Source organism: Lampetra planeri, chromosome 69 (genome assembly GCF_965212315.1).
Source record: "Lampetra planeri chromosome 69, kcLamPlan1.2.h2, whole genome shotgun sequence".
Lineage (NCBI taxonomy): Eukaryota > Metazoa > Chordata > Hyperoartia > Petromyzontiformes > Petromyzontidae > Lampetra > Lampetra planeri.
This window is the reverse complement of record NC_136174.1, coordinates 914,248-986,336: the sequence shown is the minus strand read 5'-3', so window position 1 is coordinate 986,336 and position 72,089 is coordinate 914,248. Positions and strand designations below refer to the sequence as shown.

Below are 72,089 nucleotides of genomic sequence, written 5' to 3'. Positions count from 1 at the left end.
GATGAGTCTCTGTGTGAGTCTTTGGGTCTCTGTGTGGTGCGTCTATGGGTCTCTATGTGAGTTTATTGGTCTCTATGTTATGAGTCTATGGGTTTATTTGTGAGTCTATAGGTTTATATGTGAGTCTACGGGTCTCAGTGAGTATACGGGTCTCAATGTGAGTCTATGGGTCTCTGTGTCGTGAGTGTATGGGTCTGTCTGTGAGCCTATTCGTATTAGGGTAAGTCTATGGGTCTCTGTCTAAGTCTATGGGTCTTTGTACGAGTCTATGGGTCTCTGTGTGGTGATTCTATGGGTCTCGGTGTGAGTCTATGGGTGACTGTGTGAGTCTATTGGTCTCTATGTTATGAGTCTATGGGTCTGTTCGTGAGTCTATGGGTTTTTAAGTGACTCTATGGTTTTCTCTGTGAGTCTACGGGTCTCAGTGAATCTACGGGTTTCAATGTGAGACTATGGGTCTTTGTGTGAGTCTACAGGTCTCAGTGAATCTACGGGTCTCAATGTGAGTCTATGTGTCTCTGTGTGAGTCTATGGGTATTGTGCGAGTCTATTGGTTTCCGTGTGAGTATGTGGGTCGCTGTGCGAATCTACGGATCTCCGTGTCAGTCCGTGGGTCTCTGCGTCAATTAATTCATAGGCACCTTGCTAGGCGCTGCTACTTGCTACTAACAGCGCTTTGTCCCAGCAGTCTGTCAAATGCCTTACGGTGGCTGATGGGGAATCTTTGCCTTTCCCCGTGTTGTAAATTTGCCTGAGCCGGCCCAAACACAAAACCTCCCGATTATTTGTACCATGCTCGGGTTGTGAGATTCCCCTCGGCATTGAACGTGTGAACCGCACAAAAAAAGGCGTCTTCCGCCGATGGTGAGCAAACAACTTCGTGATGTTTGTTTACAGCAATGTAGTTAGTTAGGGTGGGGTGAGGCCCGTCGAGTCGTCACACCGGCACCCCCACCGACTTGCACAGTGAGCCATAGACTCATCACACAGAGACCCATAGACTCATCACACAGAGACCCATAGACTCATCGCACAGAGACCCATAGACTCATCGCACAGAGACCCATAGACTCATCGCACAGAGACCCATAGACTCATCACACAGAGACCCATAGACTCATCGCACTGAGACCCATAGACTCATCGCACTGAGACCCATAGACTCATCGCACTGAGACCCATAGACTCATCACACAGAGACCCATAGACTCATCGCACAGAGACCCATAGACTCATCGCACAGAGACCCATAGACTCATCACACAGAGACCCATAGACTCATCACACAGAGACCCATAGACTCATCACACAGAGACCCATAGACTCATCACACAGAGACCCATAGACTCATCACACAGAGACCCATAGACTCACATAGAGACCCATAGACTCACACAGATACCGCTGGACTAACACAGAGACGCATAGACTCACACAGAGACCCATAGACTCACACAGAGACCCATGGACTAACACAGAGACGCATAGACTCATACAGAGACCCATAGACTAATAACATAGAGACCAATAGACTCACATAGAGACTCATCTACTCACACAAAGAACTATAGACTCACCCAGAGACCCATAGACTCATCAAGCAAAGACCCATAGACTCACCACACAGAGACCCATAAACTTATCACACAGAGACCCTTAGACGCACACAGAGAGCCATAGACTCACACAAAGTCCCATAGACTCACACATAGAGCCATAGACTCATCATACACTACCCATTGACTCAAACAGAGAGCCATAGACTCACGCAGAGAGCCATAGACTCACACATAGATCCATAGACTTACCCAGACCGAAGATTCATACAGAGAGCCATAGTCTCACACAGTGAGCCATAGACTTACCCAGAGCCATAGACTCATAGAGAGACCCATAGACTCACACAGAGAGTCATAGCATCACACAGAGAGCCATAGACTAATGCGATATCCACAGACTCACACAGAGAGCCATAGACTTACCCAGAGCCATAGACTCACACAGAGAGCTACAAAAAAAATCTAAATGTTTATCACAGAATTGGAAGATTGATGACGTACACACATACGTTTCACACTGAACGTTTAACGGGCCAATGATGGTGCTGATGGTGAGTACACATACACATGTACGTCATCGGAACAGTAAAAGGGTTCTGCTGCTGCTGATTGTGAGTACGCGTACACAAGTACGTCACCGAAACGGGAAAAGGGTTCTGCTGATGTTGCTGATGTTGAGTACAACTAAACACTGACGCCATCAGAACGGAAAAAAAAAATGTTCTACTGATGCTATTGCTGATGGTGAGTACAATGGTAACATCTACGTCATCGGAACGGGAAAAAGGTTCTGCTGACGCTGAGCACACGTACACACCTATATCATCGGAACGGTAAAAGGGTTTTTCTCATGCTACTGCTGATTGTGAGTACGCGTACACACCAACGTCATCAGAATGGTAAAAGGTTTCTATTGATGCTTCTGCTGATTGTGAGCGCACGTATGCACCTACGTTATCGGAACGGTAAAAGGGTTCTACTGATGCTACTGCTGATGTTGAGAACATGCACGCACGTACGTCATCGGAACGGGAAAAGGCTTCTTGCCTGCTGCTGACGATGATGGTGGTAGTGATGCTGCCCTTTGTTTTCCCCTCCTTTTGGCAGGCAAAATACAAATGTGCTTCACGTGCCACGCCGTGGGCAGCAACGCGGAATGCAACCGCTACGGACTGTCGCTGTGCCCGCAGGGTCTCAACACGTGCCAGACCACGGTGGCCAAGTCACCCACGAGTGAGTCTCGCGGCAATTGACGTGGGTTCAAAATCCCAGGACCCCTGGGCGTAACGCCTTTGTACTGTTCGGCTTTTGGCGTTGTCCTCTGATCTGACACTGGTAGCGAGGCACTAGTGGTGAGACACTGGTGGTGAGACACTGCTAGTGAGACACTGGTGGTGAGACACTGGTAGTGAGACACTGGGTAGTGAGACACTGGTGGTGAGACACTGGTAGTGAGACACTGGGTAGTGAGACACTGGTGGTGAGACACTGGTGGTGAGACACTGCTGGTGAGACACTGCTAGTGAGACACTGGTAGTGAGACACTGGTGGTGAGACACTGGTAGTAAGACACTGGTAGTGAGACACTGCTGGTGCGACACTGGTGGTGAGACACTGCTAGTGAGACACTGGTGGTGAGACACTGGTGGTGAGACACTGCTAGTGAGACACTGGTGGTGAGACACTGGGTAGTGAGACACTGGTGGTGAGACACTGGGTAGTGAGACACTGGTGGTGAGACACTGGTGGTGAGACACTGCTGGTGAGACACTGCTAGTGAGACACTGGTAGTGAGACACTGGGTAGTGAGACACTGGTAGTGAGACACTGCTAGTGAGACACTGGTAGTGAGACACTGCTAGTGAGACACTGCTGGTGAGGCACTGGGTAGTGAGACACTGGTGGTGAGACACTGGTAGTGAGACACTGGGTAGTGAGACACTGCTGGTGCGACACTGCTGGTGCGACACTGGTAGTGAGACACTGGTAGTGAGACACTGGGTAGTGAGACACTGCTGGTGAGACACTGGTAGTGAGACACTGGGTAGTGAGACACTGGTGGTGAGACACTGCTAGTGAGACACTGGTGGTGAGACACTGGGTGGTGAGACACTGGGTAGTGAGACACTGGTGGTGAGACACTGCTAGTGAGACACTGGGTAGTGAGACACTGGTGGTGAGACACTGGTAGTGAGACACTGCTAGTGAGACACTGCTGGTGAGACACTGGTGGTGAGACACTGGTGGTGAGACACTGGGTAGTGAGACACTGGGTAGTGAGACACTGGGTGGTGAGACACTGGTGGTGAGACACTGCTAGTGAGACACTGGGTGGTGAGACACTGGTGGTGAGACACTGCTAGTGAGACACTGGGTGGTGAGACACTGGTGGTGAGACACTGGTGGTGAGACACTGTTAGTGAGACACTGGTGGTGAGACACTGGTAGTGAGACACTGGTGGTGAGACACTGCTAGTGAGACACTGCTAGTGAGACACTGGTGGTGAGACACTGGTGGTGAGACACTGGGTAGTGAGACACTGGGTAGTGAGACACTGGTGGTGAGACACTGGTGGTGAGACACTGGTGGTGAGACACTGGTGGTGAGACACTGCTAGTGAGACACTGGTGGTGAGACACTGGTGGTGAGACACTGCTAGTGAGACACTGGTAGTGAGACACTGGTGGTGAGACACTGGGTGGTGAGACACTGGTAGTGAGACACTGGTAGTGAGACACTGGTGGTGAGACACTGGGTGGTGAGACACTGGTGGTGAGACACTGGTGGTGAGACACTGGTGGTGAGACACTGGTGGTGAGACACTGCTAGTGAGACACTGGTGGTGAGACACTGGTGGTGAGACACTGCTAGTGAGACACTGGTAGTGAGACACTGGTGGTGAGACACTGCTGGTGAGACACTGGGTAGTGAGACACTGGTGGTGAGACACTGGTGGTGAGACACTGCTAGTGAGACACTGGTGGTGAGACACTGGTGGTGAGACACTGGGTAGTGAGACACTGGGTAGTGAGACACTGGTGGTGAGACACTGGTGGTGAGACACTGGTAGTGAGACACTGGTGGTGAGACACTGGGTAGTGAGACACTGGGTAGTGAGACACTGGTGGTGAGACACTGGTGGTGAGACACTGGGTAGTGAGACACTGCTAGTGAGACACTGGGTAGTGAGACACTGGTGGTGAGACACTGGTGGTGAGACACTGCTAGTGAGACACTGGTGGTGAGACACTGCTAGTGAGACACTGGTGGTGAGACACTGGTGGTGAGACACTGCTGGTGAGACACTGCTGGTGAGACACTGCTAGTGAGACACTGCTGGTGAGACACTGGTAGTGAGACACTGCTAGTGAGACACTGGTGGTGAGACACTGGGTAGTGAGACACTGCTAGTGAGACACTGGTAGTGAGACACTGCTAGTGAGACACTGGTAGTGAGACACTGGTGGTGAGACACTGGTAGTGAGACACTGGGTAGTGAGACACTGCTAGTGAGACACTGGTAGTGAGACACTGGGTAGTGAGACACTGCTGGTGAGACACTGCTAGTGAGACACTGGTGGTGAGACACTGGTGGTGAGACACTGCTATTGAGACACTGGTGGTGAGACACTGGTAGTGAGACACTGGTAGTGAGACACTGCTAGTGAGACACTGGTGGTGAGACACTGGTGGTGAGACACTGCTAGTGAGACACTGGTGGTGAGACACTGGTGGTGAGACACTGGTGGTGAGACACTGCTGGTGAGACACTGGGTAGTGAGACACTGGTGGTGAGACACTGCTGGTGAGACACTGGTGGTGAGACACTGGTGGTGAGACACTGGGTAGTGAGACACTGGTGGTGAGACACTGCTAGTGAGACACTGGGTAGTGAGACACTGCTAGTGAGACACTGCTGGTGAGACACTGGTGGTGAGACACTGGTGGTGAGACACTGCTAGTGAGACACTGGTGGTGAGACACTGCGTAGTGAGACACTGCTAGTGAGACACTGGTGGTGAGACACTGGTGGTGAGACACTGCTAATGAGACACTGCTGGTGCGACACTGGTGGTGAGACACTGGGTAGTGAGACACTGCTAGTGAGACACTGCTAGTGAGACACTGGGTAGTGAGACACTGGTGGTGAGACACTGGTAGTGAGACACTGGTGGTGAGACACTGGTGGTGAGACACTGGTAGTGAGACACTGGTAGTGAGACACTGGTGGTGAGACACTGGTAGTGAGACACTGGTGGTGAGACACTGCTAGTGAGACACTGCTAGTGAGACACTGGTAGTGAGACACTGGTGGTGAGACACTGGTAGTGAGACACTGGTAGTGAGACACTGCTAGTGAGACACTGGGTAGTGAGACACTGGGTGGTGAGACACTGGTGGTGAGACACTGGTGGTGAGACACTGGGTGGTGAGACACTGGTGGTGAGACACTGGGTGGTGAGACACTGGTGGTGAGACACTGGGTGGTGAGACACTGGTGGTGAGACACTGGTGGTGAGACACTGGTGGTGAGACACTGCTGGTGAGACACTGGTGGTGAGACACTGGTGGTGAGACACTGGGTAGTGAGACACTGGGTAGTGAGACACTGGTGGTGAGACACTGGTGGTGAGACACTGGTGGTGAGACACTGGGTGGTGAGACACTGCTAGTGAGACACTGGGTGGTGAGACACTGGGTGGTGCGACACTGGTGGTGAGACACTGGGTGGTGAGACACTGGTGGTGAGACACTGGTGGTGAGACACTGGTGGTGAGACACTGGTGGTGAGACACTGCTGGTGAGACACTGGTGGTGAGACACTGCTAGTGAGACACTGGGTAGTGAGACACTGGTGGTGAGACACTGGTGGTGAGACACTGGTAGTGAGACACTGGGTAGTGAGACACTGGGTAGTGAGACACTGGGTGGTGAGACACTGGTGGTGAGACACTGGTAGTGAGACACTGGTAGTGAGACACTGGTGGTGAGACACTGGTGGTGAGACACTGGTAGTGAGACACTGGGTAGTGAGACACTGCTGGTGAGACACTGCTAGTGAGACACTGGTGGTGAGACACTGGTAGTGAGACACTGGGTAGTGAGACACTGGGTAGTGAGACACTGCTAGTGAGACACTGCTAGTGAGACACTGGGTAGTGAGACACTGGTGGTGAGACACTGCTGGTGAGACACTGCTAGTGAGACACTGGTGGTGAGACACTGGTAGTCAGACACTGGGTAGTGAGACACTGCTGGTGAGACACTGCTAGTGAGACACTGGTGGTGAGACACTGCTGGTGAGACACTGCTAGTGAGACACTGCTGGTGAGACACTGGGTGGTGAGACACTGCTAGTGAGACACTGGTGGTGAGACACTGGTGGTGAGACACTGGTAGTGAGACACTGCTAGTGAGACACTGCTAGTGAGACACTGCTGGTGAGACACTGGTGGTGAGACACTGGTGGTGAGACACTGCTAGTGAGACACTGGGTGGTGAGACACTGCTAGTGAGACACTGCTAGTGAGACACTGGTGGTGAGACACTGGTGGTGAGACACTGGTAGTGAGACACTGGGTAGTGAGACACTGCTGGTGAGACACTGCTAGTGAGACACTGAGTAGTGAGACACTGGTAGTGAGACACTGCTGGTGAGACACTGCTAGTGAGACACTGGTAGTGAGACACTGGTGGTGAGACACTGCTAGTGAGACACTGGGTAGTGAGACACTGGTGGTGAGACACTGGTAGTGAGACACTGGTGGTGAGACACTGCAATTGAGACACTGGGTAGTGAGACACTGGTGGTGAGACACTGGTAGTGAGACACTGGTGGTGAGACACTGCTAGTGAGACATTGGGTAGTGAGACACTGCTGGTGAGACACTGCTAGTGAGACACTGGGTAGTGAGACACTGGTAGTGAGACACTGCTGGTGAGACACTGCTAGTGAGACACTGGTGGTGAGACACTGGTAGTGAGACACTGCTGGTGAGACACTGCTAGTGAGACACTGGTGGTGAGACACTGGTAGTGAGACACTGGGTAGTGAGACACTGGTGGTGAGACACTGGTGGTGAGACACTGCTAGTGAGACACTGGTAGTGAGACACTGGTGGTGAGACACTGCTAGTGAGACACTGCTAGTGAGACACTGGTGGTGAGACACTGCTGGTGAGACACTGCTAGTGAGACACTGGTGGTGAGACACTGGTGGTGAGACACTGCTGGTGAGACACTGCTAGTGAGACACTGGTGGTGAGACACTGCTGGTGAGACACTGCTAGTGAGACACTGGTGGTGAGACACTGCTGGTGAGACACTGCTAGTGAGACACTGGTGGTGAGACACTGGTGGTGAGACACTGCTGGTGAGACACTGCTAGTGAGACACTGGTGGTGAGACACTGCTGGTGAGACACTGCTAGTGAGACACTGGTGGTGAGACACTGCTAGTGAGACACTGGGTAGTGAGACACTGGTGGTGAGACACTGGTGGTGAGACACTGCTAGTGAGACACTGGTAGTGAGACACTGGTGGTGAGACACTGCTAGTGAGACACTGCTAGTGAGACACTGGTGGTGAGACACTGCTGGTGAGACACTGCTAGTGAGACACTGGTGGTGAGACACTGGTGGTGAGACACTGCTGGTGAGACACTGCTAGTGAGACACTGGTGGTGAGACACTGCTGGTGAGACACTGCTAGTGAGACACTGGTGGTGAGACACTGCTGGTGAGACACTGCTAGTGAGACACTGGTGGTGAGACACTGGTGGTGAGACACTGCTGGTGAGACACTGCTAGTGAGACACTGGTGGTGAGACACTGCTGGTGAGACACTGCTAGTGAGACACTGGTGGTGAGACACTGCTGGTGAGACACTGCTAGTGAGACACTGGTGGTGAGACACTGCTGGTGAGACACTGCTAGTGAGACACTGGTGGTGAGACACTGGTGGTGAGACATTGCTAATGAGACACTGGTAGTGAGACACTGGTGGTGAGACACTGGTGGTGAGACACTGCTAGTGAGACACTGCTGGTGAGATACTGGTAGCGACACTGCAAATTAGACTGCTAATGAGACACTGATGATGCGACACTGGTGATGAGAGATTGCTAGTAAGACACTGATATTGAGACACTGGTAGTGAGACACTGCTGGTGAGACTAGGCCCTAAAGAAGGCTGTCTCTGGTGTAGGCCAATGAGTGTTAAAGTTGATTATCAGGGCCATGTTTGTTTGCATGTTCACCACAAGCACTGCATGTGGTTAATGCAGTAACTTTATTCCTTGAAAAAGGTTTCTATTTGGTGTTTGAACATCATTACACCTCCTGTTGTATTGCCAGAAAGGTTAAAACGTATTCTTCCAAAAAGGTTTAAACCTATTCTTCCATTAAAAAAAAATTAGTCTTATTTTTTCATATTATGATACTGGCAAAAAGGTCCCATTCTGTTTTCATTTTATTTTACATTTCACCTTGCCCGGTCATAGCAACTTGGTTCAAAAAGTGTCGAGTGTTAAACGCGAAAGCTAGCTTTTATTTGACCACTTAGCTGCTATGTAGTAGCTCTTTTTCAGAAGCGGACCTGGCCATCACGCGTAATCAAGTTCAAGTTCATTTATTAGGTATAGCCCTGTGAGCCATTCGGCTCTTGAATCGGGTGCAACCGCAACAAACCAAAAACAAAAACACGAACAAAAAACATCTTAAAGTGAATATGTGACTGAGTGCAAACAGAAAATCCAAGAAAAGGCAGCAAAATATTGCATAAAAAGCACCGTACACCAACACTGTGTGCAAAATCCCAGTGGGATGCAAGTCAAACAACAACAACCACAAGACAACTTAGATTAAGGCCATCAGTCTAACTCTGTACTACAACAAACAAACATGGCCAAAGCTAAAAACTTTTCGAAAATCACCGAAATAAAGCCATAAAAGCAATGAAACAGTGGTCATAGGAACTGTGACCGAATTTTCACAATAAACGACGTAAACAACATGTACTACCAAACTCTGCAGCCATAGCTGGCTGCATGAGTCACTCCACAACAGTAGGAGCATCAGTCTGAGTATCAACATTTTTCAATGCACATTTAAGATCAGCACACTAAATCAAAACACAGATCATACTTTGCAGCGATCATCCGGATAGAAACATTGTATTTTAGGCAGAATCGGCCCTAGACCTTTGGGGGCCCTAAGCTAAATTTGGTTGGAGGCCCCTTTGATGTATAATTTTTTTTCACCCAATAGCTTGCAGTGACTCTAGGGGGCCCTCTGCTGGCCACGGGGCCCTTTGCAATTGCAAGGGTCGCTTAGTGGCTGGGCCGGCTCTGATTTTAGGCCACTAAATTGCAGTGGCAGCTCAACCACAAGTGGCTGATATCATCATCGTCGTCGTCGCATGGAAATTTCCAGCAGCCAGCCACGGGCTCCCTCAACGTGCGGCAACGTTGACGCCAAATTCGATTGGGAAAGACCGGAGGACCCGCAGAGGAGAAAAAAACTTTATTCCATGCAGTGAACATCACAGGAGAGAAAAGAACGAGAGAGACGCAGGTGTCGGGCGATTTTAGATTTAACCCATAGCCTCCTGTATAGCGGGCGAGGAAGTTAACATCTCCCCCAGCCATGGCCACCACCGCCTCAACGCTAACCCACGGGGTTCAACACAAAGGACATAGATTCAGAGGCGCGTTTTTCTTTTGAACCTTTTACGCCACTGCAAGGCGAGGAAGGAATGGTTTTGAAACCAGAACAGAGACGAAGATTCCCTGGCGTAGGCTCTAACAGACTGTCGGGGTAGGTGCTGTTAGTGAGCAGCTATGAATGCAAGAACGGTACACGAGGGGGCTGGGGGGCATGGCCACCCCAGTGGTGATGTTTACAACACACCGCACCAGGTGCTCAGATGAGGCTGAGTCGACGTAGGGGAGGCCCAGGTTACGGGTTCAAATAATCTTCACCGGTGTTGGCCGTGAGCGTAGCGTAGCGCTAACCGCTACACTACCTGCTCCCCAACAAAACGAGAACAAACACAGACAAACACCACCCACACAGAAACAAACTAACAATAATAATACATTTCGATTTAAAGCTTTCGTGACTGCAGGGATTCATCTTGTTGGTTGTTTCGGTAAAGTCACGTAGAAGGGAAAAAATAAAATAAGATATAAAATAAAATAAAACATAATAAAATAAAATAACATTTTATTGTTTTATTTTTATTATTTTATTATTTCCCTTCTACGTGACTTTACCGAAAGAACCAAGAAAATAATAATAAATTTCCGGACCGTCACTGTCTCTCCCCTCAACCCCACCCCACCCTCCCCTACCCTACCCTACCCTTGGGGCAAAGTCAAATCCTACACCAAGGCTTGCGTGACGAAGGCCGAGTGCCTGCGCATGAAGTACGCCATCCGGAAGGTGGGCGACATCACCATCAAGACCACGTGCTGCACTATGACGTCGTGCAACTATTCGGCAGCGCCCCCGGTGGCGCGACCGGCCCACGCGACGAGTCGCCTCCTGCTGCTGTTGCTGCTGCTCGCCGCCGTCGCCACCGCCGACGACGTCCGGTCGCCGTAGAGCTGTTTCTTTGGGGGGCGGGGTTACGGTTTCTTGTAACAGATTCATGTTGCACCATTGGAACCTCATTTGCCAGTAAAAAAATATGATAATTGTTTTTTTACCCTTCTATCTTGCAACAAAACTGACACCTTTTTTTTTTTACAAGGAGTCATGTTTGCATAGACCACAATACCTGCAGTCATAATGCAAACAAAAAACATAACTCTGACCGCAAAAAAAAACATAACTGTGATAATGTATGTGGCCAGAGTTATGTTTTTTGTTTGCATTATGACTGCAGGTATTGTGGTCTATGCAAACATGACTCCTTTGTAAAAAAGGTGTCAGTTTTGTTGCCAGATAGAAGGGTAAAAAACCAACGATCAGATTCATGTTGATGATGATGATAATAATAAAATCTTACGAATATTAAACGTTTTTTTTTTTTTAACTATTGACGCGTGTTTGTGCTGGCTCGGAGACGACACCCCGCGGAAATACGCAGAGCCCTGGACTCGTAGAGACCCGTAGAGACCCGTAGAGACCCAGAATCTTAGAGACCCGTAGAGATGCACATAGACCCAGACTCTTAGAGACCCATAGAGACCCACAGAGATCCAGGCTCTTAGAGACCCGTAGAGACCCATAATCTTAGAGACCCGTAGAGGAGTAGAGGAGAGTAGTGGCGTCGTATGCGCTGTCCGGTGCGATGACGTCACGGGACTTGGGCTCACTAGACAGTGCACATGACGACACAGCTCCTCGAGGTTAAAAGGGGGACCCGTGACGTTAGCGGGGTCGTAGCTGGAGTCAAGGGTCGAGAGAGGGTGAAACGGGGAGCCAGGGTCAAGAGGGTAGGGACAGTGGAGATAGCACAGCGCCAGGGCTAGACGTGGCTGTGTTCTTCGGTCGGTCGTGTTGGATGATCCCACGGCCGGCGCAGAGGAGACGGCACGGGGCAACCGGCTGTGTCGGGACCCATTGGGACCTAGCCCGGGACCCCTAACCCCTGGGAAGTGGTTCACCCCCCCCCCCCCCGTGTCTTGTGTGGCCCTTTAATAAACGGCGGAAGCCCTTAACCTCGCCTCCGTCTCTGAGTGAGTCGTCGTCGCCAGCTCCTCAACACTACTTTACACTACACTACGATATGTAACGACTTGACAGACGTCTCTTGAGATGGCACTTTATTGAAGACACTTTCACTTGACATCAGGCGGAGACCCCCCACTGCAGCAGCCCCGAGTCTCCCGCACAATCTCCCTTTATATACCAACCGAGGTCACGCCCTCCTTCCCGAAACGTCTCGCTGACTCTGGACGCTCGCTCCACCGGGTGACTTGACCGACCTCTTCCGTCACCTGACCACGCTCCCCTTCTCGAACATTCCCGAAGCCACCAATCCCTTCACACTCACAACTGATACCCCTGTCATTGCCTCCCGTGGCCACTAGTCCATTCACACTGCAGGCTGACTCCCCTGTCATTACCTCCCGTGGCCATTCGTGCATTCACACTGCAAGCTGACTCCCCTGTTATTACCTCCCGTGGCCACTAGTGCATTCACACCACAAGCCGACTCCCCTGTCATTACCTCCCGTGGCCACTCGTGCATTCACACTGCAAGCTGACTCCCCTGTCATTACTTCCCGTGGCCACTAGTGCATTCACACCACAAGCCGACTCCCCTGTCATTACCTCCCGTGGCCACTCGTGCATTCACACTGCAAGCTGACTCCCCTGTCATTACTTCCCGTGGCCACTAGTGCATTCACACCACAAGCTGACTCCCCTGTCATTACCTCCCGTGGCCACTAGTGCATTCACACCACAAGCTGACTCCCCTGTCATTACCCCCGTGGCCACTAGTCCATTCACACTGCAGGCTGACTCCCCTGTCATTACCTCCCGTGGCCACTAGTGCATTCACACCACAAGCTGACTCCCCTGTCATTACCCCCGTGGCCACTAGTCCATTCACACTGCAGGCTGACTCCCCTGTCATTACCTCCCGTGGCCACTAGTCCATTCACACTGCAGGCTGACTCCCCTATCATTACCTCCCGTGGCCACTAGTCCATTCACACTGCAGGCTGACTCCCCTGTCATTACCTCCCGTGGCCACTAGTCCATTCACACTGCAGGCTGACTCCCCTATCATTACCTCCCGTGGCCACTAGTCCATTCACACTGCAGGCTGACTCCCCTGTCATAACCTCCCGAGGCCTATAGTGCATTCACACTGCAGGCGGATTCCCGTCATTACCTCCCGTGGCCACTAGTGCATTCACACCACAAGCTGACTCCCCTGTCATTACCTCCCGTGGCCACTAGTCCATTCACACTGCAGGCTGACTCCCCTGTCACTACCTCCCGTGGCCACTAGTGCATTCACACTGTAGGCTGATTCCCCTGTCATTACCTCCCATGGCCACTAGTTCATTCACACCGCATGTATGCTCTATTGTCATTACATTAGTGTAGTATCGAGTAATGTAGTGTATAGTAGTATAGTGTATAGTAGTGAAGTGTGGATAGTAGTGTAGTGTCTATCGGAGTAGAGTGTGTAGTGTATAGTAGTGTCGTATCACTCACCCACGCACTCACACACTCACTCATCTACCTACTCCTTAACTCACTCACCGCAAAAGATCCAGATAATGCCATAGACCCATAGAGACCCACAGAGTGTATAGTGTAGAGTATAGTGTAGTGTGTAGTGTATAGTAGTGTAATATATAGTAGTGTAGTGTATAGTTGTATAAAGTAGTGTAGTGTATATAATTATAGTGTATTGTGTATAGTAGTGTAGTATCACTCACACACTCACTCCTTCACTAACTCACCAACTCACTCACCAACCCATTCACTCATCGACGAATCCTCTTATTAACTCATCCACTCAATCACTCACTCACTGAAGCACTAATGCATCCACCCACTCTTCCACTCACCCACTCTCTCACTCACTCATCCACTAACTCAAACACCCACTCGCTCACTCACCCATTCACTCAACAACTCGCTCACTCCCTAATTCAGCCACTCACTCATCTACCCACTCTTCCACTTACTCACCAACTCACTCAGTCACGAACTCATCCACACTCTCAACCCACTCTCTCATCCACTCTCTCACTCACTCACTCACCAATTCACCCACTCACTCATCCACCCACTCTCTCACTCACTCACCCACCCATCCATCTGTCCACCCACTCTTTCACCAATTCATCTACTCACTCACCCACTCACCAACTCAGCCACTCACTCAACCACTCATCCATGCACTCTTCCACTAATTCACCTACTCACTCTCTCAGTCACTCACCAACTCATTCACTCACCCACTGTTCCACTCATTCACCTACTAACTCACTCATCATCCCACTCTTCCACTCATTCACCTACTCACTCACTCACCCACTCTCTCACTCACTCACCAACTCACTCTCTCACTCACCCACTCACTCTCTCACTCACCCACTCACTCACCCACTCTCTCACTCACCCACTCACTCACCCACTCTCTCACTCACCCACTCACTCACCCACCCTCTCACTAACTCTCTTATTCACTCAACTCGCGAACGTCCGTCCAATGTCAGCGGGCCAACGTTGCCTCAACGTCGGCTCAACGTTGCACGCCGACCTTGTGTTTGCGCGGTGAAGTCGACCGTTGGAAAAAGGGCGTTGCCTGAGCAAGCGGCCATGGCGGAAGGCGACCCGCATCCATTACAGTTGAAGGGGTTTAGCAACATTTTTTATCGGACGAACATTTTAAAGCTAAAATTGTAATAAACGATTGATTTACGTCGAGTTCAACTCGGAGATTGACAATCTGAGGTAAAGTGTATGGGACGCGACTACATAGCAAAATTTACACGGCAGCAAATTAATAATCCTTGTTTAGCCCTCAATTTCCACTCGGACGTCAATAATCAGAGGTAAATTGTACCGAACGCGACTGCATTATTCATATTTCCCAGCAGCAAATTTATAATCGTAAAATGTGAAACAAAAATTGTAATGAACGATTGATTTACGTCAAGTTCAACTCGGAGATCAATAATCTGAGGTAAATTATACTGCATAAAGTTAGACGCAATCACATTTACTTTCGTAACATTTTACACATTTTTTTGTAATTAACGATTGATTTACGTCCAGTTCAACTCGGAGATCAATAATCTGAGGTAAATTATACTGCATAAAGTTAGACGCAATCACATTTATTTTCGTAATAAAAATTGTAATTAACGATTGATTTACGTCAAGTTCAACTCGGAGATCAATAATCTGAGGTAAATTATACTGCATAAAGTTAGACGCAATCACATTTATTTTCGTAACATAAAAAAAAGTTTGTAAATAACGATTGATTTACGTCAATTGCCACTCGAAGATCAATAATCTGAGGTAAATTATACTGCATAAAGTTAGACGCAATCACATTTACTTTGGTAACATTTTACAAATTTTTTTGTAATTAACGATTGATTTACGTCAATTGCCACTCGAAGAACAATAATCTGAGGTAAATTATACTGCATAAAGTTTGACGCAATCACATTTATTTTCGTAACATTAAAAAAATTGTAATTAACGATTGATTTACGTCAATTTCTACTCGGAGATCAATAATCTCAGGTAAATTATACTGCATAAAGTTAGACGCAATCACATTTACTTTCGTAACATTTTACAATGTTTTTGTAATTAACGATTGATTTACGTCAAGTTCAACTCGGAGATCAATAATCTGAGGTAAATTATACTGCATAAAGTTAGACGCAATCACATTTACTTTCGTAACATTTGACAATTTTTTTGTAATTAACGATTGATTTACGTCAATTTCTACTCGGAGATCAATAATCTGAGGTAAATTATACTGCATAAAGTTAGATGCAATCACATTTACTTTCGTAACATTTTAGACATTTTTTTGTAATTAACGATTGATTTACGTCAAGTTCAACTCGGAGATCAATAATCTGAGGTAAATTATACTGCATAAAGTTAGACGCAATCACATTTACTTTCGTAACATTTGACAATTTTTTTGTAATTAACGATTGATTTACGTCAATTTCTACTCGGAGATCAATAATCTGAGGTAAATTATACTGCATAAAGTTAGATGCAATCACATTTACTTTCGTAACATTTTAGACATTTTTTTGTAATTAACGATTGATTTACGTCAAGTTCAACTCGGAGATCAATAATCTGAGGTAAATTATACTGCATAAAGTTAGACGCAATCACATTTACTTTCGTAACATTTTACACAATTTTTTGTAGTTAACGATTGATTTACGTCAAGTTCAACTCGGAGATCAATAATCTGAGGTAAATTATACTGCATAAAGTTATACGCAATCACATTTATGTTCGTAACGTTAAAAAAAATGTAATTAACGATTGATTTACGTCAATTGCCACTCGAAGAACAATAATCTGTGGTAAATTATACTGCATAAAGTTAGACGCAATCACACTTACTTTCGTAACATTTTACAATTTTTTTTTGCAATTAACGATTGATTTACGTCAAGTTCAACTCGGAGATCAATCATCTGAGGTAAATTATACTGCATAAAGTAAGACGCAATCACATTTATTTTCGTAATAAAAAAATTGTAATTAACGATTGATTTACGTCAAGTTCAACTCGGAGATCAATAATCTGAGGTAAATTATACTGCATAAAGGTAGACGCAATCACATTGACTTTCGTAACATTTTACAAACATTTTTGTAATTAACGATTGATTTACGTCAAGTTCAACTCGGAGATCAATAATCTGAGGTAACTTATACTGCATAAAGGTAGACGCAATCACATTTACAGTATTTTCGTAACATAAACAAAATTGTAATTAACGATTGATTTACGTCAAGTTCAACTCGGAGATCAATAATCTGAGGTAAATTATACTGCATAAAGTTATACGCAATCACATTGATTGTAATACAGGTAGTCCCCAACTTAGGCAAACGCAGCAGCGTACGAGGTACAAATCTTGGTGAGTACAGTACAATATGATACGTTACGATACGTTCAATGCATGTTCAAAGTTAGTTTTTTTTATATAGCAGATAGGATTGTTTCCTGAAAAAAACTTTCTATTAAATTGCAGTTCATATTAAGTAGGTTAAGAATTTATCTTGTTTTTTTTTTACTTTTTACTGTGCAATACAGTATTGTAATTAATAAATGCATACAGTATATAGTTTAGACAGTACGGTACTGTAAGTTGCTCTGTTGTGCTAAAGTACATTGGTCAACACACTTTTTCTGGCATAAGATACTCCAACGGTTTCAATGTAATTTTGGGGTGCTGATTCCAAATCTGGCATCAGTTTTTGTCTATCTCATCAGGTTTTTGAGATATCAAATATTGCATTTTCAATAAAAACAGCTAATTTATGCTCATATACGAATAGCTAAACAGACATCCATACAATAATATGATGAGATACAATATACAATAATAATGAAACAAACATTTAATGAGCCGTAGCACAAAGTTGTGAGAGTGACTGCATATCAATGTGAGTGAATGCATATTACCGTGTAAGAATTGAATTGTGAAGATAAGAAAAATATGTACAAAAAGGTCATTCACAATAGTCATGTTACATCTGCATAAACGACCTCTTCTTTGACGATCTCCGATGTACAGCTTGTGGAATGTCTCTCATCAAGGACCAGCAGTAATCTGCCATCATGTTTTGAGTCCCATCGGCCTTGGTAACGTTCTTCCATAACTTTAATGTCTTGATGAAAGCGTTCACCTTACTCTTCGCTCATGTGACCCATGTTCTCTGGAAACTGGGCCAAGTGACTATGTAAGTAGTGAACCTTGATGCTCATTCTACATCCCAGTGCTTGGAAACTCAAGAGCAGCTCCTCCACAATCTCTCGATATATCCGCATCACATCAGAGCATGCATACCAAGCTCTAGCCTCTGCCGCAGTCATTGTTGTAACAAAGTGTGGATCCCTGATGAGTGTTCTTATTTGAGGGCCATCAAATATTCCTGCCTTTTTCTTCTCGGCACGGAGACTTGAAAAGGTTGAACATATATAGCAGTCTCCAGTGTGATCAAGAGCTTTGACGAATTGCTTCATTAACCCAAGTTTTATGTGCAGTGGGGGAAATACTATTTAATAACCTATCAACCAGAGGCGCATTCTTGATGTTCTTGTCACCAGGCGTCAAACTGATTCTTGGTGGCCAGTTCTTTGTAACCCAGTGTTCTAATGTAGCCCTACTGTCCCAGTAGCACAGGAAACAAGGGTATTTGGTGTGACCTCCTTGCTGACCCAGCAGAAAATTTACCATCTTCAAATCAACACAAATTAGCCATCCATGAAACATGGTATTCCAATCTATCCAGAACAATCTTGATGTTGGCATACTCTTCATTCATTTTTACATAGTGTCCTATTGGGATTGAACCATATATATTTCTGTTGTGAAGTAACACACATTTCAAACTCCTTTTACTACTGTCAATAAAAAGTCTCCATTCACTTGAATCATATGCAGGCAGTCCCATATTGAGAAGAAGCCCTTCAACATCATTACAATAAACAAGTTGACCATCTGAATGGAAGTACTTTCGCAGTGCTGCTTCTCTGTTAGGATAAAAGGAGACACTAGTGCCAGGTCTGAGTAGTCCTTTCTCTTGCAGCCTGGAAGCCAACGATTCAGCAGACTGCTTTGGCAAATGCAAATCTCTTGCAAGATCATTCAATTCAGGCTGACTAAACGGATACATGTTATCACAATCTGCATCAGATGGCGTATATTCGATCTGAGCATCATCATCATCATCTGTAGAAGCAGGTAAACTGAGGGATTCAACATCAATCTCTGGTAGCTCAGTAAATACAGGCACAGGTATTTCCTCACAGTGCTCAACTGGTCGTCTGGCAGATGGGATATCTGGGTATTGTAAGTGTTGTTTGTTTTTCTTATTGAAACCTTTTACATTGACAAGTTAGAAGTAGCAGTTATCCAAATGGTGTGTAGGTTCTCTCCAAACCATTGGCACATCAAACTTCAGCTTAGCATTCTTTCCTGTAGACCATGATCGCAAAGTTTCAACAGAGGTTTTACACACTTTGTGAGGAGCCCAATTTTTGTCTTGGTCTCCAAGTCGTACTTGAAAGTAGGCAAGATAAACCTTCTTGACAAAGGTATTGATGTTGTGCTTTGATCCTGCAAAGTGAAGCTGCCACAGATGTAGCAGACGATATCTGGGTCATTACTGCATTTTCTTCTTTCGGATGTTGTAGCCATTGTTAGATCATGCGCTGCAGAAGAAAATATTAAATAAATGTGGATATCTACATAAAATGATATTATAAACACACTATCCTAAAAATACAGCACCATATTTTAACACTAAAGCAGTCACTGACTCGCAAGTTAATTTTAGGTAAAATCAATGAAAATGGGGTATGCCGATAGCATAAAAATGAGATGTGATAGAGCAAATCTGAGACCAGATTTGGAATCAGCACCCTAAAATTAGTCTAAAACAGCTGCAAAAGTCCAGGCCAGAATTTTGTTTTGTTGACCAGTGAATTATCACCGTTCTTTAAGACTCCTGGGTAGTCTAGGCCATCTTCTACTTACGATATTTTCGACTTACGATGGGGTCGTCGTAACGGATCTCCATCGTAAGTCGGGGACTACCTGTATTTTTAAACAAAAATTGTAATTGACCATTGATTTACGTCAAGTTCAACTCGGAGGTCAATACTCTGAGGTAAAGTTAATGTATTTATGTTGATTTATTATCAAATATTGAGTGATACAAAAAAACCATCAGGTTAAAAGCAAAAACTTTTACCAATTCATCTGAACAACATTAAGGTCTGAGTTTTGTCGTACAATAATTCTCACGATATATTTAATGTATATAATACATCTATATCCAAGTGATCATTATTATAACAGAACAGAATGTAACGATTGTATCATAATGATTAAGCCTAATGAATACGTACTATGCAATGTTATTGTAATTATAAATAATAATACGAATTTGTGTACTTAAAAAAACTATCATTGATATAATGAAATCATCTTAGACATGGACAAAGAACCCCCGTGTAGTCTCTAACAGGGTGTTGGGGCAAGTGCTGTTTGCGAGCGCCTATGAAGGCCGCCATTGTGGCTACACGAGGGGGTGGGTGGTCACCACCACGCCCGGCCGCCTTTGTCTCTCCCCCAGTGGCCATGTTTACGACACACCACCATTGCACCAGGTGACTCATTTGAGGCTTAGTCGACCTAGGGGAGGAGGCCCAGGACCGATTCATCATTGGAGTTGAACTCGGGTCGCCGGGTTCGTAGTGCAGCAGCGCGTTAACCGCTGCGCCACCGCTCCCCCACGGACACAGACTAGACAAGACAAAGCCCAAGACACGATGGCGAGCACGGGCATGTAGCTGCTGGGGCTGGTGCTCTGCTTTGTCAGCTGGATCGGAGCCATCGTGAACTGTGCCCTACCCATGTGGAAGGTGACGGCGTACATCGGCAACAACATTGTGGTGGCGCAGGTGATCTGGGAGGGCATCTGGATGAACTGCGTGGTGCAGAGCAAGATATAAGACTCACTACTGGCACTGGGACGTGACCTCCAGGTGAGGTGTTGATGAATGGATGGACCGACTAACTGGTGCACTCGCTGGTGGACTGACCGATGAACAGACTGATAAACTGACTGATGGACAGACATGCACAGACTGGTGGAATGACTGATGGACAGAATAGGGGACAGAATGATGGATACACTGATGATGATAGAACAGACTAATGGACAGACTGATAAAGTGATGGCCAGACTGACTAATGGTCAGACTTACTTATGGACAGACCAATGGACAGAACTACGGACTGACTGCTGGACGGACTGATTGACTGATGGATTGACTGATGGAATGATCGCCGGACTGACTAATGGACAGAATTACTGATGGACTGACTGATGGATGGACTTACTTACAGACAGAGTGGCAGACTAACTAATGGATTGACTGGCGGACTGACTGTTGGACAGACTGTTGGACAGACTGATGGACTGACTGGTGAAGTCTGATGAACAGACTGATGAACAGACTGATGAACTGACTGATGGATTGACTGATGGACTGACTGATGAACAGACTGCTGAACAGACTAGTGAACTGACGGACGGACAAACTGATGGACAGACTGATGAACGGACTAATGAAATGTTTAACACGTAGGCTAATGGGATGATGGCCGGACTTACCTGTGGTCAGACTTACTTGTAGACTGACTGATGAACTGGATGTATTCATGGACAGACTTGCTTACTGACTGATGGATTAACCAGTGGATGGATGAAATCATTTTTTCTGTGACTGGGAATGGAGTTCGGGTCGCCGGGTTCATAGCGCAGCACACTAACCACTACATTAACGCTCCCCCTGCAAAGACAACGATCCTGTCTTATAGCCTTGACAGACTGTTGGGGCAAGTGCTGTTAGCGAGTGGCAGCGCCTATAAAGGCCGGCACTGTGGCACACGAGGGGATGGGTAGCCAACACCACGCCCAGCCGCCTTTGTCTCCCCAGTGGCGATATCTACACACAGGTGCTCATTTGAGGCTGAGTCGACCTAGGGGAGACACAAAACAACACCCGAGATTCACCACGAAGTGGCGGTGACGTCAGCATGGCGGTTGTGCCAGGTTAGGTGAAGTGTCGAAGGCTCGCTGCAGGCAGGAGGTCAAGGGACAGATCCAGGTGCCATGGGTTGAGCGACTGAGATTAAACTATTTTTTTTATTTGGAGGTAAGAGCTACGTAGCTTTTTTTCAGAAGCGACCTGGCCTTCACAAATAATAGCAGCTCAACAAAGTCGACGACCATGTAGAAATTTATAGCAGCCAATGAATTTAAACGCACTTCTATTCTGAAAGTCGGACGGAGAAACCGGAGGACCTGGACAAAAATCAACACGACCACAGCAGCAGGCATCGTCAGGGTCAGAGTTGAACCTACGACCTCTTGTATACCAAGCAAGGTAGTTCATTTCTCCTACCCCCCGTGATGCCCCATACTCTTAAGCGCACGTTAATTCTAAACGTGGAGATGGTTTCACCAGCCATGCCTCCCCTACTGCGCCAACTTTCTGCGTTTTATCCGCCCGGCGCTCTGCTCGTTGTCAACGTCGCTCCTCTGCTCTCTCCATTGTTGCTGGAGGGTCGACTGCCTCCAATTGCCCAGTAGTAGCGTCCTTCACGAGCCTCCTCGTTTCACTGAGACCGATCTTGACACCTCTGATACCGCTCTTCGACAACTCCACTGAGCTCCATATCCTCTCGTACCACAAAGGACAAGAATCACCCGTGTAGCCTAAACAGAATGTAGGGGCAAGTGCTGTTAGCGAGTAGCAGCACCTATAAAGGCTGCCGGCACTGTGGCACACGAGAGGGTTGGTGGACAGCACCATGCTGGGCCACCTTTGTCTCCTCAGTGGCGATATTATTTGAGGCTGAATCAACCTAGGGGTGGCCCAGCACTGGCTCAAGGTAATCCCTAACACTGGTGCTGGTGGCCGTGAGGGGGGACTAGAACTCGGGTCTATGTCGGGTTCGTAGCGCAGTCGTGCGCTAACCGCTGCACCACCGCTCCCTCATATGTAAACACAGCAACACAGCCTCACTCAAACACGCGCTAGTGTAAATAATTGTAGAGTTACGAAATCCTAACATATACACGCACACACTGCCAATGTACGTGTGTGCATGTGTGTGGAGAGCGGTGGCGCGGTAGTTAGCGCGCTGCGCTCCGAACCCGGCAGTGTCCCGAGTTCGATTCCCACTCATGGCCACCAACACCATTGAACAATTATTTGAACTGATACCTGGACCCCGCCTTAGGTTGAGTCGGCCTCAAATGAATACCTGGTGTGTAGCTGTACGTGAGACAAAGGCGGTCGGGCGGCAGTGGTGCTGGTCACCCATCCCCCTCGTGCGCCGTGCTGGCCTTCAAAGCCGTTGCTATACATTTCCATGTGATGTTAAGCCAATTTGGTTGAGCTACCATTTGTCATTTCCTTGTCGTTTCTGAAAAAAATCTAAAAGCTCAGTGAGCTTTACCTGTTAGGAAAAAAAAATATTGTTTAGTTTGATCTGTTTTTTAAGTTATTTGTTTAACTTTCCTATACTCTGTCTTATTAGTATAGAGACTTATACTCATAAAAACCCGTTCTCAGAGACCCACAGAGACCCATACTCATAGAGACCCACAGAAACCCATATAGACCCAGGCTTATAGAGACCCACAGAGATCCAGAGACTCAAATAGATCCATATAGACCCATATGCATCGAGACTCATACTAAAACGACATGTGTTTATTTTAACAGGTAAGGCCCAAATAAACTATGCAACTATTTTTCATTCTAGATTTGAAGCTTTTGTGATTGCAAGGAATCATACTCTTTGGTTTTTTGGGTAAAGTCACGTAGGTTAAAAAAGAAAACAAATACATTAAATCACGACGTTTCGGAGGCAACACAAGCTTCCGTCTTCAGGTAAAACCGTCACAGCAAAATTGCTGTATCAAGTGAAGAGAAGTCCCAAGAGGCACGACCTTATATAACTATTTTTCATACGAGCAAGCTGGCTATCACAAACAATAGCAGCTCAACGAAGTGACTAATATCACCATCATCGCATGGAAAGTCATAGCAGCAGCCAAACACTCCCAATGCATGTTTCTGCATACTCATAGAGACTCACAGAACCCCACAGAGATACATACACTCAAACAGAACCACAAAGACCCACAGAAATCCACACTACACCGGCAGTGTATCACTGTGCTACGAACCCGGCGGCCCGAGTTCGATTCCCGCAAACGGGCACAAACACCAGCGATAGCGATTAACCGAACCAGTCGTAGGCCTCCACTAAGTCGACTCAGCCACAAATGAGTACCTGGTGTTGCCCCCAGAATTACGTTACAGGCTAAACGGGGGATCTATGTCTCTGTGCGGTGATGTCGCGGTTAGCGTGCTGCTCACCGAACCCAGCGACCCGAATTCAATTCCCGATCACGGCCACCAACACCCGCGATAGCGATTAACCGAACTGGTCATGCACCTCCCCTAGGTCGACTCAGCCTCCAATGAGTATCTGGTGTTGCTGTGTAATAAATATCGCCGCTGGGGAGACAAAGGCGGCCGGGCGTGGTTCTGGCCACCCACCCCCTCATGTTCCACAGTGCCGGCCTTCCTAGGTGATGCTGCTATTCGCTACGAACAGCGCTCGCCCCCACCAGTCTGTTACAGGCTATACGCGGAATCATAGTCTTCGTGTCTGTGTGGCCTTGTCCAAACAAGTCTCGCAAGTTCGTTTAAAGGGTCGGGACTCCATGAATATAGAGCCCCGAGTCTCAAACACTCATTCTCGTGTTGACATGAAAAAGGGGTGTAGTATGTAGTTTGTTGAACTTCCGTCGTGCTACACCCGTACGAAGCCAACCATTGTTAATCGTAGGTGAGCAGAAAGGGAAACAAACTGAAACAACCACAATAGCAAGCAGTTAGTTTAGTCGTCCATGCACATGGTAGCGAGATGTTAACTAGCTCGTCTGGTATACAAGAGGTCGTGGGTTCGAGTCTTGATCTTGATGTCTGCTGCATATTGGAGTTTGTGTATGTCTCTTTCTCTCCCTGTGGTGGTCGTGTGGATTTTTCTCCGGGTTCTCCGATTTTTCACTCCAGATTTAGAATCAACGTCACGCGTTTAGAGTATTTGGCCACTATACATTTCCAGGTGATAAGCAATTCGTTAGGAAATCATTTCTGATAGCCAAGTTGCTTCTAAAAAAAGATACGTAGCTCAGTGTGCCTTACTTGGTAAAATAAAGAGGTTAGTTTGAATGTGTCTTAATGAGTATGGGACTTTGGGTCGCTATGGGTCTCTGTGAGTCTATATGAGTCTGTAAAACACGCGTTTAGAGTATGTGGTTGCTATACATTTCCACGTGATGATAAGCCACTTCGTTAAGCGATCATTTGTGATAGGTCGCGTCTGACAAAAGAGTGCATAGCTGAATGGGTAAAACATTGTTTAGTTGTAGTATGGGTCTCGCTGAGTATGGGTCTGTATGGTTCTATAATAATCTCTGGATCTCTGTGGATCTCTTTTGATCTCCATGAGAATGGGTATCTGAGTCTCTGGGTCTCTCTGAGTCTGTCGAAACGTATTTATAGTGTAGAGGCATTATTATGCACTCCCCATGCTGTCAGCCGGTAGTATCCCACACGTGTCAATAGGGGGCGGTAGTGTGACTGAGCCCAGTGTCAACGGACGAGCCCAAGGGGCCAACGGTAACCCCGATTGGAAAACGGATCCTGGGAAGCAGACCCCAGACCCCTGGAGGGGGGCTGGGGGATGACGTCACCCTCCCAGGACCTGGTGGAAGGTCTTGGAAGGAAGGCGTGGCTGGGGCGGAGCAAACCATGGACCTGTATAAAAGCAGGACCTCTGAACGGTCCAGGCAGTCATCGTCCACCCGAAGATCAAGAGCCTCTTGAAGAGAAGAACCCGATGGGCAGAGCCGTACCCCTGGCAAGGGTCGGCTCTAAGCTATACCAGTGAAGACTGAAGAGAAAAGCCCACGGGCAGAGTTTGTACCCCTGGCAAGGGACAGCTCCAGCTTATATATCAGTGAAGACCAAGCTCCACTCAAGAAGGGTTAGAATAGCCAGTGAGATGCGTATTGGGTGTCAGGGGACGTAACCCCTTTGCGTTAGGGTTTATTTGTTAAATAAAATAGGTGTTGCCTCAGAGCGACTCTCCTCTAGATATTGATCCACTTCAATAGTAATTGACTGCTATACATTTCCACTTGATGATATCAGCCAATACATTTCACACAATAATACGCCACTTTGTTGAGCTATCATTTACGATGGCTAGGTTTGCTTTTGACAAAAGAGCTACATAACTCAGTGGGGGACCTTACATAGTAAAATTAAAATAGTTTAGTTGTAATATGGGTCTTGCTGAGTATGGGTCTATATGGGTCTTTGTGGGTCTCTGTGGATCTTTATGGTTCTATGTAAGTCTCTGGATCTCTGTGGGTTTCTTTGGATCTCCATGAGTATGGGTTTCTTTGGATCTCCATGAGTATGGGTCTCTGTGGGTCTCTATGAGTCTGTAGAGACGTATTTAGAGTATTTGGCTACTATAAATGTCCACGTGATGATATCAGCCAATACATTTCCACATGATGATAAGCCACTTTGTTGAGCTATCATTTGCGATGGCCAGGTTTGCTTCTGACAAATGAGCTACATAGCTCAGTGGGCCTCACCTGGTAAAATAATAAAAGTTTTAAAATGGTTTAATCTTAGTCTTGGTCAACCCATTGCATCTGGGTCTGTCCCGTGACCTTGCCAGCAGCGATAGCCTTCGACACTTCACGTGCTAGCCTCAATTGTGCATCTGGCCTGGCACAAGCGCTGGACCTATAGCCAGGGTCACTTCTGACAAAAAATACCTACAGATAGCCTTACCTGGTAAAACCGAATAAAATAAGAATAATAAATACATAAGAGCTATGAAATTATAATTCTTCTTTTAAGTATATAAAATAAGAACAAAACAAGCAAAAATAACAATAATATTTAATAAAAATGATGGAGACTAATAATTATAAAGCAAAATAAATTTTCATAGTGAATAAAAATGAAATGTATATTTTAATACAATTATAACAGTGAAAAATTTAATTATAATTGATAAATATTCATTAAATTATCACAGTCAAAATCTACATCAATAAAAGAGGATGTGTGCGTGTGTTCGGCTGGATAGAGGGTGATAAACGGGCACGGCACGGGCTAGAGAAGAGATGGAGTGATGTGGTACAGGAGGACGTGGAGCTGAGTGGACTTGCCGATGACTGGTACCAGCGGTGTCAAGATCGGCCTCAGTGAAGGAGGCTCGTGAAGGACGCTACTGGGCAGTTGGAGGCAGTCGCCCTCCAACAACAACGGAGGGCGGAGGAGCAACGCTCACAAGAAAGAGCGGAGCGCCGGGTGGCTAAAGCACAGCAAGTTGGCACAGTAGGGGGCACAGGTGGTGCATCAGCCAGTCATCTCAGTCCGTCGACCTGTGGCACCTGGGTCTGCCCCATGACCTGCCAGCGGGCGTTCGACACTTCACATGGCCTCAAAGTGCACATGGCCTGGCACAAGCGTCGTGGTGATGTCACCGCCACCTTGTGGCGAATGGCGGTTGTTCTAGATTTGCTTGCCAGGATGCATTCACACAGTTTTGAAGGTAGAGAGCTGAAAACTTCGCAGGGTGATCCGGGATGTTCGTCTTAAGCAAGGTTATCCACCCCCGTCATCCCCGGCCGCCCCCCAGGGGTATCTCGGTTTTGAAATGGGTGTTCTCGGGCACCTAAATATGTTGTGGATAACGGATTGGGGTTCCAGTCGGGAGAGGGTGGGGGGGGGTCCCAGAACCCGTTTGGAACATTTGGTTTTGGTCGGCAGCGACCTCTCGGTGTGAATTGGTCAAAGCCGTGGGGGTATTTTTTATCCTGCACTATTGGTTTCATGAGAAAAGTGGGGTGTTTGTTTTCCAGTCAGGATCAAGGGAACGGATTGGGGGAGGTTTTTTGTCTTGCCCACTTCTCAAAGGACCCAACGAGGCTGGATATCAAGATGCCATGCAGCATATGTTTCACCCGTGCTTCACCATGAATGAAAGATGCCAAATGCTCCAGGAAGTATGTGGGGGCTAACGCCCCCCTCCTCCTCTCTCCCCTCCTCCTCCGCCCCTTCTCGTCGGGCTGCCGCTGATCGCGTGATCGGCCTCCCCGCACCAGCGTCCTCTCTGTGGGACATGGCTAGTGGCTGGCTGTATCACTTGATACAGCAAATCTGGCTGTGACGGTCCCACCTGATGACGGAGACTTGTGTTGCCTCCGAAACGTCATGATTATTTGATTTTTATTAATTTTAATTTCATTTTTTACCTACGTGACTTTACCCAAAAAACTAAGAGTATGAATCCTTGCAGTCATGAAAGCTTCAAATCTAGAATTAGTGGCTGGCTCCCCACAGCCTGGGGTTATCCCACACACTCCCCACGTACACCACCACTAATGCGGAGGTGGCTGCGTGCACGCGCGTACCCGTGCAGGTTGCTCACCACAGCTCGCGCTAAAAATAGCCATATGAATATGCACGCGCCCCTCCCCCCCCATGAGTCGGCCTTAATCCGCCACGGCGGCTAGAGCGTAAGCACGCGCATGGGCACAGGCACGCGAGCAAAACGACGGCCATATTGATGTCCATTTACGCTCGCCACACCGTTGATGCGACCGTCGCTGCGTAAACACACTGCGTAAAACGCGTTGCGTAAACACGCACGCGAACGGGTTTTAACTCACCCCTCCCTCGCCCTATTAATCATGAGGCTGCACGGACACTTTCCCCACACCCATAGAAATCGCACCACAGGGATCCTCTCTGCTAAAGTTGATTAATGGCGCGCCTGAAGAAAAGAAAACACCCTGCGTGGCCCGGAGCAAAATTCTCAGCGAGCAGCGCGCCTAGCCTATCCCGATTACATCCCTGGGTGTACCCTTGCTCTACTTCTCACCTCGCGGATGTACTCACGGTGTCGCACGGACGCGGTGGGAGTCGGAGGGACGAGGGTATGAGAGGTCTCTGCCTGGGGTCGAGTCGTAGCTGCACTCGCCAGCGTCCCTCAGACGCTGCAAACGGCTGGGAGTCCGATCGGGTGGCTCAATGGCTGCAGTAGCACTGACTCTTGTTTTCCCCCTTCCTTCCCTTTGTCTCCTCCGAATCCAAAAGTCCAGGGTCACGTGGTGTTACCCTGCCAGCCAATCCGGCGCCTCCCTTTTGATTTTAAACCGATGCCCCGCCCCCCTCGGGCGTGTGGCTCTCCCTTGCACCCTAATCCATTGTCTATGTGCCCGTCCTCCCCCGCCCATACTCCGGGTCAGGTTTAGCTTTCGTCAGCCCAGGAACTTTCCCTCCCACCTCCTCTCGCGCGTTGCTCGCTGGGAGCTTTGCTCTCCCAAAACCCTATTCCCCTGTGCTGGTTGTGTTATCACTGCGGTTGCTCAGTGAGCTCGTCGTGCCCATGCAATTTTAGCCAATTCACGGGGCCGAAATGCAATTCGGCTTGGGGGGGGGGGGTCAGCCAATCTCCTGGCACTGGGAAACCGTGGGACGTCCACACAAGAGGCCCCTCGGGTAAAAGCCCAGGGTACCAGGCAACCCCCCCACGAGATCCTACGTGGGTGCATGTGTGTGTTTAGAGGGGGTGTGTGTGTGTTCGTGTGGGGGGTTGTGAGGGGATAGCAGCGCTGGCCTAGTTGCTCCGTTGCTGTGGCACCACAGGTACCACAGAGGGTTCGTGCAGGAAACACAAACTGGGGAAGATGGTTATCCTCTCTGCAGGGGGAGACAACCTCAATCTTGGGGTTGTGCAGTCAAAAAGGGGCAAGTTGAGTATAAAAATTTGTGGGTGGTTCCCTACTGCCCACTTCTGTCAAGAATATTCAATGCCCACCTCAATGTTGAATACTTTAGCTCTGTAAAGGCAATGTAATGCATCTGCAAATATATCAACAAAGGAAGTGATCAGGCAGTCTTTCCCTTACAGAGGTGGGGGCACCAGTGAACACGTATCAAATGGGTCGCTACTTCAGCATCAATGAAACTGTGTTGAGGATTTTGGAGTTTCCAGTTCATGTCCTCTGGAGATTTTAGGAAAACACTGCCAATTGTTCCACGGGGAACACTTGCAGATGAAAATAAAGGTCTGTTTGAAGCAATATTATCTTTGTTCTGGTGTTCGGAAGTAGAGTCCGTGATATGTTGAAGTAGGAAAATTATCAGACCTCTTGCTGTGAATTGGCATTGGGAATCACCCAGTCGATCGAAGTGGACACGTGTCCGGAGCTTTTTCTTAAGGTTTTTCCCAACATACTACATCACTTCCAGGATACCGCCTATCATGACTTGCTAAACTGGCTGTGTGAAAGATCAACCTTGCACACAAAATTAACTAGTAAACAGTATCAATGACTACATCCTCAAGCAGCTACTCGGGTCAAGAATTGACATACATGTCAATTGACACTTGCTGAAACAGGCCAGGCAGTACATTACCCCACAGAGTTCTTCAATTACTTGCAGCCACCAGGGATGCCACCTCACAAATGAGTCCTAAAGAAAGGTTCCCCTATCATGCTGCTAAGGAATTTAGATTCTCCAAAACTATGCAAACGGAACTCGGCTCTGTGTGAAAAAGCTACTTTCTCATGTGATTGAGGCAACTATAACGACAGTGTGTGCCAGGAAAGAAGATGTCTTTATTCCTCGCTCACCACTCATTCCAACTGATGTCCCTTATGATTTCAAACCACTACAGTTTCCTGTCTGGCTGTCCTTTGCAATGTCCATTAGCAAGGCACAAGGACAGTCGCTGCAGGTTGCAGTGGGGTTGATCTTCTAACTCCCAGTTTCTCCTATGGGCAGCTTTACGTAGCACGCTCCAGGGTTGGTGCAAGCAGGAACCTTTTCATACTTGGCCCCCAATGGAAAAACCCACAGGCCCTGCTATACCCAATAGCTGCTATCATTTGTGATGGCCAGGTCAATGGAGCCTTAAACCTGGTAAAATTTTAAATAGTTGAGTTTGATTTGAATATTAGTGATTGGCTTACCTTTAATTTACTTTACACCCTAATCGGTGTTTGTGAGTATTTTGTATGTTGTTGTAACGTTCTGACCGCCGTGTCCCCCTACTGGACATCTTTGACACAAAGAGCTTCATAGCTCATCGGAACCCTCCTCCTGCAGTATAAATATTATTCTGATTATTATGTAATGGAGTTGCCTAAGAATTTTGCGTTTGAGAGCTGAGATCTAGACTGAGAGAGGGGCCCAGTTAGTGCATCTAAATTCAAAGTGAACTATTTATATTTTGACAGGTGTGAGGCCCCACTGAGCTACGATGTCGCTCTATTTTAGAAGCCCTCACCTGGCTATCACAAATGATCGAAGCTCAACCAAGTGGATCATCATCATCATCTCGTTGACATTTATATCAGTCAAATATTCTCAACCCGTGGTGATGTTGATTCTAAACGTGGAGGGAGGGAAAAAGCGGAGAGCCCAGAGTAAAATCCACGCGACCGAGGAGAGAGACATGTATAGTGCAGTGTACGGTAGTGTAGAGTGTGGTGTGTAGTTTATAGGAGTGTATTTGATCGTAGTGGAGTGAATATTGTAAGTATATCATAGTGTAGTGTATAGTGCAGTGTATCATAGTGAAGTGTATTTGTATAGTGTAGTGCATAGTGTACTGTATAGTGAAGTGTATATTAGTGTCGTGTATCGTGTCGTATGTAATAATGACTCTCACGTATGATATAATTTCACACATTTATAAATCACCACGTACATCCCCTGGGACATTGCCACGTACCGAAAACCACGGGACTATAAACTAAAACCACGGCGAGTAAGAGAGAGACGCCGACTCCAAACAGAAAGCAGCAGACATCGTCAGGTTCCGGGATCAAACCCATGCTATCCTGTATTTCAGGCAAGGTAGTTAACACCTCCACGTGGATAGAGAGAGACTTGAAATATATAATAACATGCATCATCAGGGTCTGGGATGGAATCCTCGAACTCCTGTATATCAAGCAAGGGAGATAACATCTCCATGGGGAGAAAAAAAAAGAGAGAGAGACGCAGAATCCACATATACACCAGCAGGCATCGGCCCGTCAGGGTGCGGGGTCGAACCCACAACCGTCCTGTATACAAGGCGAGGCAGTTAACATCTCACTAGCGGCCGCGGCACCCATACAGGGACTCCTCTACTTACGAACGAGTTAGGTTCCAGAGGTCTTGTCATGAGTCGATTTGTTCGTAAGCCCAACTTTACTCCTGTCGATTCCAAACACGTTGTACGGCGTGTACACTAAACATGAGAAATGGCTAGTTCTTGTAGATGCCACCAGTTCTTCATATTCTGGAGATGCAGATGTCATTGATTCGTTACGTTCAGCAGAAGTAGATGCCACTAGTGTCTTCATGTTCTGCAGATGTAGATGCCATCAGTTCTTCATGTTCTACAGATATAGATGCTACTGGTTCTTCACATTGTAGATGCCAATGGTTCTTCACGTTCCGCAGATGTAGATGCTACTGGTTATTCATGTTCTGCAGATGTAGATGCCACTGGTTCTTAATGTTCTGCAGATGCAGATGATACTGGTTCTTCACGTTGTAGATGCCACTGGTTCTTCACGTTCTGCAGATGTAGATGCCACTGGTGTCTTGTTTTGGGCGGCCGTTGAACTTACGATTCTGGATTCCAAACGGCTGCAACTGGACATATACGGGGAGAGCTTTGTTCGTATCTCTGAAAGTCCGTGAGTCCAATATTCGTAAGTAGAGGAGTCCCCCACACAATTTTAACCAGACAAAATAATGATTTTTCCTGCTTATCTTAGGGTGCCCCTTTCCCCCTTTTCAGGAGTGCCGTCAGCCACGCTGGGCGAGGACAACTGCCGCGGTCGGCCCGACAAGCAGAGCATTAAAAAGCAGACAAGATAACGGTCGCAGCAACGAGCAAGGCCGACGTGAAGTGAGCCGCACGCAATCCGGCGCATCCGTTGCCGCCGCCTTTGGTGGTGCTGCTGCTGGTGGTGCCACTGGTGGTGGTGCCGCCGCCATTGTTGCAGAGATTCTGCTGGCAGCAGGTGTACGAATCGACAGTGCCGGTGAATAAGGGGACAAGGGAGCCGATGTATTGCTTCAGCTGCTCCTTGAAATCGGCGGCGGCACACTGAGCCGTAGTGGCGCAGCCCCTGCCTATAAGCTGTTGCCCACCTGGAAAAGTAAAAAGGAACATAACCTGTTAAATAAATACATTTAAATTCATAAATAAATGCTAGCATGAATAATAGAAATTATTAATAATAGTTCATATTTATAATGCACATTCCATCCGAGGATACTCCACATCCACTTCAGTGAACACATCACCAATGCCCTGCGCGGGACTGGAGTCACTCCCGGGGCAGACAGGCCGATCTTCAACACCGTGGCCTTGGCTTGCATTCAGCGTGGCGGCTGGTGCAAGATATGATTGCCTGTTGGTGGCGTGTGGAGACTGCCACGCCCCGAGCGGCATGCACATGATGATAATGGTGATGATTCTAGGTAAGATGGACAATTGTTGCTCGGAATTTTTTTATGTTATGAAATTTGTTAAAATGTTTACATTGTAAAAGTTTTAATTTAAAAATGTTTTACAATTTTGAATGTTGTTGAAAAAATATATATCATATGAAAAATGTTGCGAGAATCTCTTACACATTAGGATGGTACAGAGGGGAAGAGAGAGCCATGAAGTTCGCTATCCCAAGAATTTGGCAGGAAACCACTGACCACTCAAGCAACTGCTACTTCTGCATGGTGGACTCTTCCAAACGTCTGACTGTCATGTATCTGTAACGTCCTTCATCCAGCGCCCCGGTGTCACACTGCCATGAGCTCCCCGTACCCACTCCTCCGGAGAGAGAGCAGCCGTCTTTAGAAGATAGCAGCAAGTCAGAGAGCGAGGAAGACGTAGATCCAGATGACAATATCAGAGGTGGAGCTGAGGAGAGAAACCCATACTACCCCAACCAAAAAGATCTCAACGACTTGATCAGAGATCTTTGTCTCACCAAGTCCAATGCCGAGATTTTGACGTTTAGGCTCAAGCCGTGAAACTTGTTGGATGCAAGTGTGCATGTCATAGATCAGAGGAAGCGTCACCAACGTTTTTGCAGCTTCTTCACCCGTCAAGATGGGCTCTGCTTCTGCCACAATGTGACCAGTCTGTTCAAGGCAATCGGAATCGCCTGTAACCAGATTGAGTGGCACCTCTTCATTGACAGCTCATCCAGGAGCCTCAAAGCCGTGCTACTCCATAATGGTAACAAGTACCCTTCTCTTCCCCTGGCTCACTCGGAGCACCTCAAAGAGGATTACAACAGCATCAAGACCTTGCTGGATGCCTTGAAGTATTATGAGTACAGCTGGGAGTTCATCTGAGACTTCAAAATGGTGGCCTTCCTGATGGGTCTTCAAGGCGGTTGTAACAAGTTTCCCTGCTATCTTTGTCTTTGGGACAGCAGGGACACCAAGGCGCACTTCCACAGGAGGGACTGTCCACAGCGGACTGAGTTCTCTTCAAGACTTTTTCCCTAAGCTGTCTGAGGCAAAGGTCAAAGTCGGTGTCTTCGTCGGACCACAGATGAAGAAGATCCATGAGTGCAATTAATTCCCTAAGAAGCTCACTAGTAAGGAGAAGGCGGCTTGGATCAGCTTTGTCACAGTGGTTCGGGGCTTCCTTGGTAATCACAAGGCCGAAAACTACATGGAGCAGGTTGAGACTGGTGAAGAACTATGACACAATGGGCTTTAGAATTTCCCTCAAAGTCCATATCCTTAATGCCCATCTTGATAAAATGAAAGAGAACATGGGAGCGTATTTGGAGGAGCAAAGCGAGCGCGTCCACCAGGATATACTGGACTTTGAACACCGCTACCAAGGACAGTATAATGATAAGATAATGGGAGACTACATTTGGGGGCCAATTTGTGAAAGTGATTTACAGTATAATCGAAAATTTCGAAAAACTACTCGCTTCTAAATCTTTCGTCGTAATTTTTTTATTATTTTAGTATAAATACATGTTCATTTTGATTTATATGTTGTTTTTTATATTTGGAGTCTGCTTGTCTCTCTCCCCGTGGTCGTGTGGATTTTTCTCCAGGTCCTCCGATTTTTTCCCTTCACATTTAGAATCAACATCTCCACATGTTTAGAGTATTTGGCTGTTGCTATAAACTTTCACGTGATGATATCAGCCACTTCATTGAGCTGCTATCATATTTGATCCAGGTCGCTTCTGCATAGCTAAAGGTGCCTTACCTGGTAAAATAAATATTGCTTATAGTTTAGTATGTATGTACGTTGCTAACCGCGCTAATTGAAGTTGAGGGGGAAAGACAAACTAAACAAAACAAGCAGTTCTAAAGAAATTAGTTTGTCGATCTAAATGATGATTTAAAAGTGTACAGCTCCCAGTGGCTTCTTAATATCAGAAGAGCTCTCCATACGGCCGCAGAAGCGCATCTGAAAGCGCCGTGCGATGATGTGTTGACTGTCTTTGTTCGATGGCTAGGCAAAAGTTTTGTGTATAGTAGTGTGTAGTGTAATGTATTGTGTAGTGTAAAGTAGTATAGTGTATAGTGTGCTGTATAGTAGTGTCTATAGCATCTGAAAGCGATGCGCGATGGTGACCACTGTCTGAGTTCAATGGCCAGCAGCCAAATGTCACTGCTGCTGCGTGGATGAGCGGAGTTCGCGTGACGATGGTTTATTGTTCCTTGATGAGATCAGCAAGGTAATGTAGGTCATTTGTGGCAATTGCACACTGTGTGTGTATGTGTGTGATCAGTGCGGACCTTCTTATGCTGTATATTTGTTCGGCAACCGGAAGCCAATGCAAATCTATGCAGTACCCCCCTCACGACACGTGCCAGATAATGTTGTACATGCTTTTGCCAGACGTCTCGTAGAGTAGTTGGAGTTGTAACAAATGAGTAAAGGGTGCTCTATAAATATACATTAGATTATATGTGTAGTGACATCACGGGATGCCACTGGGTAATGCCAGCCCTAGAGAGGCATGGAGTGCGGTGTAACGACATCACGGTCAGCGCCGAGTGATAGCGCTAGATGGCATCACGCTTGGCGTGCAGTGCCAGCCCTGCAGGATAGGGTGGAAGTGCCGGCTATAGGAATGGGGTTACTATAGGCCATGGCACTTCGGTTGACCTAAAAGGACATGTGACCGGTTAAGTCTACAATGGGCCCCAGGTGGGGGCTCGGGATGATCACGTGGTCTGGGTCGAGATCCTGCTAGAGGGTTCTGGAAGGTGGTCGTGGCCAGGGGCAGAGCCGGCCACGCCACAGAGGATATAAGCCGGGTCCCCCCAGAGGGACCGGCGCTGTTGTTCATCCTGAAGAATTCTACGTTCTAGACTCTGCAAGAGTCTCCAACACGTGGACCGGGACCCAAGCTGTGGTCCGGTCCGTTGTAGCTAGTTACGGTGTAATTAGTGTAGTTAGCCTGGTGGTCACCACCATAGGTTTTTATTCTGTTAAGGGGCAGTTATCGTGTGTTGGTGTTAATACATGTGTACACACGCACACGTGTGACGTCACTGTGCCGGGAGCGTTACTACCTCGTGGGTCTAAACACACACACATGACATCATCCCGGCTGGAGGCAGGAATGATGTCAGGGCCGTTGCTGGACACGTGACCGAATCCCAGTGGGGGCCAGGAGCCCAGGGGGACCTCGGGGGGCACGTGGACAGCAGGGAGGCTTCGAGAGGGTGCTCGAAGGGAGGCGTGGCCGGGGTGGGGCCCGGGCACGCCGAGGCCCATATGAGCAGCCTCAGGAGGTTCGAGGCTGCCCGTGCCGAGAATGAAGACGCCTCGTGAAGTCGCCAAGAACAGAGGGCCTCTAGTGAGCGGACCTGCCAGCAGCCCACCTGGCTGAGTCATGCTAGAGTAGCTACGAAGAGAAGTGTGTGTCAGCTAGAGTAGGTCGGTGGTCACCACCCTATGTGTAAAGTAAGAGTAACTGCTTAGAAACTGTTGTGTTCATTAATAAATGAGTGCTGCCTCCCTAGAAGAATGAACCCATTACACATTTGCTAAAAAGTTATGATTTTTACCAGAACAAACTTACCCTGCGATAGCACAGCGGTCACACACGAGTCTTCCCCTGGTGTACAGGCCTGGTCCACTTCAGGAACTCCCAACCCGCTGCTTCCGAAGCGACAAGTACGACCATCGGTCACTGCATGGCAAGGGGGGTGGGGGGGGGGGTGAGCTCATGGGAATCTGTGACATTCAACAGCATCGGTACAGATCAGACCCAGAGAATAATAATGATTATGATAATAAATTCTTTAATCTTATAGCGTCATTCGTAGTGGTTGGCTGTGCACAGTGCAAAAGAAGCCCAACCCGCAGAGTGTGTTGGGCTCAGCAGTTTTTTCTTGCTGTGGTTGTCCCACCTGATGACGGACGCTTGTGTTGCGCCTGAAACGTCGTGATTTAATGTATTTTGTTTTATATCTATGTGACTTTACCGAAAGAACCAAAGAGTATAGATCCCTGCAGTCACGGAAACTTAAGATCTAGATAGAGTTTAATTGTTTGTCCTTCCCCTGCACCTCCGATCAGTGCGTTCGGCGACGTACGGTGGTGTGCAAGTTCAACATACATACTTACTATAGATAACACTACCTATCGACTCAACACTACCCTACCCATAGACTATCACTTCCCATATACTCAAAAATACCCATAGACTATACTCTTTGCTTCTTTCGGTAAAGTCACGTAGGTAGAAATAAAATAAATCACGTTTCGAATGCAACACAAGCGTCAGTCATCAGACGTAAAAAAAAACTACCCATAGGCTTAACACTATCCATAGACTCACTGCCAATAGACTCAACAATGCACCATAGCCTCAAAACTGCACCTCTGATTAGCATAGTTGGCTATGTACAGTGTGAAAAAAGTTCAACCTACACACATCAGTATGGGTCTCTGGGTTTCTGTGGGTCTCTTCTAATATTAGGATGCCATTGGGCGATTTGCACTTTTAAATAATCTAAACTGACAAACTCACTTCTTTAGAACTGCTTTTTGGGTTTAGTTTGTTGTCCTTCGCATCTCCGATCAGTACGGTTGTCTACGTACGGTGCTAAAAAAAGTTCAATGTACATTCTACACTTCTGTACACTACACACTGATGGTGGGAAGACAAAGCGAAAGAGATCCAACATCTTGCCGACATATAATATGCATGGCTTTTTCAGTGCCACCAGAACCGCCTATGATCCGAGCACTTGGGGAACAAACCCCCACTGAGGGCTAAGAATGGAGGAGATCTGATCAAGGAGAGGGAACTCAACACACGCTGAAAAGAGAATTTTGAAAATAAGCGCAATCGAAACTCGTTTGTCGATAGTGTTTTCTGCTCTGTTCCACAACACCCAATCAGAAATGAGCTTGGAACCACCTCAACCCTTGATAACATGAGTAAAGACATCAAGCAGATGAAGAGCAATAGGGGCTGGGAGCTGGTGAAATCCCTGCTGAAATCTTCAAAAAAAAGGAGAGGATCTCGACTAACGGCTCCAAGCGCTCACGTTGAAAATTTAGAAATACGAGGACATCCCGAACGACCTCAAGAGATGCCATGGTTGTGACAATCTTTATGAAAGGACATACATCCGATTGTGGAAATTACAGAGGGATTGCCTTGCTGTCCACTGCAGGAAAGATCATTGCAAGAACTTTCCTCAACCGTCTTCTGCCACTTACTGATAAACTCCTCCCAAAATCCCAATGTGGGTTCAGGCCATCGAGAAGCATAACTGGCATGATATTTGATGCTCATAAACTGCAGAAAACATGTCAGGAACACAAACCTCTCGACATTGACTTCTTTGACCTCACGAAATCCTTTAATTCTGTCAACCGGGGAAATACTGTGGAGATCCTTGAAAAGTATGGATATCCACCGAAATGTGTCACTTCTTCGCCTGCTGCATGGTGGTATGCGAGCAATGATTCTTAGTAATGGATCCATCTCACGCCACTTTGAAGTTAAGATTGGAGTCAAACAAGGCTGCTTCATTACCACCAACACTCTTCTCAATATTCTTCACTGCGATGCTACAGCTAACTACTGGCAAGCTTCGAGCAGGAGTGGAGCCAAACTAACAAATTGATGGTAAGCTGTTCAACATCAACCGACTTCGATGTAAAACTAAGACCATCCCGACAGCAGTTGTTGTTGAGCTCCAGTATGCTGACGATGCTGTCGTGTGTGCCCACATGGAAGTGGATCTTCAGGCAATCAAAACTTAACTAAGACACATGAGAAAATGGGACTGACGCTTAATATTTTAAAGATGAAGGTCCTTCATCAACCAGTTATCAATGAGCAGTCCCCACTTTCGACAATTTACATCCATAACACAGCACATTACCCCACTACACTATGTAAAAAACACATTTTTTTTCAGACTGCTTGTTTTCAGTTCATCGTCCTTTCCCAAGCACATCTGATTAGCACGGTGCGAAATGAAGTTTAATGTACACACACGCATACTCCACATTACAGAAATAAGATAGAGGTGGGTTAAACAATCTGTCCGTCAATTGAAATCCACTACCGCCATTGCAGAGATCGGTCTGGCAGCAGCTGTAATCATTCACGGTGCCGGTGAATGACGAGGCGATGCCAGTGATGTATTGCTTTATCTCCGTCTTGTAATCGGACGTCGCACACGCCGCCGTGACGCCACATCCCCTGAATTGGAATGTTTTGCCACCTGCAAAACAAGGAGGCGATCGCAAACTGTTTAGATCAACGTTGTAGTGACCTGGACCGAGTTTTATTGTCCCCCGCATAATCACCCCTCCCCAGAGCAGCTCAAAGTCACTTAACCTGGGGAATTGGTCCCACTAAACTAGAAACAATTTTTTTTTATTTACTAGGTGTAAGGCCCCACTGAGCTAAGTAGCTATTTTTCAGACAAGCCACCTGACCATCACAAATTATAGCAACTTAATGAAGTGCCGGATAATCACGTGGAAAATTTAGCAGCCAAATACTAAACTAAACTATTTTTAATTGACCAGGTAAGGCTCAGAGCTACGTGGCTTTTTTTAAACATAAGCGACCTGGCCATCACAAATGATAGCTGAACAAAGTGGATTATCACGTGCAAATTAAATAGCAGCCAACTACTCAAGGGGAAAAATCCATGCGACCACCATGGGGAGAAAAAGAGAGATGCAGCCTCCAAATATACAGCAGCAGGTTTTGTCAGGGTTGGGATCGGGATCGAACCCACGACCTCTATACAAGGCGAGGTAGTTAACATCTAGCAACTGAGGGCTCAGTGGGCCTTGGTAAAATTAAAAGTTTTGTTTAGTTCTCTCTCCACATAGACTCCCCCTTTTATCATAATCAGAAAATATATTTACACTCCAGGAGGAATCCAATGAGATATAAAGCTCTTCATAGTTGTCCAGTATCGGCAGGTGGTAAGAGTGTTAAAAAAAACGAACAATACAAAACAATAATCGTGCAAATTACAATAAAGGTAAACAAATCACCTGTACACATACAAATGAAACTAAACCATGCCCATCCTGCCAGGCAAAGCCCATTGAGGTATTAACTAATTTTTGAGAAGTAAACTGGCTTTCACAAATTATAGCTCAATAAAGTGGCCCATTCGGACATTTGTTGCAGTAAAATTATTTCAATTATCTCAATGCATGTTTCTAAATGTGGAGGGAAAAACCAGAGGACCTGGAGAAAAAATCCACGTGACTACGAGGAGAACATGCAAACTCCCAATATACAGCAGGCATCAGGATCTAACAAACGACCTCCTGCATACCAGGTGAGGAAAGTAATATCTCACCACCGTAGCGCCCATTTAATAAATAAAGTATACAAGTTCAAATTGCATAATCAATTATTAAGCTTCGGAAATAGGGCAGTTAACAGAAAACAGCCTCAGACCACACCGAGACACAGTCCTTTAAAATATTTTTACATTAAAATGGAACTTAATACATTAAATGAATTAAACCTACAAATCACATTAGAAAATGTGACTGTATCCATGACTAATTTTCAACATCCCCTCACCAACTGCAATGCCTCCTACCCCCTCCCTTATGTCTTTGTTTAGAAACTCACAATACTTGTCTGAAGGGGGCACAGGTAATGCAAAGGGGTTAGGGACCAGAGCTGGCAAGGGGTTAGGAAGCAAGATCGGTACGCAAGGCATACATGGCAAACCCTTATCAGTGCCTACCTTATTACAGATCAATTCAGACCTTATTGGTCATCCCATGTCCTTATAAATATCAACGTTCATCCTACAGAGTAACCACCACAAGGCAGAGACACAAACAAGTAGAAAAAAAACTATGTTTTGCCCACATTGAAATAGCTGTAGGGCATATGGTCCTGATAACTAAATTTCCCTGTACAAGAATACGTGTAAACCGTATGGGTTGACACGTATGGCAATGGTCGTCCAAATGATCTTCCCGGGCCAAACCGTTACCCTGCGTTAGGGTGGTGGTTAAGCAGGAGTCTTCGCCTGTCGCACAGAACTTATATTCTTCGGTGATTCCCAGTCCGGCACTCCCGTAGTAGCAGATCTTTCCAGTGGCTGCAACAACAAAACAAACCAGAGAGAGGTCGATAATTAATGAGAGGGTACTGTAGCAAGAGAAGCCAGGTGGTGAAGGGATAATTAATGAGAGGGAGCTGTAGCTAGAGTAGACACGTGGTGAAGGGATAATGAATGAGAGGGTGGTGTAGCTAGAGTAGACACGTGGTGAAGGGATAATGAATGAGAAGGTGGTGTAGCTAGAGTAGACACGTGGTGAAGCGATAATTAATGAGGGGGTCTGTGTCGCTCCGCTGATGCGTTTCTCGTCACGAGTTGTAAAAACCCAATGTAACTTATTAAAAGGTCCTACCTTTCTCTTCTTTCACAGCTCGTCAGAGCTTCTTTACACAAGCACAGCACACCGGTTGTGTGTTGGAGAGTAAACCCACTACAACATTTAAAAATCGAGTGCCATGATTTTTCGCCAGTAATTACAACTAGCAGCATCATCAGGCGACAACCAAAGTTGTGGAGAAATCGTCCTCCTGTCTTGGTCTTAAAGAAAGCGTGACGATTTAGTTTAATTATTCAGCACTAACTGGTTGTTGTGTGTTGGAGAGTTCAAGCCACAATACATTTACACAAGTGTGTAGCTGGTGACGTTTCACTTGGGGTGTGATTACAACAACAACAAGCGGCTTATTTTGCCTGTCGCCTGATGGGTCTTAGTTTGGTTTGCCATTTGTCGGTCATGTTTGACAGCAGGTAACCCACGAAATAAAGGGGGGGGGGGGGGTGAGAGTGGAAATCCATCATTCGAAATCCCAACTTACCACCGTTGCAGAATTTGGACTGGCAGCAGCTGTAGTACTTTACGATGCCCGTGAACGAGGAGTTCATGCTCACGACGGATTGTCTCATCTGCGTCTTAAAGTCGGGCGAGTTACATTGTGCCTGGTTGGTGCAATTTTTTCCCGTGAACATTCGATCGCCTGCAAAACAAACGCATGTGAATTGAGAGTGGAAACGGTAATGTGCTTTTGTTTAGCCAGTGTGTGTGTGTGAGCTTACCTGTGCTTGATCACACGTATATAATCGTGCACTCTGCTAATAGCTAGGCCATAGCCAGGTGTGTTTTTATGATCAGGGATAGGTCCCCGAGGCCCTCTGTGCACAGCATAGTACGGGGCACACCCCCCCCAAGTTCGATTGGTGCGGACTTTCGTGCTTAGCTCCAATAATTTATATGCCTAAAAATTATATTGCTTCAATGTCTATCGACTGACAGAAGGAACTCGGTAATGTTAATTGACCGGTCAGTTATTGGTGGTAATGAAGATGTTGCACGATTAAGACGTTGATATTAATGTTGATTTCACGTGAAATACTTGTAATAATTGGGTCTGCAAAATGAACACCGGCACTCGATCCCATTTACACTTGGAGGAATTGAGCTGCGGTGTTGTGCGACATGGAGGGATTCTGAGAGATGTGTCTGGTCGCTCTTGCAGATATGCAATTGCCCCTTAGGAAGAAGACCATTTGACATTCAATTTTTGCCGTCACACAACCCCCCCCCCCCCCCCCCCCCCCCCCCCAGCTGTTGCGGAATCGCCAACTTTCTCTTCGGGAGAGACAGAACACAACACTGAGTATATCAATTTATTCATCGTCATCTCTCCAATTTTATTTCGTTATCATTGTTGCGGTCGTGTATTTAGCTGACATGTCCCTCCCCCCCCACCTCGTTAAGAGGGACAGGGTAGACTGGCTGCATTTGCATTACGATCAAGTTGTTAATACCTTGCTGGAAGGGACAGGAAAGATTGATCATCTCTCCACGTTTTTCCACATCATGTGCTGTGATAAATACCACACTGTAGTGTTGCCCAACTGTTGAGCTAATCGGAGGTGTGGGGGAAGGATGACCAACTAAATATACCTCAATAAGCAGTTCTAAAGAAGTAAGTTTGTCAATCTCAATTATTTAAAAGTACACAGCTCCCAGTGGATTCCTAATATCGGAAGGAAGAGCGTTCCAGGCGGCCGCAGAAGCGCATCTGAAAGTTCGCGATGCGATGAGAATGTTTGTTCGATGGCTAGCCAAAATCACAACCCCTATCACGACCCCATTTATATGCCTGTCACTACCACTACCCCAACCCTTATCACTGCATGTATGTGTGTAGCTAAATCATAGCCTCAATTGAATAGCTTACCCTGCATCAGCAGTGCAGTCACACATGAATCTTCTCCATTAATGCAGAGCTTTTTCTTTTCAGCAACTCCCAAACCGTCACTGCCATAATAGCAGTTTTGCAAAAGTACTGCAAAACATGGGAGGAAGGTCAATACATCCTGTGAATGTAGTCACAATGGCAGGTCGTACACACACACACACAAAGTGCTGGCAACGAATGAACCACAATACACAGTCCCTGGGTTACGTAAGTATTAGGTTCCCCGGAACCTAATAAGAATAGGGTGATATCGCCGCTTACCGAGCTATAAATCCTCTGATACGTGTAGTGAGCGACTTCTGAGACACGTCGTATAGAATGCTTCTTATTTATTAAGGGTACACTGGGCAATACATTTATGTAACGCAGCTACACATTGCCGACCCTATCACACAACCCCGTCAGCGTCCAACTAGCGCAGTGACGGCGATGGTGAGTGCCTTGCAGGAGATCGGCCATGTGATCGAAAGACGTAGAGAGATGACGGCGAGCAGCGATCCAGCCAGGACCTACTGACCCGCAACTGCACCAATCCTCTGGTTCGGTCCCCCTTAAATACGCTCCAGTGTGGCCAAGCCCCGCCTCCGGCCACGCCCCCTTCTAGAACCCTCGAGCAGGTTCCCGGAGCTTCTCGACCGACTCTGCCTTTCACCTTTACCTCAGATACGCCCTCCTTATAATTAAGTATTACATAATGTACCCATATCCGCAAATACCCCTTTAGGCCGACAGGTGGCACCCAGTCATTACACATGCATCGTCTTTGTACCGTTCACCTTTCGGAATTCTCTGGTCTGACAATGGTGAGAAGAGCCCCTAAGTGAAGCCGTCTCTGGTGTAGGCCAATCAGTATCAACAACAATGGTTTTGTTACCAGAGCATGTTTGTTTGAATGTTCCCCACAAGTACTGTGCAGTTAATCCAGTACTTGATTCCTTCATAAAGGTATCTATTTGGTCTTTGAACATCTTACCACAACTGCTGTTTTACTGCCAGAAAGGGTAAAACGTCTTATTTTTCATATACCGTGTTTGTTCGTTGTATCAGCATGAATAATATAGACAGTCCCCAGGTTACCGAACGATCCATAACCAAAATTTTCCATATTTCGGAAACTAGACAATTCATTCTAGATTTGAAGCTGTCGTGACTGCAAGGAATCATATTCTTAGGTTTTTTCGGTAAAGTCACGTAGGTAAAACATCAAAATTAATGAAAAAAAATAAAAAATAAAATATAAAAAAATCACGACGTTTCGGAGGCAACTTGTGTTGCCTCCAAAACGTCGTGATTTTTTTTATTTATTTTATTTTATTTTCATTAATTTTGATGTTTTACCTACGTGACTTTACCGAAAAAACCTAAGAATATAAAACTAGACAATTCCTCCTAAATCAAGATGAAAGCCCATATTCGGAAAAAGCTGTAGCCTCCCCTACCATTTTCTCTCGGTACTGTAACGCACTGTCGTGTATCGTGCTGTCTATCGCTACATGTATCGTATCATATCGCTATACATATCCTCTGCACTTCTTATGATTATTTTAATTTATCGAAAATCTACCCTAACACTACCCATAATTTAACTAATGGAACATATACTGTATCCAATTATTTATGAATACCATGAAATATTTTTACATTGCAAAAAGAGAGCAGTCACTTACGAATTTTCGTTTACCGTATTTCAGGCTAGGCCTAGACTTACACATTTGGTTAGGCCCGCCTTACGCCTCGCAATGCGGTATTCATCCGCAACCTCACCATGCTGCACTACTTGTGCTTTGGCTGAAGTGAGCAGGTAAAAAGGGAATTCTTAACTCGAAAACTAAACTTTTTATTTTACCAGGTAATGCCCCACTGAGCTATGTAGTATTTCTTCAGAAGCTTATCACGTGTACATTTCTCGCAGCAGGCAAATATTGTAAATGCGTAGTGATGCTGATTTTAAGTGTGGAGGAAAAAACCATAGGACCCGGAGAAAAATCCACGTGACCACAGGGATAGAGACATGCAAACTCAAAATATACAGCATGCACCATTAGGATTCGGGAGCAAACCCACACGCTCTTGCATACCAGGCGAGGTAGTTAACATCTCCGAGCCATCGTGGCGCGCACTAGACCTCGCTTTGAGTATAGTAATTTTTCAGGTAACAGCCACACCCCTCCAACACCCCACACGATGTGCACCAGTTTCTGGTTAGAAAATTACAGTGCAGAGTAGTCTGTTGTTCTATAAACATGGTGGTAGTTGTTGCATTTCTGAAGACCACCATGTTACCAAACAATCGCGTTGTAATAAATAATATAAGTGGTAAAGCACAATCTTGATTTGAAGCTTTCGTGACTGCAGGAATCCATACTCTTTGGTTCTTTCGGTAAAGTCACGTAGGTATAAAATAAAATAAATCACGACGTTTTGGGCGCAACACAAGCGTCCGTCATCAGGTGAGAAAGCATGGTCTGCTGCTGAGGCAGACTGTTTTAATAGGTTTGAAATGGGTGTAACCCAATGGTCATAAAGAAGTGGCCAGGGCTAGTGATGTTAATGTGAGAAATTAGTATGTAACTGTAAGATAGGAGAGCAGCCTTCATTATGAATCTTGGGCTACACCCATTTCAAACCTTTTAAAATAGTCTGCCTCAGCAGCAGACCATGCTTTCCCACCGGATGACGGAGGCTTGTGTTGTGCCCGAAACGTCGTGATTTTATTTTATACCTACGTGACTTACCGAAAGAACCAAAGAGTATGGTAAAGCAGAGTGCGTGATAATGCATGAGATGACGCATAACGCCGGACCTGAACGTTTAATGAAGCAGCAACTAGAAGCATCCAGTAGCATTCCAATGCATTGTGCGACAATGATGATGCTATGCCAAGGTAGCAGTCATATTACGACCACTTACATACTCACGTGACATAATTCAAGTTCGCTCAATTGCGTTATAAACATAGTTATAGGAGGTAAAGCAGTCTGCGATAAAGCGCGAGATACGTAACGCAGGCCGAACAAAAAATGGAGGCGCGTATAGTGTATCCAGCAGCATCCCAATACGCTGCGTGATGCTATGCTGAGGCAGCCGTATGACCGCTTATTCATACTCGTGCTGCGACGTAGTTCCGTTCTCTCGATCACGTTGCATCCAATTCACAAAAATGTTTCCCTGTAATACATTCTTCACTTTGAATATGCAATTTGCATTATGAAAACACAGCGTTTAAGGATAACTGACTGTATTTGCTTTCAATCACGTCTAATTAACTGTATCCATATGCATGTGTAGTGAGTTCAAGGAGACGTAGACGACGTAGTCGGAGGCACACTTAGTTATTCAACCAAAGGGCAGAACACAATACTTGAAGGGGTAACGGCCCCTTCACCCGTCTTACAAGGAGACACCCTTAGCGCTAGCCCGGCTAGCCTGCTCCCAGGTTCTCCACTAGAGAGCTAGGGGAGGCTAGCTGATCCAGCTCTGGCCAAGCTTGGATCTCGGCACCCTTAGCCAACCAGACCGGCTCTTACAAGAGCATCGGCTCTGGGCTCTCAGGGCCGCGCCGCTGGCTTGTCCTGGTCGGTCCTTAGAAGAACAGCGAGCCAGGGGAGTCCCAGGGCCTATCCTGCTGGTCTTCGCTTTTCGCTGGTTAAGCTGTAATACTCTACCCCGAGCCCACCGGCTCCCCACCTTATATAGCAACACCCCCCCCCCCCCCCGAGGGGTGGGGCCGTGGGGAATCACAGCGCCGTCACAGCTCCCCAGGGCTAACCGTTGCGGACGTGGATGTAGGCACCCTTACGCGTGCTGGCGCAAACACCCCTTGTGTGTTTTTTTGCCCTCCCGTAACACCCCTACACATGCATGGAAATCTCAGCTGTGTTGAAATTTTTTATTTAATCCGAGCTTTGGGTCAGATCTCCCATCAGGTTATATAATGGGATATTACGTGAAAGGGTGAGATTATATGGTACGGTTTCATTTAACAGTATACGGTTCAAGTATTCAAGAACGCGACCCAAACGTACATACGGAGAGTCCATGACTTATGAAGGAATGGGTTTTATGTTCCCCAGAGCCGTTCGTAAGAAGATATTTTGCCCTATCTTAGAACTCAAGAGTTAATTGTACAGTAAATACGGTCAGTCCCAAAAAAAATATGACGCGGATAAAACAAAAGCAGGGAAGCATAGTTAAACTCACAAATAACATATTGTACATTTTCACGTAATACTGCGATAAATACTGTATAGTGAATACAATTAAACGTAAAATAAAGTAACGTGAAAAAAATAATCGTTTCCTTTTTCACTCACCGAGTACTGATGCTAGCTCACTTGTCAGAAGGGGACAGCAACACGGGGGATGCGGGGGCCTCATCACATCTAATGGAGGATCGCTCCGCCGAACAATGTAGTTCCGCGGTTCATCTTACGGGGAATGTTTGTAAGCACGCGGGCTGTTCGTAAGCACGCAGCTGTTCGCAAGCACGCGGGTGGTCATAAGCGTGGGCGTTCGTAAGCACAAGGGTGTTCGTAAGCCTGGAAGTTTTGTATCCCCGGGACCGCCTGTATGGTACTGCATTTTGGGCTTTTCAGGAAAACAACCCAAACGCATAGAGGTACGCCACCATGAGTTTTTATTTATTACCGTTGTTGCAAAAATCTGTCTGGCAGCAGGAGGTGCCATCGACGGTGCCAACAAACATCGGCAGTTTTTGGAGGATGTACTGTTTCATCTGGTCCTTGAAGGTGGACGCATCGCACTGTGCTTTTGTGGCACAGGTTTTGGCCAGGTAACGAATACCATCTGAAATGGAAAAGTGGAGAGAAGAAACAAAAAAAATCTGCAGTTAAGTATAAACGAGGATCACGTACAAGTACAGTAAAGCCATTCCCCTTCGTGGGTTTTAGCCATCGCGGTTTTGTTACAAAATTATGAAGTTAACCGATCGCAAATGAACATGTTTTGATATATTACAATATATTATTAGAGCATATTCGTTTGCATGTTTACCACAAGTACTGTGTGTGGTTAAGGCTGTACATGATGCCTTACAATAAGGATGTATTTTGTGTATGAACATCTTAACATAACTGTTGTATTGCCAAAAAGGGTATAAAGCCTATTCTTATCTTTTCATTATTGTTATACTGGCATCAAAGGTATGCCATAGATATAAGCGCTGCTCAACGCGAGATGTAAATGCTCTACTACTTGCCATTGTCTTTGCACCGTTCACCTTTGGCATTGTTCTCTGGTCTGTCACTGGTGCAGAGACAAGGCCGTTAAGAAGGCTGCTGTCTCTGGTGTAGACCAATCGGCTTTAACCACAATGCTTATATTACCGGAGAACTCGAAGAAAATCAATGCAGTGACCAGCACGGGGAGAGACTCCAAATATACAACAGGCACCGTCAGGGTTCAGGATTTAACCCACTGGCTAATGTATACCAGGCGAGGGAAATAACATATCCAGGGAAAGAGATAGACGCAGACTCCAAATATGCAGCAGCCTTGACCCAGAAGCACTTACATTGAGTCAGTTGCATCGTCACGCACGAGTCTTGCCCGACTCCACAGGAAAGTTCACTAGAAATCCCCAAATCAGCACTTCCGATTTTGCAGAAAGCAGTTTTTGCTGCAAGATTGTACAAAGACGCGTATTAGTCTTTAAACTCAACCATTTTATTACCAGGTGTAAGGCCCCACTCAGCTGTTAGGTAGTAGCTCATTTTCGGAAGCGACCTGGCCATCACAAATGATAGCAAATTAACGAAGTGACTGATATGATCGTTGAAATTTACAGCAGCCAAATACTCTAAACCCATGTTTCTAAATGTGAAGGGGTTTCAATAAAAGCAGGGAAGCATAGTTAAACTCACAAATAAGACATTGTATATTTTCACATAATACTGCAATATACTGAATAGTGAATATAATTAAACGTTAAATAAAGTAACAAGAATTTTTTTTTTCGGTTATCTTGTCAAAAGGGGAGTGCATCACACGGGATGCGGGGGCATCGTCACATCTTGCGGAGGATCACTCCGCCGAACAAAGTAGTTCCGTGGTTCATCTTACGGGGAATGTTCGTAAGCACGCAGCTGTTCGTAATGACGCGGGTGGTCATAAACACGCGGGTGGTCATAAGCATGTGGGCATTCGTAAGCCCGGAAGTTTCGTATCCGCGGGACAGCGTGTATGGTAACCGCATTTAGGTTTTCAGGAAAACAACCCAAACGTATTTAAGTACGCCACCGTGATTTTTTTCTATTACCATGGTTGCAATCAATTGCCCGACAGCAGGAGGTGCTATCGACGGTGCCAACGAATTTCGGCAGATTTGTGAGGATGTACTGTTTCATCTGGTCCTTGAAGTCGGATGCATCGCACTGTGCTCTTGTGGCACAGGTTCTGGCCTGGTAATGAATACCACCTGGAATGGAGATGTTATTGGAGAGAAGAAACAAGAAAATCTGTAGTTAAGTATAAATTACATATAACTTGCACGTGTATGTAATGAAATCTAACGTTTTTTGTTGTTGGTAAAGCGCGTCCCAAAATGTGCAAAATAAGAGGATGACATACAAACACAGCAAAGCCATTTCCTCGTGGGTTTTAGCTATCGCGGTTTTGTGACAAATTTATGAAGTTAACCGATCGCAAATGAACATACTTTGATATATTACAATATATTATTAGAGTACATTCGTTTGCATGTTTACCACAAGTACTGTGTGGTTAATGCTGTACATGATGCCGTACAATAAGTATATTTTTGGAGTTTGAACATCTTAACACAGAAGGGGTACAAAGCCTATTCTTATTATTTTCATTACTTTTATACTGGCATCAAAAGGTATGCCATAGATATAAGCGCTGCTCAACGCGAGCTGTAAGTGCTCTGCTACTTGCCATTGTCTTTGCACCATTCACCTTTTGGTGTTATCTGGTCTGACACTGGTGCAGAGACAAGGCCGTTAAGAAGGCTGCCGTCTCCTGGTGTCGGTCAATCGGTTCTAAGCACAATGCTTATATTACCGGAGGACCCGAAGAAAAATCAATGCAGTGGCCACCATGGGAAGAGACTCCAAATATACAGCAGGCACCGTCAGGGTCCGGGATTGAACCCACTGCCTAATAAAAACCAGGCGAGGGAAATACATATCCAGGGAGAGAGATAGACACAGACTCCAAATATATAGCAGCCTTGACCCGGAAGCACTTACTCTGAGTCAGTTCCATCGTCACGCATGAGTCTTGCTCTGCTGCACATAATGAATGTGTTTCAGGAATCCCTAAAGCAGCACTTCCGGCGTAGCAGCGAATCAGTCCTGCAAAATTGTACAAAGACGCATATTAGTAATTAAACTCAACCTTTTTTTTACCAGGTGTAAGGCCCCACTGAGCTGTTATGTAGTAGCTCTTTTTTGGAAGCGACCTGGCCATCACAAATGATAGCAACTCAACGAAGTGACTAATATGATCACGTGGAAATTTAGAGCAGCCAACCATTCTACACCTGTGTTTCTAAATGTAAAGTGAAAAATCGGAGGACCCGGCTTAAAAATCCATGCGACCACCACGGGGGATAGAGAGATGCAAACTCCACATATAACAGCAGCATGCATCGTCAGGGTCGCACTTCACGAATCTCCTGCATACCAGGCGAGGTAGTTAACATCTTCACGGGAAGAGAGACACGTAGCTGGAATGGGCTTAATGTAATGAATGGAGTTAATGATGACCATGGATTGGACCCATAGACCCACGTGACTGCACAGTACACCACGCCCACCAGTGGAGTAATCAATTCAGGGTACGGGGAATCTATTTAGATTCGGATGGACGCTGTACAGGTAACACACATTTACAGCTCCGCTAAAACATAGGTATATATAACTGTTTAATAATTACGGTTGGAATGTAACTTAGTCCAACCGTTGCGCTAATCGGAGGTGTGGGGGTAGTGTATTCTAGTGTATAGCAGTGTCTAGTGTAGTGGAAATTCTAGTTAATTGCGGTGTTCTTCAGGAACATTACTACCTCAACACAAGAGGACAGACTGTATACTAACTAAATGAACGCAAACGTATAGCTGAGGAGTGGAGTGAAAAACGTCACCTTCGACGCTCATAGCGAGCCAGATGACAGACGCCAGAACATGAATCAGGGTAATGTTCATGTTGCTCCACCTGGCAAAATACAAAAACACACACCACGGTCATGCTGGCAGCAGCGTCTTTTGGCTAACAATCAAACAAAGATGGTGGTCACTGCATTATTGCGGCGCTTTCAGATTGTGCTGCTTCTGCGGCCGTCTGGAACGCTCTTCCGTCTGATATAAGGAAGCCACTGGGAGCCATGCAACTTTTTAAATGATCACCATCTAGGTTGACAATCTTACTTCTTTAGAACTGCTGCTCGTTGTGTTTAGTTTGCTGTTCTTTCCCCGCACCTCTGATTTGATACATATGGTGTTAAAGAAGTTCAACATACATATTCACACTACTATACACTACTCCACACTACACACCTATACCTACTATAATCACCCAGGAATGTCCTTACCTCTCGTGACGTCACTCAAAATCGACCAGCCCCCCTCATTAACAAACATGAGCAGGTGACGTCCTCCACATGGACTGGCCCCTCATTAATAATCATGAGCAGGTGACGTCACTCCACATCGAACAGCCCCCCTCATTAATAACCATGAAGAGGTGATGTCTTCCAAATGGACACCCCACCTCCATTAATAATAATTAGCGGCTGACGTCACTCCACATGGGGGGTGAGGTACCTCCGCCCTCCTCCTCGGCGTCAACTTACAACCATAACTACAAAGGCAGAACCCTCACGTCACAGATCTCTGTAACGCTGTTAAGACAAAGTAAAAAGCACATGATGAACAAGGGATTATAACCTTAAAGTGAAATAGGTCTGTGTCACCGCGCCCTTACAAATTGCACACGCATTAATACAATTAATATCACGTCGCGGTCTGCCTTTCGCTTTCAAGTTTCAGATTTGCTGCAATACACCCGTCCTTGGACAGGCAAAAGGCACTAGCCTTTTGCCTGTAGTACACTATACTATACTATTCAACTCTACACTATACAATCCACCACTAACTACTATAGTACTATATAGTACACACATACACTTCACAAATATACACTACACTACACACGACACCACCATACTAAATTGAAAGCTCATGTCTGTGCAAAAACCAGGCTCCAGATGACACTGAATGAATCTCGAGACCCAGTGGTGAGCAACAACGCGCCGACCTTGGCAACTGGGCGCAAATGGAGGCCAGGAAAAGCAGTCCAGGAGGCAACAGCAGCCCTCAGACATGCTGACATTGTGGGTCATGTTCAGCAAGGGAGAGGAGGCCTTGGGCTAACTAGCCGTGCTACTTGGAGTAAGGCCACTGCACCAGAGCGGCGGAAGATGGTAGTGCAGGAAGTACGCCATCAGGAGGAGGCTGCAAGGTGGGCCAAGGCAGTCTCTCTTGCCAAACAAGGACAGTGGACTCGATGGGACAGTGTGGAGAAGAGGAAGATCAGCTGGAAGGATCTGTGGGTCATGGAAGCGAGGCGGTTGAGCTTTTCCATCAGAGCAACATATGACATCCTTCCAACACCAGTTAATCTTCACCAATGGTATGGTGAAGATCCGGACTGTGCCCTCTGTGCCATGCCAGCCAACCTCAGGCACATTCTCACAGGGTGTAAAACAAGCCTTACCCAAGGACGCTACACTTGGCGTCACAACCAAGTCCTTAAAAACCTTGCGTCCGCCCTGGAGGACAAGCGAGCTGCCACCAACTCCCTACCACCCCCAGCAGCATCACACCCCTTACGGACGACCTTTGTCCGCGAAGGGACTAAACCACCGAAGAGCGGCTCTACACCAATAGAGCGAGACCAGCTGCGCTTGGCCCGCGACTGGAAAATGCTAGCTGACATTGGCCGGCAACTTGTGTTTCCTCCGGAGATCGCAACCACCACCCTAAGACCTGACATGGTGCTCTGGTCCCGTTCGCTCAAGAAGGTCTTCATCATTGAGCTCACAGTACCCTGGGAGGACTCAGTAGATGAGGCGTATGAGCGAAAACATCTGCGCTATGCCGATCTAGCTGCCGAAGCACGGCATCATGGCTGGAACACAGAAGTCCGACCAGTGGAGGTGGGCTGCAGAGGTTTTGTGGCAACATCTACAACCAGACTGCTTCGAGACCTGGGAATTAAGGGCCAGAGCCAGCGTTCGGCAATCAGAGCTGTATCGGAGGCGGCAGAAGGCAGCAGTCAGTGGCTCTGGATGAAGAGGAAAGACCCCAGCTGGGCCCCAAAGTGAGAGGGCCAGGAGGTATGCAGTCAACAATGCTTGACTCAGGGAGGAGGACGCCCCTGCCATGCATAGTCCCGTGGGATGTTGGCTATCAACAACAAGGCAACTCCTATGACTAATTGGGAATGGGACGCAAGCGTAGGATTGATCACCCTGTCGCTGGCCGCCTTTGGGGAGGGTGTATAGTATGAAAGGCCGAAACACCCTAGGAACCAAAGGGTCACTACTGACGATGCGCTCCCCAAATTTCACCAGGCTCACTGTTCATGAACTCTTGGAAGTGCTTGCACAAAGGATAGTAACATCTCATCCTGTGTTCTTTGGAATCTGAATATCTGGACTTGTCCAGTGACTGCTGAGAAAGATCAGCTGACAACAGGGGAAAGTCCTTGTGGCGGCACGGAGAGACGGCTGACAGGAGGGAATAGACCCCACTGGGACAGTCATGGGTTAGCTTCCCATTTCTGTAGTTTCCCATGCTTCGCAGTATGTTGGAAACACCCGATTTAGCTACTGAAAGTCAACATACGAGAATACCCCTAGAGTCTGCGAGAGCGGGGGCGGAAGATGACTCATCGACTGACAACATGGTAACGACTGGACCGGAAACGACTACGAGTAATAAGAGCACAGCACAAGAGAACACCCCAGCAACTGTCACAAGTTCCGCTGCAACAGCAGGCCACAAACAGATGCAGGTATGTGTCTGTGGTTGGAGGAAAGTTACATCACACCATGGGTTGAGGATCCACCAGGGGAAGAAGGGGTGTTTGGGTAAAGAGAGACAGAGGCCTCGCATTGATTACTTTCTGCGAAAGCGATCAAATCAGTCGAATGAAGCACAGCAACTGGACGCAAACCATAGTTTGCAGTGCATCAGTACCACTGTCATGGTTGACGTAAACTCAAGCACCGAAGTAACAACTGAGGTGGAACCAACAACAGGAGTGGAACTCACCCAGCCTCCGAGACCTGCAATCGAGAGGAGACTACCAGGGCACAGACCGTATGTGAAGTGGCCTGGCGCCAGTGACAAGAAGTTGTGGGAAACAGTGAATACTGACCTTGCCTTGACCCTCGAGAAACTTCGAGGCACAGTGGAGAAGAAGTTGGAGAGGATGGGGGACATCATCTATGAGTACGGGGCAGAAAGCTTTGGAGTGCAAGAGGCAAAAGGCGGGAGAAAGGTTCCAACCCCACCAGTTTCCAGGAGGCAACAAGAAATCAAGCGCCTCGTTCAAGAAAGGAGACAGCTTAAGAAACAGTGGAAGAAAGCCTCGGAAGTGGAAAAGGAGGGCATAGAGGCACTTCAGGCTGACATCAAAACCCGGTTGGCATCCCTCCGTAGAGCAGAGAACCTACGGAAGCGCAGAAGGAAGAAAGAACAAAATAGAACTCGATTCTATAAAGATCCCTTCAAGTTCCTTAAAAGTCTCTTCACGAAGGAAAAAAGTGGAGTTCTAAAAACAACAAAGAAAGACCTAGAAGAGCACCTGAGAACAACAAACTTTGACTCAAAGCGATATGAACATCTGGCCATCCCATCAGATATCCCACCCATTGAACCCCCGGAACATCATATTGAGACCAGCCCTCCGACATGGAAAGAGGTGGAAAACACAGTTCGAAGGGCAAGAACAGCATCAGCCCCAGGGCCAAATGGAGTCCCGTACAAAGTGTATAAGAACGCACCAGACGTCCTGAGGTTTCTCTGGAGGCTTATGAGAACAGCTTGGCAAAAGAAGATAATACCCAAAGTGTGGCGTAGGGCAGGCAGGATCCTGATCCCTAAGGAGAAGGATGCAGTGAACATCAGCCAATTCCGCCCAATCTCCTTACTGAATGTCGAGGGTAAAATCTTCTTTAGGATCATTGCCCAGAGGATGGCCGAGTACCTGCAAAGGAATGCGTACGTCGATACATCTGTACAGAAGGCAGGAATATCAGGGTTCTCTGGCTGCTTGGAACATTCCAGCATGATCTGGCACCAGATCCAAATGGCCAAGGTGGAGAAAAGGGACCTCCATGTAGTCTTCCTCGACCTCGCCAATGCATTTGGCTCTGTGCCCCATGAACTCCTGTGGTCTGCCTTCAGATTTTTCCACATACCGGACACCATCACAACCCTGGTGAAGTCGTACTTTCAAGATCTGCAGTTCTGCTTCACCACCTCAGAGTTCACCACCTCATGGCAATGCCTGAATGTAGGTATAATGGCGGGATGTACCATTTCTCCATTGGCATTCATAATGGCAATGGAGGTTATCATCAGATCCTCAAAATGGGTTGCTGGTGGACAGCGAGTCGACTCTGGTTTTCGCCTCCCTCCACTCAGAGCCTACATGGACGACATTACAACATTGACCACCACTGTCCCATGCACCAGGAGACTGCTCAGAAAACTCGAGGAGAACATCAGCTGGGCCCGTATGAAGATTAAACCATCCAAGTCACGCAGCATCTCGATTGTGAAGGGAGTACTCTGTGACCTGAAATTCTTCATCGGAGATGACCAAATCCCAACAGTGTCTGAGCAGCCAGTAAAAAGCCTTGGAAGGTGGTATGATGCAAGCCTGAAGGACAAAGACCAGGTGCAACAGCTGCGCAAAGACATCAGTAGTAGCCTACAGTCCATCGACAACACCCAGCTACCTGGAAAGTTAAAGGCCTGGTGTCTGCAGTTTGGCCTCCTACCCCGGGTGTTGTGGCCCCTAGCAGTGTATGAGGTTCCAATCTCAACAGTGGAGAAGATGGAAAGAGGAGCCACGAGCTACTTAAAGAAGTGGCTCGGAGTTCCACGATGCCTTACCACCATAGGCCTCTATGGAGATGGTGTCCTCAAGCTGCCCCTCACCAGTCTAACCGAGGAATTCAAGTGTGCAAAAACCAGGCTCCAGATGACACTGAATGAATCTCGAGACCCAGTGGTGAGCAACAACGCGCCGACCTTGGCAACTGGGCGCAAATGGAGGCCAGGAAAAGCAGTCCAGGAGGCAACAGCAGCCCTCAGACATGCTGACATTGTGGGTCATGTTCAGCAAGGGAGAGGAGGCCTTGGGCTAACTAGCCGTGCTACTTGGAGTAAGGCCACTGCACCAGAGCGGCGGAAGATGGTAGTGCAGGAAGTACGCCATCAGGAGGAGGCTGCAAGGTGGGCCAAGGAAGTCTCTCTTGCCAAACAAGGACAGTGGACTCGATGGGACAGTGTGGAGAAGAGGAAGATCAGCTGGAAGGATCTGTGGGCCATGGAAGCGAGGCGGTTGAGCTTTTCCATCAGAGCAACATATGACATCCTTCCAACACCAGTTAATCTTCACCAATGGTATGGTGAAGATCCGGACTGTGCCCTCTGTGCCATGCCAGCCAACCTCAGGCACATTCTCACAGGGTGTAAAACAAGCCTTACCCAAGGACGCTACACTTGGCGTCACAACCAAGTCCTTAAAAACCTTGCGTCCGCCCTGGAGGACAAGCGAGCTGCCACCAACTCCCTACCACCCCCAGCAGCATCACACCCCTTACGGACGACCTTTGTCCGCGAAGGGACTAAACCACCGAAGAGCGGCTCTACACCAATAGAGCGAGACCAGCTGCGCTTGGCCCGCGACTGGAAAATGCTAGCTGACATTGGCCGGCAACTTGTGTTTCCTCCGGAGATCGCAACCACCACCCTAAGACCTGACATGGTGCTCTGGTCCCGTTCGCTCAAGAAGGTCTTCATCATTGAGCTCACAGTACCCTGGGAGGACTCAGTAGATGAGGCGTATGAGCGAAAACATCTGCGCTATGCCGATCTAGCTGCCGAAGCACGGCATCATGGCTGGAACACAGAAGTCCGACCAGTGGAGGTGGGCTGCAGAGGTTTTGTGGCAACATCTACAACCAGACTGCTTCGAGACCTGGGAATTAAGGGCCAGAGCCAGCGTTCGGCAATCAGAGCTGTATCGGAGGCGGCAGAAGGCAGCAGTCAGTGGCTCTGGATGAAGAGGAAAGACCCCAGCTGGGCCCCAAAGTGAGAGGGCCAGGAGGTATGCAGTCAACAATGCTTGACTCAGGGAGGAGGACGCCCCTGCCATGCATAGTCCCGTGGGATGTTGGCTATCAACAACAAGGCAACTCCTATGACTAATTGGGAATGGGACGCAAGCGTAGGATTGATCACCCTGTCGCTGGCCGCCTTTGGGGAGGGTGTATAGTATGAAAGGCCGAAACACCCTAGGAACCAAAGGGTCACTACTGACGATGCGCTCCCCAAATTTCACCAGGCTCACTGTTCATGAACTCTTGGAAGTGCTTGCACAAAGGATAGTAACATCTCATCCTGTGTTCTTTGGAATCTAACTAAATGAACGCAAACGTATAGCTGAGGAGTGGAGTGAAAAACGTCACCTTCGACGCTCATAGCGAGCCAGATGACAGACGCCAGAACATGAATCAGGGTAATGTTCATGTTGCTCCACCTGCAAAATACAAAAACACACACCACGGTCATGCTGGCAGCAGCGTCTTTTGGCTAACAATCAAACAAAGATGGTGGTCACTGCATTATTGCGGCGCTTTCAGATTGTGCTGCTTCTGCGGCCGTCTGGAACGCTCTTCCGTCTGATATAAGGAAGCCACTGGGAGCCATGCAACTTTTTAAATGATCACCATCTAGGTTGACAATCTTACTTCTTTAGAACTGCTGCTCGTTGTGTTTAGTTTGCTGTTCTTTCCCCGCACCTCTGATTAGCTACATATGGTGTTAAAGAAGTTCAACATACATATTCACACTACTATACACTACTCCACACTACACACCTATACCTACTATAATCACCCAGGAATGTCCTTACCTCTCGTGATGTCACTCAAAATCGACCAGCCCCCCTCATTAACAAACATGAGCAGGTGACGTCCTCCACATGGACTGGCCCCTCATTAATAATCATGAGCAGGTGACGTCACTCCACATCGAACAGCCCCCCTCATTAATAACCATGAAGAGGTGATGTCTTCCAAATGGACACCCCACCTCCATTAATAATAATTAGCGGCTGACGTCACTCCACATGGGGGGTGAGGTACCTCCGCCCTCCTCCTCGGCGTCAACTTACAACCATAACTACAAAGGCAGAACCCTCACGTCACAGATCTCTGTAACGCTGTTAAGACAAAGTAAAAAGCACATGATGAACAAGGGATTATAACCTTAAAGTGAAATAGGTCTGTGTCACCGCGCCCTTACAAATTGCACACGCATTAATACAATGAATATCACGTCGCGGTCTGCCTTTCGCTTTCAAGTTTCAGATTTGCTGCAATACACCCGTCCTTGGACAGGCAAAAGGCACTAGCCTTTTGCCTGTAGTACACTATACTATACTATTCAACTCTACACTATACAATCCACCACTAACTACTATAGTACTATATAGTACACACATACACTTCACAAATATACACTACACTACACACGACACCACCATACTAAATTGAAAGCTCATGTCTGTACAACTGCTTTGTGTGTTTATTTTCTTTTCCTTCTGCAGCATCTCTTCATTCCGTGGTCTGTGTGTAGTGTTGTAAGGACGGACTTCTAAACTTCTTTATGGCACACACTGTTTATTATCTTAATAAGTCCTTATCACACTAAGGGGTATATGGTCCCCTCACCCGTTACACTCAGAAGGTACAAGCCTCCAGACCTTGCAGGCTATCTAATCTCCCTGCTCTCCCAGCATCCTCTGGCTGGACCTAGGGGATCTCTCCCCGACCACTGGTTACTCTGAGCCCTAGCCCTGATAAGGGCTGGAGGGCTTGGTCCAGGGTCCTAGACGTCTTCGGCCGACTTGGGTCTTCGTGTAGCAGAACTCCAGAGCTCTCAGCGCTCAGGCTTTATACCTGTTCGTGGCCGGGTTGTCCAATCCCCGGCCACCTTGTGGGACCCTCTGATTGGTCCTTCCCAATCTGGCGTTTGGATCCTACCTCACCCCATTTGACCCTGACTGTTCGATTGAGCGGGAAAACCTTGTTTACGATCTGCTTTCACAGTTTGCGAACAGCAAGTAGTTAACACCACTACATCACTCCCCCCTTCGGAAGCCTCAGCCGTCCCGGCTGTTACAAGAGAAAAACCTTCCATCAATGAACCGATGTGTGTGCCAAAAAAAACAACAAGAACCACAAGAACAACAAGAACAACAAGTTCCCCAATATAAATACCCCCCCAATAACACAACATATGTATACGGTGAGAGACAATCACCAATAATGACATACGCGACGCAACAACCCATGCAGCGTTCCGCCGCAGAAAAAAAAACGATGGCCAATCATGAAAACCGACGCGATTTAGCCCGCGTATATTTTGCGGGCCCATCGTAGGGGATGGGTGCCCCCTTCCAGGTTGCAGGCTGGTTAGGTAGCCTGGCAAAAATGTTGGTAGGGACAGGGGGCCTCTCTGTGGAGACTCCTGGTGCAGATGGGTCCGGCAGCCTGGCAAACATGTTGGGTGGGTCAGGAGGTCTCTCTGCGGAGACTCTAGGCGCAGGCGAGTGAGGCAGCCTGGCAAAAATGTCTGGCGGGTCAGGCAGCCTGGCAAACATGTTGGGTGGGTCAGGAGATCTCTCTGCAGAGACTCTAGGCGCAGGCGGGTGAGGCAGCCTGGCAAAAATGTCGGGCGGGTCAGGAAGCCTGACACAAATGTTGGGTGGGTCCTGAGGCCTCTCTGCAGAGACTCGTGGCGCCCCCCGGTTCCCAGCGGCAGAACGCGGCTTGCACGACTCCATCAGTCCTGCATCATCTGCGGGAGGAATGACACGTCTGCGCCGTGGATTAGGTACCAACGGGGCGACATCCGGCTCGTCGGACACATCGCACTCTCGGCCCTCATGTTGTGAGTTTGACGCAGAGCCGCGCAGAGCAACAAATGGCTTCAGGCGAGAAAGGTGCACAAACCAGCGACGCCATCCCCAACGAATTTTAATACATTGTGGTCGTACAATCTCAACGACTTCAACTGGACCCTGCCATGGTTTAAGGAGCTTTGCCGATGTGGACACCGGCACCTGGGGGCAATGAAGCCATGCCTTATCACCTGGAGCCCACTGATGCACGGACGTGCGAGGGGCTTGCAACCTCGAATTGGCCCGCTGGCGGGAGGCGGAATTTTCAATCGCCGCATCACGTGCCTCAGACAGCTTCCGGAGATTGAAGCGTAAATGATCAGCGAGCTTCGATGACCGTGGAAGCTGCTCTATCTCAAGCCGAACGTCAGCGGGGGGAATGGCCTCCCTGCCATACATTAGGAAAAACGGGGAGAACCCCGTCGCTGCATGTGGCGCCATGCGATAAGCAGCGAGGACCCCCGAAATCTGCAAGTCCCAGTCTTGGTGGGATTCATCAACCTGATGGCATAGCATAGAAGTGAGCGTCCTGTGCAGGCGCTCCACCATGCCGTCAGTTTGAGGGTGATAGGGCGAAGTGCGCACCTTTTTAGTACCCAACAAGCGGCATACCTCGCTCAACAGGGTACCTGAAAAATTTCTACCCTGATCGGTCAGCAGCCGTTCTGGAGCGCCCTTGTCCAATACATAGCCTTGAACAAAGGCGTCCACGACGGCTGCTGCCGACTGGTTGGGGAGGGCCCAGGCCATAGGCCACCATGTAAAATACTCAACCCCAACCAGAAGGTACTTATTACCACGAGGCGTTGTAGGGAAAGGCCCCAAAATGTCAAGAGCAACCAGCTCGTTCACACGGGATACCGAGATGGGCTGCAGTGGTGGGCATGCCGGCTTCGCTGGTGGTTTTCTGTGCGCACATTGGGTGCAGCCCATTAAAATATCAGTCACGTCGCGAAGCATGCCCGGCCAGTAAAATTGCAATCTTAGCAACCCCATGGTTTTGTGCACACCCAGGTGCGACAATCGCTCGTGTGCCGCGCACACAGCCGTACACCGCAAAGCCGATGACACCACAATTTTGTACTGGCAGGAATCAGCATCCCAATGCATGAGCAGACCGCGCCGCATAGCAAAAGAGTTCAATTTACCCGACCGTGAGGTCGTATCACATGCGCGACGACGCAGAGGCAACAATGACGCGTCGTTCATTTGGTGCCGACCCCATTCGTCCAGCGTTATCCCCAGCAAGTCGTCACTCGCTGGCGGACTTTCGTGGTCCGCTCCCGGCACAGAATCGGAGGGAAACGCGGCAGAAAATGTTTCAGGAGGTGCAACCGGCTGTACCATTTGCGGCTTGCACCGGCCAGAACCCGTAAGGCACGCACATGTTTTTTTTGGCGGAAGGCGAGATAGCACGTCAGCATTATTGTGCTGTGTACCCTTACGGTATATCACCATGAAATTGTAGTCCTGGAGGACTTCAAGCCATCGGGAGAGCTGGCCAGACGGTTGGTCAACGCGCAAAGCGTATTGCAACGCAGAGTGATCGGAGCAAACGGTAAATCGTTGACCGTACAGGTATGGCCTGTATTGCTGTATGAAATAAACAATGGCCAGCAGCTCGCGTCGGGTCACGCAATAGCGTTGCTCTGCCGGGGACAAGACCCTGCTTCCATAGGCAACGACCCTCTCAACACCATTTATGGTTTGGGATAGTACCCTGCCGATTCCGGTGTTACTGGCATCCGTGTCCAGAATAAATGGTTTCGCAAAATCGGGGTAAGCTAAGGGCGGTGCTGCTACGAGAGCATTCCGTAAGGAGTCAAATGCGGCCTGTTCAGCATCTCCCCAATGAAATTTGACCCCTTTCGCCGTAAGAGCATGCAGTGGCTTGGCGATTGTAGTGAAACCAGCCACAAAGCGTCGGTAATATGACGCGACCCCGATAAAACTGCGAACATCCCCCGCAGAGGTGGGGGTAGGCCATTGGCTGACACATTTTGTCTTTTCAGGGTCTGTGGAAATTCCCGAGCGGCTGACTATGTGGCCTAGATAGCGCACAGACTCACGCAGAAGGTGGCACTTCTGCGGTTTGAATTTGAAGTTAGCAGCTCGCATCTTTTCGAAAACAGCGCGCAACCGTTCAATGTGTTTGTTGAACGTGCTGCCAAAGACGATAACGTCGTCAAGATAGATGAGACATGAGTCCCACTGGAGCCCAGCGAGGACCAACTCCATGAGCCTCTGAAACGTCGCTGGGGCCGAGTGGAGACCCATGGGCAATCTATTAAACTCGAAAAGGCCCTGTGGTGTCCGAAAAGCAGTCTTTTGTTTTGTCGCTTCGTCGAGGGGAAGTTGGCAAAACCCCGACAGAAGGTCTAAAGTGGAAAAATAACGCGCCCCTGCCAGAGCCTCCAATGACTCATCCATACGTGGAAGAGGATAGGCGTCAGCCACGGAAATTTTATTTAGGCGCCGAAAATCGACACAGAATCGAGGACTGCCATCGTGCTTTTTGACCAGCACTATCGGAGCACCCCAGGGGCTGGTTGAAGGAGAAATGATATCAGCCGCCAGCATGTCGTCAACTGCCCATTTGACATGCTGTTTCTCCGCCGGGCTGAGCCGAAACGGGTTTTGGCGGATAGGGGTAGCGTCACCAGTATCAATGTGGTGACGCAGCAGCTTGGTGCAGCCAATATCAAAGGGTACAAGCATTTGTGCTCCTGCCGGAATGCGTACAGCGCAAGCCGTAAAAGCCTGCACGGAGGCATTTGCCGTCCGTGAGTGCGTGGCTGCGGGTAAAAATGCCATCCGGCGGCCCGAAGGGAGTTCAATACATCCCTGGTCGATGAAGATTTTAATGGGTATTTTGGCAAGAAAATCAGAACCCAGGAGACACGGCACCGCGAGGGAGGAAGAGACAAAAACAGGGCCGGCCAATTTAATATCACCAATCGCAATTTGCGCCCGAATTTGCCCGAGAATCCCCAGTGAACTTCCATTTGCGGCAAAAAACGGAACAGAGACCTTTTCCAATGATCGACATCGCACCGGCAGTATGTTATAAATTAAATCGGAAATGATAGTGGCCGATGCACCGGTATCGACAAGCACGCGCAACTCTACCCCACTTCTGACACCAATGTAGTATTGTAACGACGGACTTCTAAACTTCTTTATGGCACACACTGTTTATTATCTTAATACACAGTCCTTATCACACTAAGGGGTATATGGTCCCCTCGCCCATTACACTCAGATGGTACAAGCCTCCGGACCTTGCAGGCTATCTAATCTCCCTGCTCTCCCAGCGTCCTCTGGCTGGACCTAGGGGATCTCTCCCCGACCACTGGTTACTCTGAGCCCTAGCCCTGATAAGGGCTGGAGGGCTTGGTCCAGGGTCCTAGACGTCTTTGGCCGACTTGGGTCTTCGTGTAGCAGAACTCCTCCAGAGCTCTCAGCGCTCTGGCTTTATACCTGTTCGTGGCTGGGTTGTCCAATCCCCGGCCACCTTGTGGGACCCTCTGATTGGTCCTTCCCAATCTGGCGTTTGGATCCTACCTCACCCCATTTGACCCTGACCGTTCGATTGAGCGGGAAAACCTTGTTTACGATCTGCTCTCACAGTTTGCGAACAGCGAGTAGTTAACACCACTACATGTGCAAGACTCAACCTACTCAGACTCGCCTTCCCATAACTGAAAACTGAAACAAAATCCCATTCTCTTAACTTTTCATTTATTTTAGTTACTTCCACTTGTACCTTCGACTTAACCTTTCTCATGCCATTCGTTGCGCTTAGTTTTAAAATTACTTTGCTCAGTCTATTGGTCTCTGTGTGATGAGTCTATGGGACTATTCGAGATGAGCTTGTGGGTCTCTGTCTGGTGAGTCTGGGTTTTTGTGTGATAAGTCTGGGTCTGTGTGACGAGTCAGTTTGTATTTGTGTGTGTATATATGTGTAGGGGACTGTATAAGAGAAGGTTCTGGAAGGGCGAGTTGAGATGGTTGAAAACACGTGGCCGTAAGGCAACTGTCACACGTGTGATAATTAAGTGGGGGGGGGGGGGGGGCTCACTGTCTGATGGGGGTGCGGGCGAGTGGGTATGTAAAAGGGGGAGTGAGGTCCGCAGTCTCGGCGCTTGCTCGGGGACTAATCGACGATCGGTGGACGACATCGGTTCGACTATTCAAGATCAACATAGTGGAAACCACCGGGGCTGAAGATAGCCATGATCAGTGTATCAGTGGTTATGATCAAACTGTAAATACGTTTGGAGAAATAAAGCCTCAACTACCCTGAAAATGGATGTCTGCAAGGAGCGTCTTTACATATTTATAACGACTTGGACGATGAAGTAGTAAGAGCCAATTTTATTTGGACACTGCCACATAAAAGCACCCTAGGCTTCGTGATCGTCTTCCAGCTGGTATCTTCCTACGAACGTCTCCTTATAGATTCCTCAGCCCCCTTTCTCAAACCTTCCTGTCCTTTTTTTACCTTTAGCCAATTCCTGTTCTTCCCCTCTAACGGAGTCTGTTTTCCAAATTCTCTTTCAAACCTTATACCTCCAATCCCTTTAATAGTCTGTGTCCCGACCAATCACCGTGGAGGCCTCTTTCTTCCAATCGGAGAACGTTGTTTACTTTCAAATTGCCGTCCGGCTGCATATTGGCTTGGGGTCATTTTTCGGTCATTACATCTGTATGCATGATGAACTACTTTAACACTTTCGAAGCCAACCTTCCCATCTCCGCTCTAATGTGTAACCAAAGCCTACTCTAGAGTCCAATATTGGCACACACACAATGTAAAGAACGATCGTTCGATCGATTTCCATCACATCCACAGCGGACTAACCGTCGCAAGCCACCGGTGATCCGGGGACCCAACACGTTGAGAACCACTGGTCTAGCACAATAAGGAAAGGGTTTGTTTTCTTTCCCAACCGGCGGCCTAAAAAAAAAGACAACCACCACAGTAGTTCGAAGGTAAGAGGATTGTGTTGACAGAAGTATAAGAAAAATTAGGTAAAAAAACAAGTTTTCCAATGCACACACTTATTGGCACTCAAAATTAGAAAATAAATTCCTTTTACCCCAGAATGAATCCTTTTTGATGTGGTGAATAAAAGTGGGTAGTTTCATTTCGATACGTTTCATTTTCTTTATGCAAGCCACCAACTTTTAAATCAGCACATCAAATCTGATTGGCTCTGGGGCTCAGGATAATTTATTTTCTACTTATGAATGCAAATAAAAGGGTGTGCATTGAAAAAAGTTCTTTTTACCGAACTTATTTTAATGTTAATCTTGTAAAAATAATTTGTATAGGTACATATTAAAACATCTAATATATTTTAAATAGTGAAATAAAAAAAAAGCCAATTATGGACGGAACCTGGACTGTTTTTTTAAATGAAATACTAGCATAAGTACCCGGCGTTGCCCGGGTGAAAAATATATTTCTTAATAACCTTACATATATACACACCCTCACCACTCACCACTCACCCTCACCATTCACCCTCACCACTCTCCCTCACCACTCTCCCTCACCACTCTCCCTCACCACTCTCCCTCACCACTCATCCTCACCAATCACACCCTCACCAATCACCACTCACCACTCACTAATCACTACTCACAATCGCCACTCACAACCGCCCTCACCATTATATTTTTGCCCCAGTCAACGCCGGATATTTCCCATTCGTAGCAGTTTATATCAACTCTATAAGCAACTTATATTATACAGGAAGCGCGATCCTAAAGTAATTTACAACCTTCGATTAGTCCTTTGTGCGATTCAAAGAATCGATTCCTGGCATGTTGGGGGTTTACATTTTGAATGATAGAGTTTCATTGTTATTTTATTTTTTTATTTTTTCAGGAGTTTTTAATTACATTTTTGCCCCGTCAACGCCGGATATTTCCCGTTCGTAGCAGTTTATATCGACTTTAAGCAACTTATAGAAAACGGGAATCGTCCGAATCTAAAGGAATCTACAACCTTCGATTCCTTTGCGCGATTCAGAGAATCGATTCTTGGCGCGTCGGGTTTAAAAGTAATTACACAGTTGTTTTTTCATTGGTATGTAATGTTTGAAAGTTTTCATAAGATTTTAAATGTATTTTCCTCCCGGGCAACGCTGGGTATATCGAGTTTATACCACAAATGCGTGCGCATATTTTTAACGGGAATTAAAAATGGCGTCCACCCGGCAGCGAATGCGTCGCTACCCGTTGCCAGGGGCAACCGCCGTCCAATGAAAGTGCGTATGGTCCGGCGAAACACAGACACACACACAGACAGACAGACAGATTTGCGATTTTATATATATAGATTGAATTGTCACACGAGACGACGAGTCTGTATAAAATGTTAGCTAGTTAGGCTTCGTAGATTCGATGATATTAAAGCTTCAAAGATTTGAAAGAATATAAACAGACAATGCCAGTTGAATAAAAGTGGGTAAAAAAGAAGCGAGTGATACGATGCTGTATATACAGTAGTTCTCATCGATGATTTAAAAGCACTTTACAAGAATTCTACATGGTGCATTAGTTATTGGCTGCTGGGGAAAAAGGATAGGATTCGAGTGTTGGGGAGGAGAAGGGATGTTTAGGAAGGGTGATGATAGGGAAAGGGAGAGGGGTGAGGTTAGGAAGGGGAGGATGGTACTGGAGGGTAATGATAAGAAAAGGTAGCGCTGGCGTGGTTAGGAGGTTGGTTAAGGTTTTAAGAACGAGGATAGGAAGGGGTAGAGGGATAGAATATTTAAAAAGAGATGAGTCTTGAGGGAGGAACGGAAACATGGTTCGTGAAGTTGCCTTTTAGACGTGCAATGGTAATTTATTACAATGGAGGGGAGCCAGAAGGGAAGAGGAGCGGAGACGTGACTGGGCGTCGGGGAGGTGACGGTGTAGTAGAGCCGAACCCGGTTTAGCTAATCATGGGTTGAACACAGAGGCACGTTTTTCAACAACAAGAAAATGCAGCACCTTCCTTTTTTTTGCTTTGGCTTGCCGTTTTAAAAAAAAGATACCCCCCAAATATAAATAAATAATACACCAGTCCACGATTGCATAGTCCTTCACAAGGGGATCGCCTTTCAAAAAAATGCTTCAAGTCACGGTGATACTTTCGGGTTTTAAGATTTAAAAGAGAGATAACTTTTTGCTTTGTTTGTTTAAAAAAGTTAATTCACCGCTTCTGCAGGGCAGCTGTAAGATGTCAAACATGCGGAAAAGTACACCGATGATATATATTTGTGTGTGCGTGCATGTGTGTGTGTATGTGTTCGTGTGTGTGTGTGTGAATGCATGTGTGTGTGTATGTATGTGTGCGTCGCTCAGACCCCCCCCGCCTCGCAGGATTGGAAGGATGCCCTGGTGGTCCCCCTCTTTAAGAAGGGGGACCGCACAGACTGTAACAACTACAGGGGCATCTCACTCCTCAGTGTGCAGGGAACAGGTGGCAGTAGGAGACTGTATAGAGAATCATTAAATCCACACAGATACACGTTGAGATTATTGTAAACAGGCAGCCTAGGGAGGACAGTGAAATGTATAAGTTGAGATAATTAAAGACCGGTGGCACAGTTAGGGTAGAGGGCACTGTCCAATTAAGCGCGGGGCTTGAGAGGATATATAAATCGTAGCGAGGCCTGCAGTCTGGGCGCTTGCCTGGGACCAGGAACTACAAAGGTGGAAGGCATCGGGGCTGACTGTTCGCTGCGATGTATCTACATATTTATTATGAAAATAAGAACTTAATAAATATATGTCTCAAAGGAGCTTATTTACTAATGTGTCATTAAACCCGCACCACCTGACACAGCCAATCAGTAAGGGGGAGGGGGGGGGTTTGTATCGCGTAAACACAAAACGTGATGATCAAGTTGACTATTTCAGCACTAACTGGTTGCTGTGTGTGTTGGAGAGTTAAACCGACAACATACATTTACACATTGGAGTTACCATGACATTTCAATTGGTGTGATTACAACAACAACGAGCAGCAACCAGTAGCCTCATGATGTGATTAGCCAGAATGGTGGACCGCTTCGGTCTTAAATAGATAAATGTGATGTCGTCAATTGTGAGACTATCAGGTTCAAAGGCTAGAGAGGGAGGGGGGTCTTAATTTTGTCTTATAAATGACAATGGACATATATTATTAGTTGCGTTATTCGTAATTAAAGATGAAGCACATTATGATTGTTGCGACACGTGCGATATGTAAGGTCCATGACTGTCGTATCATCTGTTTTGCAAGAAAATTATCTTGATAATTTCTTGTGTCATTGAATTTTCTTATCAAATCTGACAACGAAATTATACAGTCCCTGCCCTCCTATCAGGCAGCGATCGTAATTTACGTACTTTTGGTTCTTTCGGTAAAGTCACGTAGGTATAAAACATTGATAGATCATGACGTTTCGATCGCAACACAAGCAATCGTTATCAGGTGAGACAAATACAGCAGGAGAACTGCTGAGGCAGCAGTTCTCCTGCTGTGCCCAGAGCGAGGTGATAATTATTATCCCAGGAACGTGAAAATATTTTTCACACCAGTTCTGTTATTTGTGGAACGCGGTTCTGCCCCAACGCGTACGGCGAGGTCTGCCCCGTATTTGTTCATTTTCGTGGTGGAGAGCGAAATTATTTCTGCTGATGTCACTCCTGGCTGAAGATTATCCACGAGGGAGTAAAACTCAAGAGAGTGTTTGGCCTACTCCTCCTATAGGTGTGTAGTGACATATAATCGGTCACTTAGCAGCATAGCGCTTGTTGCTGGAAGGAAAAGGAATCTGCAGTTACAACAGCCCTGACTGACAGCAGGTCACGTAATAAACCAGAGAGAGGGATGTATGGGAAAGGTTACGGAGGGGGCACGTGAGGGAAGCCGGGGAACCCGCTAGTAGGTTCCATAAAAGGGGGCGTGGCCAAGGCGGAGCGAGGCCAGGCTGGGAGGATAAAAGGGGGCTCCGAGCAGGAGCTTGGGGCTGTCGTGTGGAGTGGGATCCCGTCGTGCTGCTGGAGTCTTCGTTGCCGTCTACGTCTTCACCATCTCGGCATTGTCAGTCAGGCAGTCTGCCAGATTTCCTGACTGGGAGCTGTAGTTAAATTTCGATTTAAAGCTTTCGTGACTGCAGGGATTCATCTTCTTGGTTCTTTCGGTAAAGTCACGTAAAAGGGAAATAAAATTAAAAAAAAACATATTAAAATCATTCTCACGACGTTTCGGCCTCCGCAGGGAATGGATTATTTGCTCCGCTGCAAGTCTCCGCCACCACTCTCCCATTGACATATTTCGTTGCTTCCTCTTAGTACCTTTCACGTGACGGTCAATGGTATAGTGTATAGCAGATTGTATAATAATAAATAGTATAAAAGTGTAATGTTTAATATAATGTATAAGGTAATATATAGTATCGTAATTGTATAGTGAATATACAGCAGTGTGGTATACAGTAAGGTGGGTAGAATAATACATCGAGTAATATTACAATGTATAGTCTAAGGTATAGGGTGGTGTATAGTAATGCAGTATATAATTTAATGTTGGGTTTGTCTATGGCAGTATATAGTACGGGGTAGACCCGTGTGATGTAAGAGAAAAAAGTTTAGCTGGAGGCATATTGTATTTTTGCGACGTAGAATTGTAATGTATGACTTACTGTTAGTAGCTCAGCTTACTGGAGAGTATATTTAGTATATTGATGATACTGATGTAGTTTATATTTTAGTTTTTTACGTGGTGGTTTAGCTGCTGCAGCTCCTTACTGCTAACCCTACCCCTCCCTTTGATGCTGCTAATCCTGCATACTGCATAATGCACGGGCATAGTATGACTTTGAAACCCCCCCCCCACCTCCTACGCATTCCGCAAGTAGTGACTAATCCCATATCTGCATTTTCCATAAATATGCTAAATTCCTCTTGATATGCAAATTCCTTTGTCAAGGCGCCCCTTCCCCCCTCCAACCCAGCTTAAATATACGTTGCCAAGCCTGGTGGTGCCCACCAGGCTTGGCAGCGTTCTTCACCTGAGGACGGCTACTTGCGTTGTGGCCGAAACGTCGTGAGAATTATTTTATTATGTTTTATTTTTATTATTTTATTATTTCCCTTCTACGTGACTTTACCGACAGAACCAAGAAGATGAGCTGTAGTTACTTTGCGTGAACTGTTAAGGCTGTTAATAAACAGAGTGCCTCCTACTCTTAGTGTCTCTGACGCAGTCACTACAGGTGTACCCATACTTCACCCCTCTCCCCACTAACAAACACTACGTGCCAAATCAACAAACTGCGGTATATACGTTTATGCTGCTGACGGGATAAAGGTAGTGTGGTGGGGGGAGGTGGGGGGTGGATGCATGAAACTTAAACCAATATTTTCAACCCTGCCTGTGCCAGGAAAATTGAATCATGTATGTAAGTTGAACTTTTTTTGCATCGTGCATAAAAAACACGTGATAATTGGAGGTGCAGGTGAACGGACAACAAACTAAACACAACAACAATCATATTCTTTGGTACTTTCGGTAATGTCACGTATATATAAAAAATAAAGTGCAGTGGTTAGCACACTGACCTCTAAACCCTGGTCACCTGAGTTCGATTCCCAGCCAGGGCTAACTGACTATTAAATAAAAAAATATTTTTGTCAGGTAAGGCCCACTGATGTATGGAACTTTTTGTCAAAAGCGACCTGGCTATCACAAATTATATCTAAAGAAAGTGGCCTATCGTCACGGGGACATTTATAGTAGCCCAATACTCAAAATGCGTGATGTTGATTCCAAATGTGGAGGGGAAAACCGGAGGACCCGGAGAAAAATCCCCGTGACCAAGGGGAGAGAGACATGCAAACTCCAAATATGCAACAGGCATCAGGGTTGTGATCGAATCCACGACCTGTATACCAGGTGTGATAGTAAACATCTCACTAGCCACCGTGGCCGCCACGTGATGGAAAGTGTCGAGTCAGATTATATTTTGCACGCAGGCACGCACATGAGAACGAGGAAGTTCACACAAACAGAATATATTACACTCCCTCCAGGCAAATACCA

At 47.0% G+C, this 72,089-nt stretch overlaps 1 protein-coding gene across 1 annotated transcript; it reads right to left on the bottom strand.

Moving 5' to 3' along the window:
• Positions 1-31,638: 31,638 nt before the first annotated feature.
• Positions 31,639-65,879, bottom strand: LOC144737473 (uncharacterized). Its single transcript, XM_078620190.1, has 13 exons — positions 65,865-65,879; positions 58,503-58,573; positions 51,879-51,949; positions 50,984-51,088; positions 50,032-50,190; positions 49,288-49,392; positions 48,402-48,560; positions 43,734-43,841; positions 42,348-42,506; positions 41,464-41,571; positions 39,547-39,705; positions 37,038-37,148; positions 31,639-33,111 (listed from the first exon to the last, which is right to left on the bottom strand). The coding sequence occupies exons 3-13, from the start codon at positions 51,937-51,939 to the stop codon at positions 32,816-32,818; spliced, it is 1,530 nt and encodes a 509-aa protein (XP_078476316.1). The 5' UTR covers positions 51,940-51,949; positions 58,503-58,573; positions 65,865-65,879; the 3' UTR covers positions 31,639-32,815.
• Positions 65,880-72,089: the final 6,210 nt, after the last annotated feature.

Excerpts from the sequence above, each read along its gene's own strand:
- LOC144737473 (XM_078620190.1), bottom strand. The coding sequence starts at position 51,939 with ATGAACATTACCCTGATTCATGTTCTGGCGTCTGTCATCTGGCTCGCT. Across the intron at positions 51,089-51,878 it reads GCTCGCTATGAGCGTCGAAG|GACTGATTCGCTGCTACGCC; the intron begins GTGACGTTTTTC and ends ACAATTTTGCAG. Across the intron at positions 48,561-49,287 it reads GACGATGCAACTGACTCAAT|ATGGTATTCGTTACCTGGCC; the intron begins GTAAGTGCTTCT and ends TTTCCATTTCAG.